This window comes from Rhinolophus sinicus, chromosome 11, assembly GCF_057876585.1.
Source record: "Rhinolophus sinicus isolate RSI-liver-muscle chromosome 11, RSI-T2T, whole genome shotgun sequence".
NCBI classification, from domain to species: domain Eukaryota; kingdom Metazoa; phylum Chordata; class Mammalia; order Chiroptera; family Rhinolophidae; genus Rhinolophus; species Rhinolophus sinicus.
This window is the reverse complement of record NC_142511.1, coordinates 11,922,962-11,984,430: the sequence shown is the minus strand read 5'-3', so window position 1 is coordinate 11,984,430 and position 61,469 is coordinate 11,922,962. Positions and strand designations below refer to the sequence as shown.

General features: G+C 41.5%; 1 protein-coding gene across 7 annotated transcripts; it reads right to left on the bottom strand.

Annotated features, from left to right (window-relative positions):
- Positions 1-870: 870 nt before the first annotated feature.
- Positions 871-30,524, bottom strand: NPL (N-acetylneuraminate pyruvate lyase). 7 transcript variants are annotated; one of them, XM_074322070.2, is made up of 13 exons: positions 30,230-30,512; positions 29,966-30,118; positions 26,636-26,721; positions 19,766-19,839; positions 18,029-18,116; positions 14,705-14,762; positions 13,203-13,278; positions 11,532-11,624; positions 10,608-10,756; positions 10,434-10,480; positions 8,056-8,140; positions 5,181-5,220; positions 871-2,655 (listed from the first exon to the last, which is right to left on the bottom strand). In XM_074322070.2, the coding sequence occupies exons 3-13, from the start codon at positions 26,701-26,703 to the stop codon at positions 2,471-2,473; spliced, it is 963 nt and encodes a 320-aa protein (XP_074178171.2). In that variant the 5' UTR covers positions 26,704-26,721; positions 29,966-30,118; positions 30,230-30,512; the 3' UTR covers positions 871-2,470. The 7 variants fall into 7 exon arrangements, with proteins under 7 accessions (XP_074178171.2, XP_074178172.2, XP_019592653.3 ...); XM_074322071.2 differs by having other exon boundaries at positions 29,966-30,104; XM_019737094.3 differs by lacking the exon at positions 29,966-30,118.
- Between the last annotated feature and the right edge of the window lie 30,945 nt (positions 30,525-61,469).

The following is a 61,469-nucleotide window of genomic DNA, read 5'->3' as shown; positions in this document are numbered from 1 at the left end:
ATTCAGGGAAAGACATTGGATAATAGTATAGAATGTACTGTATTTGCATGAATAAACAAAATGTTTCCTTCTGCAAACTACATTAGAAAAGCTTTCAATAAAGGTAAATGAGTTATACTCACCTATTAAGAAAAAATGACTCTCAGATTGGAACACACAGCAAACTATACATTTGCTGTATTTAAAAGAGACTTCTAAAGTGAAAGATTCCAAAGCTTGGGGGGAAAAAATGGAGATGCCCTAAGTAAGCCTACCACTGAAAAATAACAAATATTGAATACAGTTTGAAAAAAAAAAAAAGCATTGATGTGCTGCCAAGAAAGTAAGAAAATGCTATACAGGTAAACAAAACTGAAGTGAAGAAATGAATCCAAAGAGGCAAGGAAATCCTGATTTAAGCACCTACCCTGAGAGAGTCCCTGCTGATCCCTGATGAACTTGAGCTTCCTTTTACTAAAAGCTGCAGGGGGCTTAGGAAAAAAGAGACAAAGCCTAAAGGCCTCCCACCCAGGCTGAGGAGATCCACACATAAAGCCAGAACTCAACACCTTCAGTGAAAAGTGAACAATAGCAACAATAAAACAAAAACAAAAACAAAAACAAAACAAAACAAAACAAAAAAACAGAAGAGGAGCATATTCAGGAAACATGTCTGTTACAAACTAGATGCTGGGTAGAGGGTGAAAAGACTATAACATTGTGTTGGATGAAATATTTCACATCACTTTAGTTTTAATATTAAAAACTAAATTCAAAGATAATAGTAAGTTCACAATATGCAAAAATTTTAGTAAACTACTGCTATATAATACTTGTTCATTTCTAAGGAATTGGATATTACAATATATAGAGCTCAACTCAGCCCTGGTCTTTTTTTTTTTTAATGAAAGCTGTTTTATTTAATTTATTTTTTTTAAGGGGGGGCACAGCTCACAGTGGCCCATTCGGAGATCAAACCGGCAACTTTGGTGTTAATAGCACCACACTCTAACCAACTGAGCTAACAGGCCACCCCACTGGTCATTTTGATTTAATGATTATATTTCTCTTTGTGTTCATAAAATCTCATTAACCATCTTAAAAGTTCTCCAAGCACTGATTTTAGAAGATCAAAAACAGAGTTATTTGCTTTGTGGATACCCAAGATTTATCCTCATTGAAAAAAAAGAGGAGTGAGGAGACAGAAATATAATGACTCTTAACTAGCTGATCAATTAAAGAGACGGTCAGCAAAGATAATTGAATTCACTGATAATTTCAAATTCTCATTTTAAAAAGTTTTCTTTATAGTTTTAAAAGATAAAAAATAAAGAGAATTGATATGAGTTTCAAATTCTCCTCTCCCAATGAGCAGACTAATTAAAGAAGAAACAAAAACAAAAACCCTAGGTAATTAATAGACTAAATAGTCAAAGTTAAAATCACTAAGGGTTGACTGTCAATACACTTTGTTACAAGAAAACAAACACCAGGGTTTGATAGAAAGGAGATTAAACAGCCAGTGATAAATTACAGAGAAAGAAAAGAGTAAAGAAGGGGTATAGGGAAAGCTCAAGTGAGATCTTTGGGTCCACCCCAAACCTATCACTGAAGAAAACTGACTGCTTTAAAGTGTGACTGGGAAATAACACTAGCCCCTGGGCTCACTGCAGAAGGGACAGTGGCCTTCACTTCCAATATTTCAGGATACTATAGGGAAGACACTTCCTTCTAGTGGGGAAAGGGGAAGTTTGCGGTGCCGGCAGAACTCTGGTTCTTTGAAACTTTGAGCTTTAAGAAGTTCTCATAAAGCAACAAGTGGAAACTTGAATTATTTTTGGAAGGCCTTGCCTTTGTTAATATGAGAACCACCCTAATGGACCCCTTCGTTAGAGGAACTTATGCCAGTCTTCACCTAATCCAATGTTTTGGGGGAAACCTGATCTAAAAGCAAGCGTCCTAGAGTTAGACTGAGCAGCCAAGAGAGCTGTGCACAGCTGAGACATGTCATAATTTGTCATTAAAGTTACCATACCTGCCTAAATAGCTCAGAGTAGGCCTAGATTCCAAATGAATATTTATTAAAATTAAAGTGCATTACAGTGGCTTAAAATTAGAAAACTTTAAAATAGGATTAAGAACCAGAAATCAAGATAGTGGGAGCCCCCAAAAGCAGATAGAATTAATCAATTATAATTTTCTTCTTGATTCCATTACATCCATATAAGCAGATGTTTCTCCACAAAGATTTTGTGAAATATTGAATGACTTAGGGCTCATAATTCCTTGTATTAATAGAAGTTTTGCCCCTTTGAAAATAAAACTTCTGTAGGATAGTAGTTAAGTACTTAAATACTTGTTGATTGATGTGAGATTCCATTTGCTAGGAAAGCGTTTAGTTCAAGCTCATCGAAAAAGTCCTTGAGAACTGAATGCAATATTCAAGGTCGATTATATCTCAATGCATACACCCTGATTTGATAGAGAGGCATTAGCTACAGGCCTCCAAGTTTCCATCCTTTAAATCAGTGAAAGAAAGCAAACCCAGGCTCTTCAGTTTAGCTTCTGCATTTTCAATAAACTCCCTGGAGGCTTTCTGCAGTGGAAGCCGGGGTGGGCCCATTGGAATCCCAGATACCAGAGTCATGATGGCTTTGGTCTGGGACACTCCAAAACCTAGAAAAGAAAAATAAATGAGGAAACGTGACTGAGACTGTCCACTTCACCACAAACACCCCAAAGAAGGGATTTTACAGTGACTACCACGATAGCATTAGGCACACTAAAAGATGGGAACATTTCTAGTCAATATGGCAGACTGAGCAGCCGTAGGGGATCCCTTTTCCTACTTCAAATACATAGAAATGCTGGAAAAATTTTAGCCAATTGACAAATTGTCAAACAAAACAGAGTAAGACTCAAAGTCAACTGAAAAGCAAGAAGGAGGGACCAAGGTCGCAGGAATATAGAGGTCAGTGTGGTGAGGAGGTGCTGAAACAGAATGGTCCACGAAAGTAATCTGATTCAAGCATATACCGTGTTTCCCCGAAAATAAGACCTAACAGGACCATCAGCTCTAATGTGTCTTTTGGAGCACAAATCAATATAAGACCCGGTATTATATTATGTTATACTATACTATACTATACTATACTATACTATACTATACTATACTATAAATTATATAAGACCAGGTCTTATATTGATTTTTGCTCCAAAAGACGCATTAGAGCTGATTGTCTGGCTAGGTCTTATTTTCAGGGAAACATGGTAAAGAACAAGAAGATTTGAAAGAAAAGCCAAAAAGAAATCCTGGAAATGAAAAATATATAACCAGTGAAACTAAATAGTAGAAAATATAGCTAAAGATAAAATTAGTGATTTTGAAGGTAGATCTCAGGAAATAATCCAGAATACAACACAGATATAAATACAGAGGGTGCCAAAAAAATGTATACACACTTTAAAAAAGGAAAAAACTGTGTTAAAATTGTAATACTCAATATATACCGATAACAAAAGATGAATACAAGTCATGTTTGATTTCTGCAATTACAAGAGGTGCTCAAAGTGGTTACCATCAGCGTAATTTTAATACAGTTTTTTTTCCTTTCTTAAAATGTGTATACATTTTTTTGGCACCCTGTGTGTGTGTGTGTGTGTGTGTGTGTGTGTATACACGGGGGGGTGCCAAAAAAATGTGTACAAGTGGACACTTTGGTCAATGTTGTTCAAGCAGTAGTTCATTGTAATCAGAAGTGTCTGGACGCTGATGGTAACCACTCTTGTAACTGCAGAAGTCAAACATGACTTATATAGTTACAATAGCAATTGAGCATTGGGAAGAAAAATACTAGCATCATTAAATACATAGAACATATCTGATGAATGTAAAATGGCCCTCAAAGGCTTATTATCGATGGTCAAATAGGGAGCTACCTCCATGGGAAGACTACAAGTTTATTTAAATAAGTTTCTCTCTGACTAAACCATGAAAACTCCAACTTCCAAGGAAGTTTGAAATGAGTTCTTTAACGATATGTTCTTTTACAGCATAAACACTATCTTCAAGAGTCCCCTTTTACAATGCAAATATGCTGGCAAAAGAGTTAATCCTTTCAGGTAATATCTTAGAGCTATATTTTGTAAAACTGTTACAATATCACTGCTGGTATGCAAAATGATCTTATAGAGAGAGGCAAACTTTTAGTTCTTTAAAAAATTCAATAGTTCTGTATCTACTTTAATGTGCTTCAGTAACGTATAACTATCATACCAAACCCACCATTTTGTGAAAGGTATTGCTTAGGACAAGGGGATAATAATAGGTCATTAATAGTACTGGTGGCACACAAATAGGAGAAAAATTATGAAAGGAGAAAAGCAAATGGGAAACACTGGCTTTGAAGGGTGAAGAGAGTTCACTGAGAAGCCTGTGAGAATGAGGGGCATAATGTATAATAGATGCTTGGGCTCAGGAGGGTTGCCAGGAAAAGGCAGAAAGGCTCTGAAAGGGAGGCAGGAGGTTTGCCAAGAATAAACCTAAAACTTTCCCTGGACTTGACCCAGGTTCTCAGGCAAGGCCAATCTCTTCCACAAGTGGAGTGAATGTTGGCATTTGTCACATATCATAGGATAAGACTTAGGAGACTCTGGAGAAGTTTCTCTACTCAAATTTACTGCATTTCCCTCAAATTTTACATTGTCCTATTATCCAATCCTCTATCCATTTAAGCTTACTTGTGTTTCTAAATTCCTCTTAAGTTGTAAATACTCTTGGGAGAGCTGTCAGTCATTCACAATTTAGTAAGATCTATATTCAGACTGCCTTCCTCCAAGGACTTAGGCTGAGATCAGCCACAGTGTGGGAGTAGAATTTTAATGAGCAGAGGCAAGTAAAGTGGGGGAGGGCTGATGGTGTAGAAGAGAAGGAATAAAAAAGGGGGTGTGTGTAGAATGGGGTGTGAGCAAAGTGCTAAACTGGAGAAGGGTGCCCAAGACCTTCCTACTAGGTTTACTTCACCACTATATAGGGTTGGCCCTGAGGGTCAGTATTGGGGATAAAACTCGACTTGTAATAGAGCATTAAATGATGCTCCTGCTGACCCCTCAGAGAAAGTGATCAAAATCCCTCATGACTTTCCCTGAAGAAAGTCCATTTCCTTTACATTCTCCAGTAGCAGACAAGGCAGGACACTTACCTAGTTTGACCACAAAGTTGATAAATCTCTGAATACAAAACTGGAAAGGAACACATAAATGTATAGTCAGTATCACTGTGATCACAATTTAAAGAATGTAGAGGTCAAATGACAGAAACCCCAAACTAAAAAGCCCACACCCCTTAGTTTCCGGAAGGTCTGTCAGAGTGAAGAAAATCAGCCCCGTGAGGATGGTTGAGAGCCATCTAGGGTAAGTAAGGTAGGATCATTTCATCTATATGAGCCTTATAAAATGGATCCGTGCAGAAAAGAAGTTCGAGTGATAGAATTGTACAACACAGAGGTCAGAAAGGGAAGACACCCTTTATCCATCTAGCTCACATTAAGTATCAGCTTAGTGCCGCCATTTTCAAACCTGGGTAAACTCACTTCTGGGGTACTTTGCAAGATATGTAAGGGGCACTTGGCCAAGGCTAAGATTTCTGGGGATACATTTCTAGATCCTCAACTTCCATACGTGCTATTTTCTAAAAATTGATCATAATAAGAAATTGCACATAATGGAGGTTGCAGGTTGTCCTTTTTTATTTCCCCTTTCACAGTCTTTCTTCTCCCACTTTTGAAAAAACAAAGACATACCTCCCATATCATTGCCCCGGGACAGCTTGGGGAACCAAATAAAGGAGCAAATCAAAATGTTGGTACTGGCATCAACAAAGAGAGTGACAGAGTGATTCCTCTTAATGGATAACAGATCCTCTAAAAAAATCATAGGGTTTTCAATTTTTTTGCTTTCAACACTGCTTTCAATGTTGCCATTCAGGTTGTCAGCTGAAAATCATTAAATGATGATGCATTCTGATTTTTGGCATAGGACTCAAAAAGAATTGAGCGACAGTGCTATAACAAACTTTTTTCTATTCTTACCTACTAATTTATATGAACAGGGTTCCACAGCACTAATTTCTCTAAAAACGAAAACCGGAAATAGTATTGACGCTGAACTGTCACTCATCTTAGCATTAAGTAATATTCACCCATGAATTCATGAACTGATTCATAAAAAACAGCTCCTGTTTATCTCATTAAGAGACGTACTTTCAATAACATTCTACTTGGATGTTGTTTTAATCAACTGTATACTAGTAACAAAAATTCAATGCTGAATAAAATTTTAATACCCAGAGCCTTATAAACACATAGGTGTATGTTCTTTTTATCCTTACACATGAACTATAGCACGTGACATTCACAAGTCTGCACTCTGCTGCTTTTTTACACTTAATATCATGAAGATCTTTCCAGATCTGTAAATACAAAATTAGCTCATCCTTTTAAAGGGCTGTATGTAACTCAGTTGCACAACTCAAACATAATGTACTTAACCATTTCCTTAGAGATGGTTATTTGGGCTGTTTCCATCTTTTACTATTAATATTATAAACAATGTTGTAACGAATAGTCTGCTTCTTCACACGACTGCAAACTCCTTTAGGGCAGAGACCAGCTGCACTGAAATTATGCAATCAGCTCAGTCCTTGGCCTGCGAATAAATGAGTAAATAAGACCCACTCACACTTGCCTCCTGTAAGAAGAAACGGAGAATGTAGAAAACTAAGTTGCTTTCCAATACTGTTTTGAGTGGGATGATTTATTTGAGTGGGACTAAAGGTAAAAAAGAAATGAGAAGAAAAGTGGATCAGCCAAAAAAAAGAAATCATTAAGGATCCGTATCATAATTGCTTCACAGTTTACTCCATCCTATGATTTCCCTGTCATTCAGCTCAGAACAGGTTAGAGTTTTCAAAAGTAACTTTTTCTGGGGAACCAAGGAAAATGAATACCATGAATGCAAAGAGATGCCGGAGTCCGCACAATTCAGACTTCTTTTCGTAATTTAAACCGAAGTCTTGCCAATGTTTAGTTTAGTTGGCACAGCTTCCTAAGCCCCTGTCCTGTTTCTGCTTTCAGTTTCACCTGGTGTGGGGCTGAATAAAGGTGAGTATTAAATAAGCTATTTAAACTTTGAGTAGGCAGTGCATTTAGGCTGGCTCAGTGTTCTGGACAGACCGACGGCTCTGATCCTGCTTACACCTTTCATTTCCACTTAAATTCTTGGGGTACTCCTCCCCGTCAAGTTAGTTAACCTGAAAATCCCTATGCCTCTCAGCCTCAAGTCTTTCTCTTGAGCCGACCCTATTTCTTTCCACCTCATTCCATTTACCTGAAGTACAGACACTACCCAGCTGCTGAGACTGGTTCTACCCAGTGAGGCTTCGTTCTCTGGACAGCTCGGCTGTCCTCCATGTAATGGTCATGGCAGCCACTGTTTCCCCGGAGCTCTTCCCTGTAACACACCAGCTACTCCTGCTTTTCTCTTCCTGTTTCAAAGCCAGCGTCTCCTTATGGATTACCCACCGGGCTCCTGTTTCCTGCCTGGTGGATGTTTTCCATTCTCCACACATTTCCAAGCTGAAGAGAACTAACCTGCTCTGACCTTGGATTAAAGTCTCCCCATTTTAGGTTACCAGCTTCAAAGCTTCTTCATATACTCTGGTGACTCAAGTGTGATGTCCTCAAGGGGCTAGCCTGTGGTCATTTCCCCAGAAATCTATCACTATTATTTTATAGTCCCCAAAATACTTTGAACATAGAACAAAAATGAGGTCATTTCCAAGAGGAATAGAGAGGAGTCATTTCCACAGGGGGCCTGTCCTGATTAGATACGTAGGAAGGATGGACGATGGACAGGTTTGACTTGAAACAAGAAAAAGTAAGAAACGGAAGGAAAGTAAAGAAAGAGGCAGCTAGGCCATTTTAATAAGGGCAGGTATGGTAGGATAAGAGACACGAAGACTTCTCAAGTAGGAAAGACAAAAGGCTGTGATTTACGTGAAGGGAAGAAATGTTTAACCTGATGGTTCAGGGCGGAAGAGAGGTCCTTTCGTTCAAAAGCCTCCAACATCTGGTTTGTCTTTTTCCCCAGGTAATTATAGGTACTGGAAAGAAAACAGCACATACTGCAGGGTCAGTAACCTAGGAGGAAAGGCGCAGATCTTGAAACCCCTGTACTGCTGAAAAGGCAAAAATATACCAGATCTTCCAGAAGTCAATTTTTAGGCCCTAATCTATGAGAGGGTCAGGTGTCTTCAGTTCTGAGTTTTCCAGCAACTCTAAGCAGTGCCAAGAGGAGGCAGAGAACACCCAAGGGAATGGAGAAAAGTGGGTAAAGGATAACATTAGAAAAAAGAAAAAGAAAGGTGGAAGTTGGAGGTGTACTTGGTAGGGAGCTGCTGGGGCCAACATCTGCCCCAGGACAGCACACAAAGGCGTAAAGCTACAGAAGAATTGTGGGGAAAATGTACAGTCTGAGATGAGTCCTCCAAGCCTTATGCTGAGGAGCTGGGTGAAAGGAGCCCCACATAAAAGGGGCAAGTCCCAACAGATTCCCTAAATTCCTGACAACTTATGTGTTACCTAGAGACCAGTTTCTAGGAAAATTATACTAATAACGATACTAATAAAATGAGAGGCCATTTATTGAGTGCCTATTATATTCTAGGCGCTTGACATAAATCATGTCTAATCTTCTCAAAGGCCTGCAAGGGAGGCCTGGTTTCTGCTTCACCGTGAAGAAATTATGGCTCAAAGACGGGCTACAGAGTTGCCACAAAGGCTTTCCATCGCTTCACGTTGCCTTCTATTACAATTCTATTACAAAAAGGCAAGTGAGAAGAAGTTATTTGGTCTGATAAAATGTTCCTACAAACTTAAACAAAAAAAAAAAAAAAGAGCTCTATCTTTACCAGTAAAGACAAATAGACTAATCACTGAATTCTTAGAGAAAGCAGAAAGATAGGTGATAGAAATTCGTAACAAAAATGTTTCTCCAGTTGCTAAGGCCTTCTCATCTAGTGAGCCAGTATCAGAGAGTAGGTTTATCTTGGTGTACCAAGAACAGGGTGTTCTTCATATAAGACCTTGGAGTCGACGGCAAGGGATTCCAAGAGCACGATATTCCTATTATAATCCAGTAATAAATGAAGGAAAATGAAATAAGACAGCTCAGAAAAGGCGCCTGTAGGTGTGAAACACCGCTCAGTCACAGTATGTACATGAACGTCTGAGCAGTTTCAGAATACTACAATACGAATCCCAGGGATCTTAGGTGTGTCCCCAGTTAGATAGAGAGGAATGTGATTAGAATGAGGAAGACATGAAGTCTAATCCAATGTCCTTTGCTTATACATTGTGTTGACAGAATTAAAATGCCTACTATGGAGGCAAAAAAAAACAAGAGTAAAAAAAAATCAGAATTTCCAGGGGAAAAAACGGTTCCACGGTCAGCGGATGTAGCAAGTCAGGTTTCCTCAGTAAAAATGTCCCTATGGGCCGTCCTGGCTTGATGAACAAGCCATTAAGACTATCCAACTCAATTACTCTTCGTCAAGACCATGCTCACCAAGCTGTGTTACGAATATGATTCTGCTTCCCCTGTATTTTTCCGACAGGGAAGAAATGCACGTTCAGTGAATGCAAATATTTCGATCAATCTGCATGCGGGCACATATCTAATAAACTAGGTTAACACATGCAGTGGACTTGCTAATCTAATTGCCTGCCTTCCCTAAGCCTTCTACTGAGTAGGCATTGGGCCACATGATTCTACTCTCCTGGCTGCAGCTGACAGGACCTTAGGTGGACACCTGACTAGGCAGTGCTCTCTAGTGATATCCTGAGATTCCATGGCCGGGCAGCCATGATGGACCACATGCGTGTGGAAGCAGAGAATACCCATCTGGAGAGAAAAAAGAAGGCGGGAAAAAAGAGTGGTACAGACATGCAGAGGGGAACGTCTCCAGAGGAGAACAAGCTGCCTTGGCTGTTGAGAGATTGGTAGCTCTGTATTCTCATCTTCTCTTAGGCCTGGCTGCACTTCCTCCTCTTGGGTTTTATGTAATTTCCTAGTATTTTATAATAACACCTTAGCTCACATAAGCTCGTTCAAATGGGTTTCTGTTATTGGTAACCAAATAATTTCTGACCAAGAAATTCTGTGCACAGCTCTTGTCCCTTACCTCTAACTGCAACCCATGCTTCTAATAACAACGACTGAATTGCTAAGCCCTACTTCATTCTCTGCAAGAACGTGGGAAAGAAAGGGAACTTCTATAGAAAAGATGTACATGCGAGAAGTGTAAGTATTTGGGCGATGAAAGCCTCTCTGGGAGGACTTTCCACATATAACCCTTTACCCATTTTTAACCACCGGGAAACATGAGTCCTGCTTACCTGCCCACTGCTCCAGTTGCTCCCATCACCAGAGCACTCAACAGTTGCTAATCAGAAGCAGACAAAGAGTCGTCACTTTTATGAAACACAGAGAGAAGATGCTACCATAGAAGCAGCTCCATCAATTGCTTTGTAGGGAAACTAACCTGTGGGATAGGCCAAGGGGTGACCTACCTCATCCACCCCAAAAAGGAAAGACAGTTGTCGCTGGCGATTCTGATCCACGCACTGCCCGAAGTCTAGGAGATTTGTGTCACTGAATTTCAGCCCTTGGAAGCTGGGGATCTTCTCCTGAATCCCATCCAACAACTCCTCAGCACGTACTGCTCAAAACAGTCAATGTGGCATTACTCTGCACGCCTCCAGAAAATACCACGTAACATCTCATCAGCCCCACACATCTGCCTCATCAGCCCCACACATCTGCCCTGAGCTGCCAGCGTCGGTTCTCAGCTGGAGCGGACTGCAGATTGCACAGAATCACCTGCCCTCACCCAGCAGTTCCTATGGACTGGTCACATTGGAGCCCCAAGTCTTCGGTTCCATGAAGACAACAGATGGATATTTATAAAGCACCCTTTCTAATTTTTTTTTCTTTTAAGGAAGTTAGAAATGAAGGGGATTTAAAAAAGAATCGAAACTTTTTTTAAAAATCTAATTGTAACAATCTTCTTGATGGAGAAGTAATAACAAAAGAAAGGCTAGAAGCAACGTGGGGAAAAGTCAGAGTACCTTCTTAGGTGCCAGGCACTGAGAATACAGCAGGTACAAGGTAGACACAGTCCCTTTCCCAGTGGGGCTTACAGGCTGTGTCTTCCCATATAAGAAGGAAGAGTGAGTGTGATAGACATAGGTTACCTGCTAGAAGTGCCTGTGGGTAAACTCCTTTTTCATACTCGACTTCCATTATAAGGTGATGTCAGTGATTGATTGATAAGGGCTGACTTATTTTTGATAAGTGACTTCTTTTGGAGCAGTTGAAACCATTTGATCAATAGTGTTATGCTGGGGTGGGTGGGAAGCAGTGGGTTTTCTTAGTGTGATAGGGTAAGATGTGAGAGGGGGAGGGAAAGAAACATGGAAAGAAGCAGTACTTACTCTCTACCCCTGTCAAGGCGGGAATGTGATAGTAATAAAATGGCTGTGCAGGGGCAGCAGCAGCCACCTCCTTTAGGAAATCAATCAGGACATCTGAAAGAACAGCAGGAAAAGTCATGATGTGAACACGTGTAAAACACTGGCTTTCCCCGCTGGTGAACCATCTCATGAAATGCAGAAATTCTTGCCCACTCTTATCATCCCTGAGATTGCTCCTGCAATGTCTTTGCAACTCACTTCATTCAAAGTTTTGTTTTCCTTTCTGTAGAAAGGCCAAAAGAAGATGATCACTGTCCTACCATACTAAAGTACTATTTAAAAAAAAAACGAAAACTGGTGTGACACTTCCCACCTATTAAGAGGAGCTCATGAAATACTCTTACAATAACTGGAAGGCCATCAGGTAGGACTGGTGTCCTCTTACCCCAGAGAGGTTCAGGGTGGTCAGTGAACAACAAGAACTTTGCATTAGGATCAGAATAATAACATTGTCACTGAGAAAATTCTACAACAGAAAGATAACCAACATCTACTCAAAGAGGGAAAGTTGCAAGAGTAGTGGCACATCTCACAATAATTCAACCAGAGTTTGGTACTTTTTCCTTTTGGGGAGAAATCCAGATATTTCAGAAGAGAGCTCACTCTAGTTTCCTGAGGAATTGGGACTTTCTACACCATCCAGTGTGAGCTTCAATTGCAACAATACTGCAGATGATAAATAAATCCAGCAGAATAGCGCGTACCCTTTCCACACCACTGGATAGTGGGAGAGAGAATCTTATGTTCTTTATCTGAATACTCTCATGATGTGTTCTCTCTGTGACAAATATTTCTGACAAAATTATTATAAAAAATTTTCCTTTGTCTTTTGGAAAATGTATTCATGTAAAAAATTTTAAAGCCATGTGGAAAAAAGAAACTTTTAAAATGCTCATTTTGAATTCCCAAGATAGTAGTATTTAAATTATGTATCTATATTAACAACTACTTTTTTCTCTCCTAATAACTGGTGATATTTCGTGATAATTTTGACCCATTGTATATTTAGTTATGGATTTATTTAATCATGCATGCAAGTAATAGCTTGTCTGTTTTTAATCCTTTTAACATTTGTATTTCTTTTGTTTCTTGCTAATCAAAGGATTAAAAATACTCAGTATATTTGGAAACCTCAAATAGTTTCTGTAGAGAAAGCAGAAGAAAAGGAGAAAGCAAAAACTTGATATTTTGGAAGACAATAGATGATTCTGTGAAATCTCTTTTCAAATTCATCATTCATTCAACCTTGAGAAGAACATGTCTCAAAATGCTCAGCACGTAATTTCCTCTTTTTGGAGAAAAATGGTCACATGCTTTGCCACGTGACTCTGACACTCTGCACAACTGATAGGACAAGTGGAGACCTGACCCAAACACAGGCACAGACAGGGTGACCCAGAGCTTGGTGGATGACCCAATCAGATTACTTGGCAAAAGAGTCGGAATCCTTTAATGAAGTCTTTTCTTTTATGGATCCGGAGAGGCCAAATATTCTGGAGATCTCTGTACCCATCGTAACTTCATGCCTCCAGTACATAAAACTTGCCTTTCATGAGTTAAATATAACCATTGTGAATGGAGGCAAAAAGAAGTGGACCACGTGAGGTGTTATGTTTACACCTGTCTGCTTACCTTTGTTCCATGGCTTGAGAAAGAAAGGTGCAATGACAGCAATGCCATCGGCTCCTATTTCTGCTGCATGTTTGGCCTTTAAAAGAAGAAAGAAGACCATTAGGGATCCAGTCATAGTTCTGATGAGTGTAGGTGTGGGGTTTTCCCCACCCCAACTAGCAATTCTCTGCCACAAGCTGGGTGTCCTACAATTCAACTCAGCTCTGGCACTATCTACCTAGACACAGAATCAGATCTCACAGATTAAGGGCTCAGTTCCCAACCCGTCCCCTCACTTCAGATGCCAATCACAGCCCAGGTTATCACCTGTGTTTCTGACCCACCAGCTTCAGATTGGAGGTTCCAACAACCCCCTTCTTGGGTCGATTAATTTGCTAACATAGCTCATAGAACTCAGAGAAGCATTTTACTGACTAGAGTACCAGTTTATTATAAAAGGATATAACTCAGGAACAGCACAGGGAAAGATACGGAGCTTCCACGACCGCCCGGAATGCAAGTGCACCACTCTCCCCAAATCTCCACATGTTCACCAACCTGGAAGCTCTTTGAAACCTGCCCTTTTTAGATTTTTATGGAGGCATCATACCATAGGCATGATTGATTAAATCATTGGCCATTGGTGACTAATTCAACTTCCAGCCCCTCCCCTCCCTAGGGATGGGGGTGTTGAAACTGAAAGTTCCAACCCTTTAATCACATTAATCACTTGGTTCTCCCATCCTTAGGGTGTTTTCCAAAAGCCATCTCATTAACATGACAAGAGACTTTACTGCTCTCATCACAGGAAATTAGGCTCTCTGTGGTGGAAACAGACATACCAAATACAGCAGTCCCCCCTTATCCACTTGACTGGTTTATTTCACTTAACATAATGTCCTCAATGAGACCCCTCGATATTGTAGCCTATGACAGGATGGATTTCCTTCCTTTTTGAGGCTGAATAATATTCCACTGTATATATGCACCACATTTTGTTTATCCTTTCATCCTTAGATGGGCATTTGGGCTGCTAACGCCTCTTGGCTATCGTGAATAGTGCTGCTGTGAACTTGGGTAGGGGCAATCTTTTGTGTTTCAGTTCTCTGCCACTCTACAGGCAGCAATTTCTCAATTTTTACCACTCATCACGGCTGAACCCCATCTTCCATTTCCTTTATGCCCAGCAGATGGCGTGGCCTTTTACTTCCTAGAGAAAACGGAAGTTGGTTCAAATTCTGCTCCTTACCTGCAAATTTAGCTACCTCTATAGCCATCCTTACTTTGCTCAGAGGAAGAGGGGCTTCCATCTCCTATTCAGAGCTCTGCTACAGCAGTTATCACCTTGGGCTACTCTCTTTAAGGCTCTGTGTCTGCTTCCAGTCGGTGAGCTCCCTGAGGTCCCACATCTTATATTCTCCAGCATAGCATCCAATAGGTAGCAAAAATGGTATTGATTTTCACTTCAGCATAAAAACGGAAGTGCCTCAAGTGGCCACTCCCAGATGGACCTACATACATACCAGTTCTTGTGACTCCTTCAAGCTGAGTGCTCCTACATGAATTACCACCTGATCCAACCTACAAAAGAGAAAATACCATTGTAGCACGTAAAGTTTACAGTAACACAGGACGGCACTACCCTGGTTTGTGCTGGTTTTAGCACTTACCCTAATATCGCATTAATCTCAATCTCAAAAGACTCAAAGTCTACACTAGTCTATGTAAAATTAATCTAATTATGGATTTTTTAAAATAAAAGAACGTCCAGGAGATAAAATTTAAGGTTCGATTAAGCAGTAGAATTTTGAAACCAATAACTGATTAATCAAATATTTGAGTACTTATTTTGACTAAGCATTGTTTTATTTTTTTGTATCAAAAAAATTTTTTTTATTAGTTCAGGTGCACAAGACAAAGTAATACTTAGACGTTTATCATTTATATCCCTCACACTGTGTGAACCCCCTCCCCCATCCGCTATCCCTCTGACATCGCACACAGTCATTACATTTCCACTGTCTCTATTCCTAATGACTAAGAATTGTTTTAGATGCCGTATTTGACAGTGACATTGTGCATAAAGATAGGTGTAAAATTGAGATTTTTTTGGGGGTGGGTGGGGGGTTGGTGATAAAAATAAAGAGGTTCCTCAAAGAGTACAACCAGGAACCAGCCATATGAGAAATGAATTCACTGTGAAAAGCTTTTTCCTATCTTGTAAGTCCTTAGAATTTGGCCAAAAGTGAGGTTTTCTCTGAGACTCCAAAGTTCATCTTTGGAGGTACTCCATGTAGCCCAATGGGAAGAGGCCACAGTTGGACTGGTCTTCTCAGCTGTGAGCCCAGCGAGTCCGAGGGACTCTGAATGACACAGATGCCATCCTCATGGGATGAAGATACCACCTTTTCGTTTAGGTCCAGTCACGGAGTCTTCCATTGATTTTTGACTTGTTATATCTTAGGCCAATGGGAGATAGCTGGGAAGTGATATGATGAGGTTTGCATTTTTAAAGGATAATAGAAGCCTTCTGAAAGAGAAAAGAAGCTGGCTGACCTGTTTCACTGTTACCAGCAGCTTTATTGCATGACCTCCTTGAACCTTTTCCTGCCCCTTTCTCCTGGCTTAAGTTAAAACAATTGTCCATTTCTTCCTGCCCTCTACCCTGCTACTAGGTGCTTCTAGAAAAACACACCATACAGCTTTAATAGAAACTTGTAATTTCCCAGTTCAGGAGAGTGAGGCTCCCAAAAGCCTTCTGCACGTCCTGACTTACTTGACTTTCCAATTCCCCACAGAGGCGACTGCAAATCTTCACTGTTCTCAAGCTCTTTGTTCCACCCCAACTCCTTGTTCTTGGCAGATGTCCACGCTTCCCAGACACCAAAGATAAAGGTGCTTTCACACACAGACTCCTTCACTTTGCCTGCTCTTCCCCTCTGCACTTCGCTGTCACCATCTATGCTTTCCTTGCAGCTTCTAATGCTACGCTACCTACTTTGGGTTTTATTTCAACTCCCCCACAGAGACCTTCCATCCGTGGCATCAGTTCTCCACTCTCCTTAATCTCTTCTCCCATGTGTTGTCCTTTCAGCATAAAAACATGTTCCAGATTTCCCCACTTGAGGAAAAAGAAACTACCCTTCTTTTAATTTTGTATCCTCCTCCCTAATCTACTATTCCACCTCTCCTTTCCTTCACCCGAAAATTCTGTGTGAGAAGCACCTATGCTCACGGCCCCCAATCCCACAGGGCGGCTGCATTTCTCAGCTCCCTGCAGCCTGCTCCTGCTGCAGTGCCTCACTGGCTCTGCCCTCTCTGAGGTCATTCATTGGTCACTTCCAACATGCCAAGCCAAGTGGTCTTCTCATTCCTCCATCTACTGACTTTCACAGCACCTAACAATTCCTATAGCACATGTCAGAATGAACAGAAGAATTACAATGAATTCTTACGTAATACTCAGTCTTCTGGGTCAGGTGCGGTTTGAATTTTCACCACCACCTTATATAGGACAGGGACTATTAGTATTCCTATTTTACAGACGAAGCACAGGGTGGTTACGATTTGCCTGAGTTCATAGAGCTAGTAAGGGGCAGAGCCAGGACCCAAACTCAGGCAGCTTGGCTCTACAGTCCTGCTCTGAATTACCACGTGACACCAAAGCTCTCTGAAATCATTCCTCAGTGACAGGACACACCCCTCACCTCCCGCCTCCCTTTTGAGGGTTTTCTGTCTGTGCCCACTTCACTAGACCCCCGTTTCTAGTGCTTTTCTTCATGTTTATCCTTAACTTTCCTCGTTTCTCACTCTGCCCAGGGTCTTTAGTCTTTTTTGGCCCAGGATCTGACTGACAATTTCCAGATAGTTATCAGTGGAAAGCTGATAGATCACCAGAAAATGCTTACGCTCGTGTGTAGACATGCACTCAAAGCTGGCATATAATTTCAGAGTACTCAACGTGATCTGAAGCCATCCGAGGATTCCCTAAGGCGGCCGTGGGTGTCTCACTGCCAACCTCTGCTCCAGGCCCCCTTGGGACTTCCCTGCTCCCTTGGCTTCCAGCTATGGCAATATCAATCACTCCCTTCTCTGATCCCTGCTTTCGCTCTTTATCAGCGGATCAGAGTGTTAGTTTTCATGACCTGACATCTCTAATGGAAGGTAAACAGCCTGAGCACAGAGATCCTGTTTTAGGTCCCCAGTGCCAGCACTGTGCGTAGCACAACATAACAGACAACGAATAAAACTGGGTCAATGGAATGTGCTTAATGGACCAACACTGTCCTATCTGCTTTACCATGGCATGAATCTGAGTGATACAACAAAAATATCTCATCACGCTGAGGATGCAGAAAGTTCACTAAAACAAGAGGAAGCGCCAGAAAGAGCATGCAGGAGATCTGTAAGGAAGCAGGGCTGATAGAAGCATCAGAAACCATCCTGAGAAGGGAAGGGGTGTAACTGCTCAGCAGAAGAGCCAAGAGCACAGCAGAGTCAGTTCCCAGCACCTTTCCCTCTTATCCCCCCAGGCCAAGGGCAACAGGTAGCAACCCGAGAGATTGGCCTGGTAGATCAATGAGAAGCAGTTTCCAGTTTCCAGATGACATCTCTGAGAAGCAGGTGTGTCCTGCAGCCAGGCAGCCCTTCCACACAGAAAGGAAGGGCGCCCCTCTGCCTCAGCTCCTTGCCAAAGTGCTAGGAGCCTCGGGGCCCTCCTCATTTTCCCACAGGCTGGCCTGAGCCTGACTTGTGGCTGGAAGGCGGGGAGCCTGTGTCATCTGGGAAGAGCCGCACTCAATACAGTTCTTGCAGTTGAGTGTTTTTATCCTGGTGGAGTCACTCACTTGTTCCTCCCTTTTGTCACCCACTCCTCTGCGACCTGGCGGCGCTCTGAGATGCTCAGAGACAGGCCTTCTCCCGTTGTGCCATTCACTGTTCCAAACAAAGAATCAGTCAGTGGGACCAACCAATACCTTTTGCTTGTCCAACGCCAACGCTCGGAGGGCAGGGTCAGAAATCCCTGCCTAAGAGGAAGTGACAGGGGGAAACATCAGAATTGGGGAGGGGGAAACGCCATGTTTCCATTTTCACCTCAGATACAGTCTTTTTTCCAACTTCACCTTGTCAAAAATAGCGGGAAGCTTAATTCTGACTTCTAATTACAAATCTGTGATTGTTATTAGGGACAGAGAACAAGTATTTTGAATGGTGATGGAGATAACTGCCCATGTTTTAGGCCACGCTCCAAATACACCGCCCAAGTCAATATTTGGGCTTGAATGGCAGGAAAGATGTCACAGTGGGAATTATTTACGAGGACAGTGGTGTACACTCCGGATCTAAAATGACTTCTGCCTATAGTTTGACACGGTAACACTCTAGGACAACTTATTTTTTTAAAATCATAATTCATCAGAAAGCACCAGGATGTTAATATTTCTTGTACCAAGCACTCTTAGCTACTTTTTCTCACAATAGCCCAGCAAGTACAAAAAAATTCTTCTCATTTACAGATGAAAATATGAGGTTCTGAATCACTTAAGAATCAAACTTTGAATCCAGATCTCTGTGATGTCCAAACTTTCCTTTCTACTACAACCATTTCTTAATGGATCACAGAAGGGACACAGCTGACACTAGGTGGCATTACTGGGGCCTAATGCATATAGCAGCACTTTGGATTTGCAAATATTGAGCAGTCAGTTGAGGCAGAGAAGGGAGGTGGAAGGTGAGAGGGAGTAGGAAAGAGTGGGTTCTTGAGACACTTCCAGTATGCTCCCTAGAGCCCTTTGAGGAGAAAGAATTGGTCCTCCCCTCTACAGCTTGGCACTATAGGGGGACAACAAGGGTTTCTGTAATCAGGTTTTGGTTGTGACATACTCGTATGGCCTGGACACCTTCCCGCAGTAGCTCAGGTCCAAGGTGCAGTGTCCTCAGAATGACAACCAACCAAAGGGGCTGAGGCCCAGAACACAACACACGGGCAGTACAATTGCAGGTAAGTATCGTTCTCAGGCTTAAAATGTTCAAGGTCTGATTTTTTTATTTTATTTCCACCATCTATGAATAAATGAGGGTAACTTCTAGACCTGCAATTCTGCTGTATGTTGCACTTTCCACCATCTCTGAATAAAGGAGGGTAACTTCTAGACCTGTGATTCCATTGTATGTTGTACTTCGAGTCTTTCCTACATTTCCAATATGAAAGGTCTCGGTGAAGATAGAATAAAGCCCATTCCTTAAAGAGAAGCCTGGGTTTTTTCGTTACACTACCAATTTTAGGCTTGGTGGACTTGGGCAACCTACATACCATATATAAACCATGGTTTTTCTTCCTTCAATGGGGATACAAATAGTACCTTACCTGTTTTGAAAGAACACCATCAAATTAGATAATCCGTTCAGGTGCTTTTTAGATCTAACATTGGTGAGTCTACAAATTCACACATCTTATATTGCTTAGTCGGGCTCAGCTATAACCTATGAGACCACGACTCGTCTTCCCGGCTAGTCACCAGGTGAGAACTACTTTCTAAGGACTGAGCTAGAGATGTGTAGAGAAATCTCTAAAGATGACTTACCAAAAATATTCTTCACTCCCTGTTTTTCCACGAGATAATCCACATACTGACCAATTACTGAAAAGTTGATTTCTCTAAAAGACACAAGGAAAAAAAAGAGGAAAAAGAATGCACATGTAGTCTTTTATTTAGAGTATTGTTCAATCAATCCTCAAGTCTATAAACTACTCTGTTGTTAATAGTTTTGCAAATCTACTTAGTCAGTTTGGGAAATTCTTAGCCTGCTCTGAATAACGGCTGGTTTTATTTTTTTCTCCTGAGTCTGGCGATTTCTCTACTCAGCTGCGTGTGCCTCACTTATGTGAGAAAAACAGTTATCAACAAAGGCTTTACATTTGATATTTAAAAATCATCACAAGTAACATCCACAAAGTAGTTACTTAGTCATCTTTTGTCCTTTTTGGCAAGAGTGACGGTTGGGGGCATGGTTGAATGAGAACTTCACGTTTTCTACCTGGTGAGAAGCAATCATTGCTTAGGCATACAAAATGGGAAAATTCAATCTCAATAATTTAAGAAGTTGAGCACTTCATATTTGTGACAACAAATGAAAGCTGCGTTTGCTCGTTTTAAATCGAAGAGGATTAACTCTTGGAAAGGAACTTGGCTGTCACTTTCCCTCTCAGAGTCTGCAGAACAGCGGCATCTGCGGGAGTCTATTAGAAATGCAGAGTCCCAGGCTCCACACAATCCTACCCAGTCAGAATCTGCATTGTAACAAGATCCCCATGTGATCCGCCTGCACTCTGCAGACTACTGACCTTGTAAGGATCGGACACTTAAAGCAATAAGGGCTCTTTTCCTTAAAATCATATTGATTTTACATCTAGAAACTGACTCAGACACAAATCATATAAAGCCACCTGTTCTCAATCAACATACAGGAGGGGAGCATGGGGGGATGGAGAGTGAAAAATACAAAGGAAAACTGTGGGGCACGTCTGTGTTAAATGTTGCAGAATCCATGGTTACACAAAATACTAGTTGGCTATCATTTGCACTTTTGTCAGGGGGAGCAGAGAATCCTAATTTAATGTTAACCTTTTTAACATTCTTTTCTTATTGACTTATTGCATTCCTTAAAAAAACAAAACAAAAATTCGGATGCATCCCGAAAACAAAGACATCAAAGGGTATTTGTCAAAGGGAATGGGAACAGAGATAAAAGCAAGGAATGCACAGGTAGTCACACACCAATGACAACCAGGGAAAAGGTGTGCTTTTAATGGAGTTGGGCTACCAAGGGGAGCAGACTCCCTCCAGAATGGCCAGCCTCAATGCCATTACCTTACCCTGCCCTGTTCCACTTACTCAGATGCCCAATCCTGGCCCCTCTGATTTGCTGAGCAGAGAGGCTCCCTGAATACATGACAGAACGAATTTACATGGTTTGTACTTAAATATAAGATGGAGGTTTAGCTGCCTAGACAATTCATCTTGGGCCCCCCCATTGAGGTCACTTTGACCTGCTCAGGTTCTTTAAGTCTCTGTGCTTCAGACGTTTCTGACCACGTGGAACCATCTTTGCAATATACCTGCTCCTTGCTGCTTCCATCAGCTCTTCCCATTTGGGATAAGCTCTGAGATGCAGGAGCAACCAGTAAAGGCTTTGTTTGTGTGACACTAACTCTGATTTTGACCAGTGATGTCCATCTACTCGTGCAAACAACCAGGAAACAGCTCTGGCTGACCCAGGGCACTTCCAAATCACAGATCAGAAACTGGAAATAAACTCACTGGGCAACAGCCTGCATTGGAGTCACAGACTCAGACATAGTGGCTCCTGTACACTTTCCCTGACGTCTTGACACCTCCCCAGGCCCAGCCCAGCCATGGACTCAGAAACACTAAGAACAGTTTCACCTTTTTCACTAAAGAGAAAAACCTGTAGAGCTCTGGATGGTCCAGGCCTGGAAGGCACTGTACTCACTTTGATGTGCAATCTTTCGGTTTAATCTAATGCTTTCTCGTTTGGAAAAGGAAGCAGGAGAGCTTGTTTCCATTTTGAGACATCCTTCAGGAAAGAAATCAACCTACTCAGTCTGTTAGGGTGTATGTGTATATCCCCAAAGTGGACTCCTAAACTCAGCAGAGACCCCCACCAACAAGTGGGCCTCTAGTGGCCAGTCCCACACGGGCTCAGCACTGTATCTGGATCCAATGCAATGCTCCATCATTACCGCTGATGGTAACAACTCCTCAGTGATGAAAACTGCACATACCTCATACCCTCAGCCAAGCCCATGTCTCTAGTGTTATGAACATCAATTACTGGTGCCCACCTTCCAGGCTGGAGCGAGAACTTCCAGATAGCAGGGACTGTGCCTTTTACACCTTACGATCTGCACCTGGCAAGGCACAGCTGCTCAACAAAGGCAGGGTAAGGAAAGGAGCTGGGATGCGGGAATTACAGTGATGATGACATGGCCAGGATCTGCCTTAAAAGCAGCTTAGGCTCACGCTTGCTCATGCTTTTCAATTTCCCTATTCCATTCACTGAGTGAAAAAGAGAGCAGCTGTAACTAACTAAAACAGTGAGGAAAAATATGAACGCAATTACTGAGTTAAAAATGAAGTGCATTGGAGTTCAGAAGATGGGCTGATCGTTCCAATGATGGAAGCTAGGAAGGAGGCTTGAAGGAGGAGGTAGACCTGGAATCATAAATAGGATGAAACCCTATGACGCCCCTTCCTTCCCACATTTTTGACAGCCGCTGTCTGTCTGCCCTATTCTGGTGCTTTCCTCTTTCTAGGGAGTTGGCTGCACCCGCAGGCGGATCTAGGCCAGTATGTGAAACCCACAGTTCCTCTCCTTCCTCAGTGAATTCCATGCTAGTTTATGGCAACGGTGGGTAGTGTTTCCATTTACACTTGTCCCCTCCCCCCATCTCCCTACTCCTTTAGGCTATGGCAATTTCACTCGCCTTAGGGTTGCTAATGGGTGATAGGTTATCTAGCCCTTCAAAACAGCACAATTTGCTGCTGTTTATAAGATGCCCCCAGCCTACAGGAGTGACACTAATGGTAGAATTTCTGGGGCAGTGGCAGTCACCCAAAAATGTCCTTGGACTTATGGCGTTTTGGGACTACCAAATCCCCTTAGAGAGGTCAGAGGTTGAAAAGGGACAAGCCCCCAAATGTGTTTTGTTGACTTTCACAATGCTCAAATTTCTTTTCATGTTAAAAAAAAAAAAAAAGACTTTATCTGAAAAGCCAGAAGATCTAACAAGTCCAGGCCTACTTTTTGGCACAGCACCAGAGGGCTGGGAAGCACAGTGGCTTCCTGCTATGCAGGCACAGAAGCCCCAGGTCACCTCAAGGGTTTCAGATCCCTGCCTGACTGCAGGTACAAGTTTGCAGCCCTAGGTAGAGACGCTTAGTGGCCCTAGTCACAAGTGAGCCCAATGAAATCACCCAGAGCTGTCACCATATTTGTCACAAAGGTCCCCCAAACAGCAGGGCTAAGGTGGTAACAGGATAATTCTGTCTGGGGACTTTGCCCCCCACCCCGGGTTCATGGTCATTGCTGTGAGCACGCCATCAGTCATCAGGCAGTCACAGAGGGAATGGAAACCATGAGAATTAATTATCCTTCTCCTCACTGGCTGGCTGTTTGGGGCTTGGTGCTCCTGGAAGAGGCAGATGGCACAAGCCAGTTCACTTGAAAAGGCTGCACTGGCTTTCGATTGCATCTTCTCTTCCTCCCTGAGCCCCAAGAACACATCTAACCACTGGCCACCTCCAGGGAGGGGCCCAGAACCAAATCCCATGCTTGTTATAGGCATTCTCATAGTTAATTCCAATTTAATGTCTTAATTTCAGAATCTTGTGGGTTCAGATTCTTTGTCTCAGATTCTAAAAATGATTATTTTCTAAAACAGTATTTAACTTTTTTCATATTACAGCAGTTATATAATTTATTTAAAAAACTATACACAATGAAAAAAAAAACAAGAAATACCCACTCAGGATCTCCCTGGAGATGCTTACTCTTATTAATTTGATTTTTTTCTATTCACAAGTACACAATCTAGTATTTTCTTAAATAAATGCAGTCATATTACACATTATTGCAAAATTTTTTCACTTAGCATTCCAAATTGAATATTTTCCCACATCTTCAGATATTCTGTTACTATGCTGGCTACACAGCATTTTATTGTGTGAACATAATTTATTTAGCTAATGCTCTATCCTTAGACATTTAGTTTACTTCCAAACTCTGTAAGAGGAGAAAACTTTAACCAAATTATTTCTACTACACATTGAGGCCCTGAGTGGGTGAATTGTGAAACCGCTTGTAGACTGTAACTCTTCTCTTAGGATGTAAGGAAAACAGAATTTTTCTGAAGTGCCTTTTCAGAGAAAAATCCCTATTGCTGTTTATTTCTTCTCCTGGGACATGGCACACAGTGAAGTACTTTCATTTTATTTGAGAATACAGCATCAGCAACCCAGGCCTCTTTCATAATGGGCATGATGTGGCATGCATATCACATAATCTGACTTTCCATTTTTTGCCTTTCACATATATCTTTCAGCATTCTAAATTAGATGAAAGTCATATGTGTTTTTGGCAAAATAACGACCTGACTACTGCAAAACCCCTTCAGCAGAGAAGCGAGCAGGGGTCATAACCACCCTACCTTTCCAGAGGTAGAAAACATTCTGTTCTGGGAATCCTGGTCACTTAACCTCCCAACCACGGTTAAAAAGATAGGAATCTATGTAACTGTGACGCCAGCAGGCTAGGACCTTTCTGATTGTGGGAATGGGTTTGTTTTTACTAGAGAACATGGCAGAGATTCCAAGGCAAAGTCAACAGCCTTCAAGGGAGAAAACACAATCTTTTCTCGACATTTTGGCCAATCTGAAGTGGACTTTCTGCTCTAATGACTGTGCTCTTGCACAAAGAAAAAAGTGACTTCTTGAAACAACTAAGGAGAGCAAAAGTGTTTTATCCTAGAGTAGAAAAAGACAAGGGTTAGAATGGATAGAGAAAGACTTTCTTCACCAGCTATGTAGCTAGAGGCCTCCCAGCTCCAGGGAGAGCCGTTGTTCACAATCTTAGCTGTAGACTGGCTCACGTGGGAATTGAACTGGCAGCCTCAGCATTAGGAGCTTGGCGCTCCAACTGCCTGAGCCACAGGCCTGCCCTGCTATCCACTTTTTTAATGTACTAATTTAATTCTTACAAGTCCCTTACAAAACATGCATTATTATTAATATTTTGATTTCACACCTCAGGAATGTGAGGAAAGAGAAAGGAATTGATGAAAAAAGAGCAAACAGAGAAACGGAGGCAGGAGGGCCAGAGGTAATTGGGAAATGGAGAAGGATCCAACAGAGCAGAGTCATGTTAGCAATCTCTGGAAAACAGCAGAATAGGGAGGAAGAACACACTGACATTCAGTGGGGCCCAGATGAACAAACAAAACTGTTTTAAGAAGCCACTTCCAGGTTAAGAGGTGTCTGATTAAAACGATTAATGTAGCATCAACCAGATGTAGTGTTTTGAGTTTGCAAACAGGATCTTACTCAGTCACGGGAAGTAATTTCTGCCTGCTCATGAAATCACATGTTCTGTGTTTTATCTGCTCAACAAATGGCTGACACATTGAGAAAGAGCTGACTTCAGGCTCTCTTAGAACTTGTGGAAAGGGAGAGGAGAAAAAAAAATTGCTGTTAACCACGGAGTAGTGTAAATGCCACCTCAGCAACAATACTACTTAGACCTAGCAAAGATGTGCTTTTTCGTGAATCTTAGAAGCTGGAAGTCTCGAATGCCAGTGATCTAAGGGATAGCTGTGATATGGCCAACTTTGGATGAGAATAGTAAAAGTCCTAGGGAATTTCATCTGCTTTAAAGGAGTGGGGTTAATGTTTACAAATTCAGCAACAGAAGACCAAAAAAATTTCCAGTCTTATTTAAAGATATCTCATATACTTCATTGTCCTTTCACCCTACCTTATGCCACAATAGCACTTCGGACTTACTGATCTAAGCACATACTAACCCTGTGCCAAGCACTGTTCTACGCTTAATTTCATTTAATACTCGTAACTCCATGATGTAGGTACGATCAGCATACTCTACAGAGGAAGGAAGAAAAAGCTTAAAGAAGAAAGAATTATGACTGTTTTGGCAGACTGACTCCTCTAACGGGTCAAAGGGGATCCAGGAGGTGGGTAACTCCCCTTTTTGTAAGTGACAATGTCCAAGGAGGAACTATATATTGTGCATGGACACGTATGGGACATGACCATTAGCTGACACTATAAGCAAAGGGACTGCCATACTCTTCTTCTGGAAGTCCAAATACTTGCCTGGGTAATGACTTCTCAGCAATCACCTGTTTTTACCTCCCACTCCTGCAGGCTCCCCAACACTTAACCAATGTTGAAATGAGACTGTCAACATGCTTAAGGGGTTCCTCTTACAGCTACCTTCCCCACTTTCATTACATCGATGAACAGCCTGCGTTGCAATCATGCAGACGTCTGGAGACAGGGTACAGAGGGGCCAGGCCAGTGCTTGATATGAAATCCTACTAAAATGAAACTCTCATCCGACACCACTGTCCTTCTTTGGCAAAGCCAGGGCTGCGATTAAATCCAAGGAGAATATACTCTACAGACACCAGGAGAAAGGCAAGCGGCCATATCTTACCTTCCCTCTTTCTGCACTGTTTGTGATATAGAGACCTTTCCTCTGACTTGGGGTCAGAGACAGTGAAGGGGACTACTGACAGAAGCTGCCATTTGGCAATAGTCCCACAGAGGTGCAGAGACTGATTATTCCTATAGAGAACATCTGTCCACTGTGGCAGAATGAGAACAGACCCCTTTATGTCCCCAAATGATAGTTACCCGTGCTCCGTCATCGGCGTGATGGTTGCAGCTACAAGACCTTGAAGTCTTTTCTTCGGGGAGGCCATTGAGCTGCTGAAAAAAGTCTGGAAAACATACAACATAATTCCTCTCTTCTTCAGGAATGTCAATTAATGATAAAACTCCTGGGCAAGGTCCAGTCCCAGTTTTAGAACGGTGAAAAATGCTTACAAGCAAGCATGCAAACACACGGAGAGCAAGTGAGAAGAATGTAAAATTTTAGGGCTTAATTCTAGAGGAGAGGAAACTAATTTTTAAAGACAGGAGAGCAATGTTCTGGGAAAATACCATCGGAAAAGCCTCCCATTTCATGTATCGAGGCAACCTGAAATTCAAAGAGCAGGGTAAATAACAGCACACCCAAGAGAGACCAAGAACCTAACTTGGGGAGCTCAAATATATGAGTGTAAAGAACTACTATTACCTAAGTAGAGAGACACTTAGGAGAAAAGGGACTTCCTTATCTCTTTCCATCTCTTCATTCTGTTAAGCAAGAATCTCACCTTAAATCAACACTTACAGTTTTAAGGCTTCAGTATGATCTATGTCACTACCTTCAGATTTGCCTAACTACCCTTTCAGATTCTAATTTTGACCCATTTTGTCCTGTTTTCCTAGCTCTAGTAAACCACATAAAGGGAGTCACAATTATTTATCTACCTCTCCCCCACTGGACTAACATTCCCCAGGACAGGGAATATATTTCATTCACTTTTGCTTTCCCTGCACTGAGTGCTCTGTGGACACCTCATGTCCAATGAAAACTTGATGAATTTTTGGTTGATTGAATGAAGGGTTCAGATTGCAGCTGGATGATGATTTCCCCAGATAGATCACTGGAGAGTCAACCTGACCTCACTTATTTGGGGCAAAAGGATCCCTCACCATCTGTCAGAGACTGTATCTCTCCATACCAGTGTAAAAAAGCCAAGAAATTGTCCAAAACAGGCAATGAGAGGCAAAAGAGCAACCTGGTTAATATCCTGGAGTCCACAGGCAGACTCCCTGATTCAACCCCCAGCTCTGCCACTTACTTGTTATAGAAAATATTGGCTTAGAGCAAATACAGTGTTGTCTACAGGTAATCAACAAGAGGGGGTATATTATAGTTTTGAGGACACTGGAACATTTAAAAACCCATTGTGACTGTTATTTAACCTGTTATTTAACCTCTTTGGGCTTCAACTTCCCCTTCTGTAGATGGGGATAATAGTAATCATATTTCATAGGGTTGTTGAGAGAATTAAAAGAATGAATTCTTGTAAAGAGATTAACAGTGCCAGGCACATAGCAAGTACAAGTTCAGCCCCCTTCATGAAGTCCTGTCTGATGTCTAGAGGACATTAGCAAGTACTGATATCATTATTCCATTATCTCTTTCCTGCCATCTCAGCTCTACTCAGCTCCCGACACTAACTACTCTTGCCTATCCAGGGACTAAGTCATTTCAATTCTGTTATCTTCTTTCCTGCAACTCTTCCCTCCTCTCTTACTGCTCTTCTCATAACCTACCCTTTATTACCTCTTATCTATACTCAAGTCCAAGGGGCTCATGGGGGTTCAAGAAGGTTCGAACGATAGGAGTCCAAAGAGCTGGGCTCAGCACTAAAAGTCTCCTAAATTGAACAGTACTAGGCTGTTCACATTAGGCTTCCATATTCTTGTGCTTTCAGCTTTAGGGCGGTCGTACTGACATTCTTACGATGGTCAGAAGCTCAGACTGGCAGTTATAGATCTGTCTTTGAAAGAAATCAAGTTAAGTGATTTAAGTACAGTTTGATTAGTTGAAACATTCAAAGCCTGGGGCTTGTGGGGCTGGGAATCACTGTCCCAATCTCCACTCTCTTCTCCAATCCACACAGGTAGCCCGACACCCAACTCCCTGGTCTGGGTCTCCATACAGGTCTCTTCATGTCTGAAAGTGCATTAGCCCAGCTGTCCACTGTTGCTGTTACTACCCTGTCCTGTCTGGCTTGCCGGCCGACATTTTTGATCTTGCCTTTGCCCTGCTCAGGAAATGTTCGTTCACTTCCCTTCCTGGCTTCAATAAAATAAATACCCAATTCCCTGGTCTGGGTCTCTGAACAGATCTCTTCATGCCTGAAAGTGCATTAGCTCAGCTGTCCCCTGTTGCTGCTTCTTCCTACTCTGTCCTCTCTGGCCTGATGCTTTTCTCCTGGGGTTCTCCCACCTGGAATGCCATCATAGCCCACTTGAATCCCTTCAGTCTAGCCAACTTCTAAAACTCACTTTAAAAGCTGGGGATGAACATGACCTGATCCACCAGGATGAAAATAATTTCGTACCCCTTAGAATTTCCCCAAACACTTGCTTTTTATGAAAAAGCTTTACACCAGAGTTGTCAGCAGGGTAGTTTTGCCACTTCTTCTAGACCGTAAACCATCTGGGGCCAGGAACAGCTTACAAATGTTATCTTTGCACAGAGCAATACATTAAATAAATGAGCAAAGTTTGCTGACTTTCTGAACTGTGAAACTCTTACAGGATGAGGCAAAAGATCACAAAAGCTTGTAGATGGAGGATCATTGCTATTTTGTAAATTTGAGTTTTAAATAAACATGGTAAAGGTATGTTTTGTCATTCTTTATAGCGTGTATTACAAGCAAATGGTTAGAATGTTCTCTAGCCTAAGACACAATGTGAATTTAGAATGTTATTACTGAAAACACGAGGGAGGGGCGATTACTCTTGAAATCTTATGCTTCTATCCACAGACAAGAACACTTAGTGCAAAGAATTCACGTTGACTAAGTCAAATTCTCTGAAAAGGGCAAAGGGAAAAGTTTCAAAAAAGAAAAAAAAAATCTCTTGGGGGAGGAAGAGGATGCAGTTCTGGGGAAGGAGAATGACTTGACAGAAATATCATACATGGAGAAGAAGAAATGGAAATAGTGAAACCAACAAAACAAAACCAAACGCACAGATACACAACCACTTTCCAGTAAAATGAAGAGACTACCAAATTGAATCGCTAAACTGTTCTGCTCAATCTCTGATCCTCGTCCTTTTGAGGAGAGGCTCTTTACACACCCGCTGTGCGGTCTGGAAGGAATCCAGGGGAGTGGGTGCCTCTGCCCCAGTGGGTCCCGACTCTTGAACCAGGTCCAGAGGGTGTCGCCTTCTCACTTCCTTTGGCCATATTTCTGTTTGTCTGCCTTTCTCTCTTCCTCTGGGGCAGTCACCATCTCACCCACCCCCTAGTCCCGTCCCTCGCGCCCCTCTGCCGGAATCCCCTAGTGACCTGTCGGTCTCCTCCCATCCATCCACGCCAGGGCGGGCTGCACTCACCGAGAGGCCGGGCCCGCCTCCGTCGCCGTGGCAGCCGCCGCTCCGCGCAGAGTCTCGGCTCAGCTGGGTCAGGCTTTTATCGCCGCAGAGGCCGCCGGGCCCCCCACCACGCGCCCGCCGCGCCCGGGGACCCTGGGGACTGTAGTTCGGCGCCTATTTCCGCGGCGCGCGCGGGTCGGCACGGACACGCAAAGTCACGCAGGGTCTAGTGTCCCGCACCCCAAAACGTTATGCATGCGTGGAGTTTGCGCCCGTTAGGGTTACCTGATGGATGTGGGCTGAGGGATCACCCACGCGCCGCCCCGCGCCGCTCCGGGAGGGCTGCAAGTAGCTGCGCTGGCACCTCGGGGGCTGGAGCGCCTGTTCCCAAGCTCCTGGCTGCCGCCTGTCCACACTTCTCCCTTCCTTTCAGCTCTGGCTGGCCTCCCGCTTGCGCAAGCCTGGGCGCCTTTGCTTCTTGATTTTCCTTTTGCCGGCGCCGTGTAACAACAGGTATTTGGTGGTTCTGGGCTTTGATCTTCCGGCTGCTGTTTGAAAAGGTGCTGCCCACCAGGGACTACGTGCGTCTCAGGCTGTTGCCACTGCCCCAACCCAGCACACTCGTTAAAAAGAGAGATGTAGTGGTTACCAGAGGGTAAGGGGGGTGGGGTGTGGGAGATGAGGGTAAGGGGGATCAAATAATATGGTGATGGAAGGAGAACTGACTCTGGGTGGTGAACACACAATGGGATTTATAGATGATGTAATACAGAATTGTACACCTGAAATCTATGTAATTTTACTAACAATTGTCACCCCAATAAATTTGAAAAAAAAAGAAAAAGAAAAAGCTTCTGCACAGCAAAAGAAACCATCAACAAAACAAACAGGCAACCAACCACATGGAAGAAGATATTTGCAAATGCCTCAATAACGGGCTAATATCCAAAATATATAAGGAATTCATACAACTAAAACAACATAAAGACAAACAATCCAATTTAAAAATTGGCAGAGAGCATGAGCAGAAAATTCTCCCAAGACATACAAACAGCCAACAGATATATGAAAAAATGTTCAACTTCACTAGCTATTAGGGAAATGCAAATCTAAACCACAATGAAATATCACCTTATACCTGTTAGAATGGCTCATCAACAAGGCAAATAATAACAAGTGTTGGAGAGGCTGTGGAGAAAACAAAAGGAACCCTTATACACTGTTAGTGGGAATGTAAGTTGGTTCACCTTATCTTTTGACCACACCTTGTATATTCCATGTTTTTTCCTAGTATGCATAATAAAAAAAGACATTTACAGCAAAAAAAAAAAAAAAAAGAGATGAGCCGATAGTAAAAGCGGATTACGTACTCATGCAGAAGCTTTTCTGGTGTATTCTTGAGAACAACTGAAAGAGTTTTGAAAGGGAAAAGCATTGTTAACCAAAATATCTCCACTGGCAGGAATGTCACGTTTATTTTCTAATACCATGTACTATGTTAATAAATCAGAAAAGCACAGCCATAAACGTGTCCTCCGTTTTTTTCTTGCTGAGTTTTTTTCGTGCAAAAAAAAAGGCAATGGCTGAAGCTTACTGTTTCATTGAGAAGAAAGTTTCACAAAGGGCTTTCTGGTTTGCAAAGTGCTTTTAAATCCATTATAATCATTCTTTCATTGCACACAGCACTGGAAATCAATTTGTTAATTAATTCATAAAACAACCCTATGTGGTGGGTACTATTTTTTTTTTAAATTCATATTTTACAGATGAGGAAGCAGCATCCCAGAAACAGAGGTTTAAAGAGCTTAAGGGGTTTGCCAAAAGCCATAGAGCCAGGGGTGGTTGAGTTGTGATTTGGTTTCAAGTATAATAGTTTGGGAGGTGATACTTTTAATCTCTACTCTATGTCATCCTGCAAAAAAGGAAGAAAGGGAGGAAAAAGAGAGGATGAGTCCTAGTTACATCTGCCTGTTTTGTAATGTTAACAAGAATATTCATATCCTAATGGGACGATGCTAGTAATTGTTTTCAAAGTCACACTTTAATATATATGCCAAATTAAGTATTTCAGTACCCAAAAAGTATAGGTCATTAGGCTTAACACTGTCAACCAACAAACCAATATACTAAATGTTTAGACTCCTGTTTATATAAATATGGCAGTACAAAGCAATTCCTTATAATAATGTGTTAGGGTTTGCTATGAAGCAGATGCTAAAATCGGATCTGATGTGCAGGAAAAGTTATTGGGGGAGGGAGATGGAGAAGTCAGGGAGGGTCTTCAGATTGTCCTGCAGGCCTGACACCTGTAGGATGAGAGATGGAAAGAGAGAGGATGCCCCATCTTCCTGGGGCAGTGGTGCCCCACACTGCACCATTAATGAGGAAGTTTGAATGGAGCTCATTTGAATGGGAGGGCACAACACAGAATCTACTGCATGCTCTTAGGAAACACAACCTCTGCTGTGAATTGTGGGAAAGGCATTTATCTTTAAAAATATGCTAAGTGCAGTGACAGACCTGTGCAAAGATATTAAGAAACACTGAGGGGAGACGCCAATCTGGGCTGAGGGGTGAGTGTGTGTGTGTGTGTGTGTGTGTGTGTGTGTGTGTGTGTGTATGATGAGGCAGGAGAGTGTTTCAGAAAAGTCTTCCTGGCGGAAGTGACACCTGAGCTAAGTCTGAGATAAGAGTAGGGCTTAGAAGAAGGGAGAGGCAGCAAATGGCTTGCTGGTGGCCTGCGGTCCTCTAACACTTTGCTGATGAGTGGCAAGGGCTCTGGTGACATTTCTTCTACTGTTGTCCAGTGTTTTAAAATCATCACCACTAACTTTTTGTGCTTTGATCTCTTGACCTCTAACTCTACTGCGAGGTGCTTAAGGCAGGCACCATGTCCTATTTCTTTGTTTTTCCCACAGTGCAGAGCACGGTACCTATCCACCTGCAGGACAAGGGGTGGGATTGGAGAAATTTACTCCTTCAACTCTTCTTCCTCTTAAAATATATATATATATATATATATATATATATATATATATATATATATATGGGTTCCATATCATGTTTTGCTCAGTACAATTCATGTTCGAAACCCAGTGGTGTAGAGGAAAGATCTTGGGGGATATAGTGCATTGCAATTGATCAGACTGGCCACAGGTACCATCCTTGGAGTAGGACGTGGAACCCTGTCACAGGCACCTAAACTGACTACGGGTGAAGGGTGGCTCCCCAAAAAGGTTCCCTCACCTTCTTGTAAGGTTGCCCTCCAGAAAAGAGGAAATTGATTTTAGACAGCCGAACACTGTTACATTGGGGCTCATTCGTGGAGGAAAAAGAATGTCCGTTGGATCTTGACGTGTTGCCCTCCGTTGTGAACCATAGGTGAGCTGACCTTCAGTTCTTTCCATTCAGTGTAAAGAACACGTAACCAGGTCACAGGTATGAGAATTACTCCTGGAAATTCTGGCTGTGTGGCTGTGTCAGTGAGGCTGGTAGAAAAGCTGGGGTTTATGTTTTCATTGAAGTCCAGCTATCGGGCCATGACTAGAAGCTGGACGGATTGCTGGTCCCCAGGACAAAGACCCTTCCTTTATAGGGGTCAACTTCTGAGGCTGAGTGACAACTACTAGAGGACATCTGAGGACGGGAAAAAGTTCTTATGCATAAACTTGGTTTCAGAGAACCCTTTGGGGTCACAGGAAGGGAGTTTTGAAAACAGAGTGGTACAGTCAAGCTCAGCTGTCTCCCTGCTCAGCCCTTTGGTGAACACATCCTGGTTTCTCAGGAGAAGGAGCTCGAAGGAAAGAGGGCATTGAACAGAAGATGCATTTTCATATTTGACATTCTTGACCTGGGATTTGTGACTCCAGACTTTTTTTTTTTAAAAAATAACAGCTTTGTTGAGATTTAGTTCACTTACTAAACAATTCACCTATTTTAAGTGTACAATAGGTCCAGTCTCTTTATTCAGATTTGTGCAACCATTGCCATAATTTTGGAACATTTTCATCATCTTTCTCCCCCAAACAACGTGTACCCATTCTCAGTTATTCTCATTTCTCTCCCTCCTCTCTGCGCCTAGCCCTAAGCAACCGCTAATCTTTCTGTTTCGATAGATTTGCCAATTCTGGACATTTCATTGAAATGGAATCATAATTGTGTGGTTTTTTTACGTCTGGCATCTTCCCCTTAGTGTAATGTTTTCAAGATTTATCCATATTGCAGGATATGTCAGCACTTTGTTCCTTTTTATGGCAGAATAATATTTCATAGAACGGATATACCACATTTATTTATGCATTCATCAGTTGATGGGCGTTTGAGTTGTTTCCACTTTTTGGCTATCATGAATAATGCTAGTATGGTGACTATAGATTTTGAACCTCCTGGAATTATGTACTGTCTTCTTTTTCAGTGGAGTTAGTTTATAGCATTCTGGCCTTTGTTCCGTTCCTCAGAAGCCCCAAGTCCTTACCAAGATCAGGGTTTTACAGGTGCCCAGGAGGCTCTTTTTCTGGCTGACATCTACTCATATTTCAGATCCTGGCTCAAATGTAAACTTCCTAAGAGGTTACCTCTCGCATACCCTCCTAATCTTGGTGACACTTCCTCCTCATAGCACCCCATGCTTTCCCTTCTTAGCACAGCTTATTAGTGTGTTTAGTTCTCCACATTAGTTTCTTGAGGACCATGATCTGTCTGTTCTGTTCCCTGGGACACATAGTGCTTACTACATGGTAGGCCCTCCATAAATAGTGGAACTAGTATAGAATGCAGAATGAATGTTGATAACTGAGAGCAGTGTGCTAGCTCTGTGGCCTGAACATAGACTTTAGCACTGACGGGAGGAGAGGTGGGTGCCTCCTTGTTGACTGTTGTTGATGCTACAGTATGGACCCTGGTGGCTAAGAGGGATGCTGTCAGCATACATAATGGGAAACTAGGGAATACAGAGGACACAGGAACTGGAGGAAGAGGACTGCAATGTCTCTTTGAGAATAAAAAGGGAGGTGTTCTTCATGTGGAGTGAATCTGGAGATTATTGTCTCATTCCTGACGTTGAGACCCTCTTTCTGAATTGTATCTCTGGACTGAAGTGCCAGGGGAGGACACACATGAATTTGTCATCCTGTAATAATTGGAAAACGCTTTGAAAATTTGGGACTAGTTTGACTACTAGAAAGGGGGAATTATGAGGGTGACATAGGTGGAAAACAGAAGAGAGAGTTAATATTAATTTTGCTTGGCAGGGCTTCTTTGACAATATGCAAATAATTACAGAGGCAAAACTTCCTTTGGAAGGATGGTCAGCCTGTATTAGCTATTGCTACATGAACATTCGGCCTTTGGGAAGCACACAAGTGAGTCTATTCTACCTGTGACAATACTCTAAATGGTTCCCCAAGGATCTCAAAGAGGAAAAAATGTGTCCCTAACTCAGTAGCTGCTTGTATTATGAATAAGGTAAAAACTCACCACTAGGTGGAAGACTATCTGCAGAAATTGCTTTCTCTTTTAATGAAATCATTCCAAACTGAAAGTTTCTGGAAATATCAGTGAAAATAAAAATATTAGATAATCTTTTCCTGATCCCATTTCCCCATCCTCCTTTTCCCCAAAATCTATGCAATCGACATCTTCAATGTTAACATTTAAAAAAAAAATCTCTGTCTCAATATTAAAATAATGAGAAAATGATGTACAGAAACACAGAATTTAGACATGGAAAATTAAGTCCCCCTCCCACACCAAATACTGGTTCTTTGGGTTTTGAAGATAAATATGGCTATAAAAAGAGTCCACTCGAATATCGTTAAAATGTCCATACCGCCTAAGGCAATATACAGATTCAAGGCAATTCCTATCAAACTACCAAAGACAGTTTTCACAGAAATAGAACATATAATCCTAAAATTTATATGGAACCATAAAAGACCCCGGAGAGGCTCGGCAATCTTGAGAAATAAGAACAAAGCTGGAGGTATCACGATACCTGACATCAAATTATACTACAAGCCTATAGTAATCAAAACAGCATGGTACTGGCATAAAAACAGATACAGATCAATGGAACAGAATAGAGAGCCTAGAAATAAATCCATGCCTATATGGTCATTTAATCTATGACAATGGAGCAAGAATTTACAGTGGGGTAAAGACAGTCTATTCAATAAATGGTGCTAGGAAACCTGGACAGACACATGCAAAAAAATGAAGCTGGACCACCTCCTTACACCATATACAAGAATAAATTCAAAGTGGATTAAAGACTTAAATGTAAGATCTGAAACCATAAAACTCCTAGAAGAAACTATAGGAAGAAAGTTTACAGACATTACCTGGAGTAATATTTTTACTGATATATTCCCTCGGGCAAGGGAAGTAAGAGAAAAATTAAACATATGGGATTATGTCAAACTAAAAAGTTTTTTCACAGCAAAGGAAACCATCAATAAAACAAAAAGATATCCTACTGAATGGGAGAAGATATTTGTCAATGATGTATCTGATAAGGGGTTAATATCTCAGATTTATAAAAAAACTCACTCAACTCAACTCCAAAAAAACAAACAACCCAATTAAAAAGTGGGCAGAGGACATGAAGGGACATTTTTTTAGAGAGGTCATACAGATGGCAAACAGACGTCTGAAAAAATGCTCAACTTCACTAATCATTAGAGAAATGCAAATAAAAACCACAGTGAGATACTACCTCACCCCAGGCAAAATGGCTATCATCAATAAATCAAAAAACAAGTGCTGGAGAGGATGTGGAGAAGAAGGAACCCTTGTGCACTGTTGGTGGGATTGCAGATTGGTGCAGCCACTATGGAAATCAGTATGGAGATATCTCAAAAATCTGAAAGTGGAACTACCTTATGACCCAGCAATTCCAGTCCTAGATATCTATCCAGAGAAATCCAAAACTCTAATTGAAAAAAATGTATGCACCCCTATATTTATTGCAGCACTATACACAATAGCCAAGACATGGAAACAACCGAAATGCCCATTGGTAGACGACTGGATTAAGAAACTGTGGTACATTTATACAATGGAGTATTACGCAGCCATAGAGAAGAATGAAATCTTACAATTTGCAATGATATGGTTGGACCTAGAGAACATTATGTTAAGTGAAATAAGTCAGACGGAGAAAGACAAATACGATATGATCTCACTTATATGTGGAATCTAAAGAAAAGAATAAACGAACAAACTAATCAGAAACAGTCTCAGAGATAGAGAGGAAAAACTGAGGGTTGCTAGATGGGAGGAGAGTGGGGATGAGGACGAAGGTGAGGCGATTAGAAAGCACAATCGGTAACCACAAGATTGCCATGGGTATATGAAAGTCAGTTTGTGAAATATAATCAATAATGTTGTAAAGATTTTGTAGGGTATCCGATGGACACTTGTCTTATTAGGGAGACCACTTCAGGGATGGTGTAGATGCCTGGTCACTGCACTGTACACCTAAGCTGAAACTGAACAATAATAAATGTCAACTATAATTTTATATATTGTAACTATATATATATATCGTCACAAGAAGTGGAGTACAGCATTAGGAATAGAGACAGTGGAAATGTAACGGCTGTGTGTGATGTCAGAGGGGTAGTAGATTGGGGGAGGGAGGTTATTACTTTGTGAGGGGTGTAAATGATAAATGTCTAACTATTACATTGTTTTGTACACCTGAAACTAATTAAAAAGAATAGAATTTCTTAAGAAAAAGAAAGTACACTCAGTGGTCTTGACTTTTTTGATATGTAGAGGATACTTAAAAATCTAGTTCAAGTTTAGTTTAGTATTTTCTCCCTCACAAATATAACTGCTTCCTTTTGGCATGTGAGGCAAAGTTGGGGCAATTAGGAGAAATGTATTTTATCTCTTTTATGAAGAACTTTCATTTTATGTCCCTTTTGAATGAAGGGAAAACTCCCTAGAAAGAATTCGGTGAGGTAAGTGCAATTTGAAGTTTAATTTGCTTCCGCCCAAGGCTGGTTCAATTTTGGGTAATAGCTGAAATTAAGTGCTAATAGTCAGGGCTCCAGGAGGCTTGGGCCCCTCCTGTCAGCTGGTGGCAGGGGGCAGAAGCCCCGATGGCATCTGGAAGGGCAGTTGGGGAGATTTTGTTGGTCCTGTCCCTCCTTCTTTCTTCTGCCCAAGCCATCAGTGCGTCGCTGTCCTTGACTAGCGCACTGAGATCCAGCATTCAGTATCATTCCCACCGTCCCATTGGCCAAGTTCTTCTGGGCCTCCTGGAAAGCTCCTAGAAGTTATTCCATAGTCTCACTCTTCATCCCTGTGCTCCATTTCTCAGTTTAGGTGTCTTAGTTGTAGCCAAATTACGTTAGCTCCAAAAGAAAAAGGTACAATTAATATTTGGCCATGCACTTAAAAGTGGGTTAAAAAAAGTTGCTAAGTACAGAACAGTATTTATTGAATTCTTCCATTTGTTTTCAAAGAAAAAGAGAGGTATATGTAGGGGTATACCTGTGTATGCATAGATAGATTCTGGAAAAATAACAGTGATATTCAAAATGTGTAATAACCTGTTCAGAATTGGCAAACAGAGGTGGCTGCTGGCCTTAAAGCTGGAGGGATGCTGGAGATGCTGTAATATCTAACCTTTAACCCTTTAATGATTGATTGAAATTCATGGAGGGGTGGGGGGGAGGGAGCTCGCCAGGGACTTGAAGCAAGTAGGGAAATAGTGAAATATTTTAACCACTTCTGCATTTACACTACAATATGCCAGCAGCTAGCAACCGTTTCTCCGGGAAACGGGATTGAGGGCGGGAGGTACTTATTGTTCAGTGTGCCCTTCAGTACTGTTTGAAGTGTTTTGTTTTGTTTTGTTTGTTTGTTCAAATTCTATTTAACCGTGCGCTGGTAGATAGAATTTCATTTTGTTCAGCTCAAGAGATAAGCGTTATTTTTAGAATTTGGTTCTGGACATTTCTCTCTCATCATCTGACTTCCAGTTTGTCTGCAGCCTCGGGGCCATTTTCTTTAGTTCCGTCTTGCTGGAAAGTCTTCCATCCCAGAGCTCTGCCCAAACGCCTGTTCTCTTAGGGAAAAGAGAAGCCTGGCTGGACTCCCTCTCACCATCACTGTCTCCACCTCCATCCCAACGTTAGGGTCTAAATCTCCTTTTGTTACTTATCTTGGACCTCTTGTCTCTCCACCCAGCGGACCTCAGTTCCATTACTAACTCTTATAGGCATAACTCAGCTTAATCATGTGGCCAGAAAATAAGTGCTATTTTTGTGTTCCCACAACTTGGGTCTGTAGAAATGGTTTCCCTAAGTTTGTCTGTGAGGCAGCACTAACGGTCTTGGTTATTATGTTAGTGGGAATAACTCACGTTGCAGTGACTTGTGCCTCCTCCCCGCCCTCCAAAGCTCCCCCAATTTTCTGGGAGGCATGGTGTTACCTCTAATGGCTCCCCCTCCCCCCCCCATTCTCTCCTCTTCTACTTTGAGCCCCCGGTTAGTGTCTTCTGCCTAAAAGCCACTGGGGGGCAGTGTCTCATCTCAGACACTGTCACAGTCTCCCATTCGAGGTTGCTCTCTCCTGGTGTCTCATGGAGGGAAACTCCTTTTCTTCTGCTTTGCCATATTTGTTCACCCAGATCCCAAAGCAGCGTGACTTGTGTGCAGTGTTTCACTGAGCCCTTTCCCTCTCTATCTACAGGATCTCCCTCCACCGGCTCTCACATGAGTCTAGGGAGCGAAGACAGGAAACCGAAGACGGAGACATTTTTTCTTCCCCGTCCCCATTTTGTCACCCCAAGGCTGCCCCTTCCTACCATTGTTTCCATTCCAAGGTTGCCACAAAACTGGTTTCAAGCAGTCACTTCCCTTCAGTCTAATCAACTCCTAACCATGTCAACTGCTCCTCTAGATTTATCAGCCAAGGTTGATTTGTGGTGGGCCCAACAGGCTCCAGCTGGCAGTCTGGCCACATGTACTCTATTCACACTTATCTGTTGGCATGTCTGCCACCCCGTTAGACTGTGGGTTCCTTCAGCGTGAGTTCCTAGCTGTGTAGTATACATCTTTGTATCTCCAGCACTCTGTCTCTGCCTATTACATGGCAGACATTGGAAAGTCACTCAGCAGACACACCCAAAAGGAAACTGCTCATCTTTACCAAACGGATACTCAGGGAGCACATACACAGCGAGGGAAGTATGCTTGAAAGGTGTCTCTACCCTACAAAGTAGCCCTCCAAAGCTCTCTAGGATCCCTGGGTCCTTGGGAGTAGAGAAGATGAGGGGTTAGAGCAGCACTTCTGAGAGAAGTTTAATTGATCTTGTTTTGAAAGGATATAACATATTGAACAATTATTTGACTAGTTATATTTTATTGTGTACCGCTAGTTAAAAATGAAGGCCAAAACACATGAAAACAAAAACAGTATGGCAAAACTGTTGACCAGAAGGGGGAAAAGCAGAAGACACCGGGACAGAACATTTTACGTGTATCACCCCAACTTCAGAGAAACATGGTTAATTCAATGCTTGATTCACCTGTTTATAGCAGAGGTACAAGCGACAGAACGAAGCTTGGGTGTGTTAACGCGAGATATCAGGGATGTCTTCTCTTATTACTTACTAGAAGTAAGTCTGATATCATGGGATAGATCACTAAGTGCTAATGACTCTTCAATCAAGAAAAACAAAGAAATTGTGTAACCTGATTTTGTTCTCTGCGAAGTAAGCCATGAATCACCGTTCAGGCAGACACTCTTCAGCCTAGTGTGTGAGACAAACAGAGGTATAATTATATTTATTATGATAATAATAGTACTCAACACTTTAAGGCATGGTATCTGCAGAAATTGGAAAAAACTGAGAAGATTCCAGAAGACTTGCGGACACTCAGTGGCAATATCACAAATACTTATAGTCATTGCAATAATTTCAGAAATGAGGAATGAGAATTTCATTTGAGACAGAGAGAGAGAGAGACAGAGAGAGAGAGAGAGAGAGAGAGAGAGAGAGAGAGAGAGAGAGAGAGATTGTAAATTGTTGAAGATCACGCAGCTGGTAAGAAATCTCTAATTCCAAAGCATGACCTCTTTCCTCTCCATGGCAGGGCCCGCCCAATTGGAGAATGTTATAATGTGAAATCTTCAGATAAAAAGCATGATTTTCATGTCATTTAAAAAGTGGTATTGTCTGATCACATGTTTTGGCTCGCCTGTTCTACATACATAGAAAAACTTAGGTAGAGAAAAAGTAAATGACTCGCCACGTGACAAAGCAGGTTGGACTAAAGGATAGTGGCTGGGACGACCATGGTACCAAGTGTTCTGTTACCCAGCACCTATGTATTTCCTTCTCCAGGGTCTAGATAACTCAGCCTGCTTAAAGCCCATCAGAATATCAAGCAACCAGTCTCCCAACCCACCCACCCACCAGTAAACCAGCTAGTGTTTGTTAAAGGCCCACTCTGTTGTTCCTGGAACCATGTTTAGTGCCATGGGGAATGCCAAAGCAGGCCCAAACAGCGTCCCTGCCACCGTGGTGCTTATAATCCAGGCGTTGAGACAAGACAAAAATACATGACACAATTATAGAATCTGACAGAATGTAATAAAGTGCTAAATTGTGTGGTACAGACAATTAGAGAACAAGACAGTGTATAATAAAGTGCTAATTGTGTGGTACAGACAATAAGTATAATAGGAGTTCAGTGAAGGGATGGATGAGTGTGGGCTGTAGTCTTCAGGGAAGGTTTCTCGTCATGTCAGGCTGCTGTGTTTATCCAGTGCATGATGGGAAACTGAATATGAACTAGAAGATGGATTAAGAACAGATCACTGTGCTGTACTGTGTATGTCTTTTCGGCCCGGGTGAGGATAGAAAGAGAAAGAATTCTTTGAGAGGTGGCATTCTCCATTTAAAACAAAAATCGAATAGAGAAATACCTTATGTTCTTTATTAATTGTGTAACAGAAAATTTCCACAGAAACATAACAGCCTATTTTAAGTTGAATAATGTTTTCCATGTACTAGGAGAGTTCAGTGTTTAAAGAAATCATGTTGTAAATCCTTTTCATTAATGAAGAATACCTTCACGTGGTAGGTAATCACTCATTAGTGATCTTTATACAAGATTCCTTAAAGCAAGTAAATAGTCTTAAGCACCATTGGTGAGACTAATAACATTTTGCAAGGTAATTTGGCAATGTCTACCTCAAATCTTGAAAATCTGCATATTCTTCAGTGTATCTGTTTTACTGCTGGCAATTTATCCTAAGGATATGATCATGGCTGACTGCAAGAATAATTTTTCTACAAGGATAATTATCACAGAGCCTCCAAATAAAGGACTGATGCAATAAATTAACGCATATTTATAAAATGGATTCTATAGTCACTAAAATGCTACCATAGAAAAATATTTTGTATGGTGGAAAATATTTATATAAATGAAAGAAGCGAATTTTAAAACTTGTAGAGTATGATTCCACTTTTGTTAAACATATGTTTTATGTGGAGAAATGTACAAATGACGACGATTGATATATGTGATTTTTCACTTCTTTATGCTTTTATGTCATTTCCAAATATTTTCCAAGCTACATGGTTAATGCTAATAAAACATGTATTAGAACCCAATGGTTTTCTGATTTAATTTATTTTGAAAGTTCAGGTAATCATAGTTTGTCATCCGGTGAGTTTTCTTAAAACCTATTTTAGAGGGATTCCCACAGACCTAGGAGGTGGAGGTGGAAGTGGGTTAGAGCTCAAGATTTCATGCAACAAAGACATTTTGGGCCCAGAGACAAGTGTCAGAAGCATTGTTCCATTCTCCTTTGAATTAGAAATAATTCCTATTTAGCAGAATGTATAACTTATTTTTGTGAACACATATCAATGTAGGAGATGTTTGGGAGGTATGCACACTTTTTGAAGCTTATACAATGTGAAGTTTTTAGCAGCAGAGCCTATCAGAGGGGGTGGAAAGCCCAGGGCATGGATAAATCTTTAAGACTTCTGGAATGCTAATATACATATATGTGTGTATTCTCCATTTAAAACAAAAATCGAATAGAGAAATACCTTATGTTCTTTATTAATTGTGTAACAGAAAATTTCCACAGAAACATAACAGCCTATTTTAAGTTGAATAATGTTCTCCACGTACTAGGAGAGTTCAGTGTTTAAAGAAATCATATATGTATATACAAAATCATATATGTATAAATCATATATATTTCCAGAATATATATGTATACACACACACACACACACACACACACACACCAAAACAGAGTTGCAAAAACTGAAGTATATTTTAAATGTTTAGCTTGAACAAATTAATACCTTTAACACAAAGAATACAAGAACAGAAAGTAGAACTTCATTTGGAGACTATGTCAAAAGTCCTGCCTGGAAACCGCGTGGGGGATGTGGAATTATTGAAAAAACTCAGAAAATATTTGGAAAGGATTTTGGAATTTTTGGCCCATGGGATTTTCCACCCTTGAAGTGAAAACAAAATACACTTTCTATTCCGAGAACTTTATTTATAACTATTTTGAAAGGGGCCTTTCTCTGAAACATTTCAACACAAAAGCACTTTATTTTCTCATTCTGTGACCTCGGTGTCTTCCATTTTCTAGGTTTTGACTAATCTAAGGTCTTAAAATATACATGTTTGAACCCCTTTGAGTTAATAATTTTCTATTTTTACCTCACCATCTAACTTCTCATCTTTCAGTTGGCCCAGTGAAAATAAAATGCAGCAAAGTCAGAATTTTACTTCCTTTCCTATGCCCCCAAAATATAAAGGAAATCTTTGGGTATCCAGGTTCTTCAGAAGTCAAATCTCAACTGAAATGGTGACATGTTTGCCTCTCTTTGAAGAATCCATCCCTTCAATCCAAAAAAGAAAACTTCCTTTTGCTGAGAAGGACAGCATTGCAGAAGTATATGTTGTAAGGACTTGTTTCTGCATATTCCCTTGTCTTCCAATTAATTTGGGTGAACGAACCCCTCTGTGCTCCAGGCTTTCCATTGGATGTCATAGTACAGTACTCAGCTGGAGGATGAGAGGCATATATAAAGTAATTAAAGTATTTCTGACAAATGGCAGACAGCCATTTCCTCCCACTACTGTCACATACAAAGCCTAGATGAAATGTGGCAGCAATTACAAATATGTATATACAACCAGTATTGAAAAAAGTAAAGGGAATAGTCTAGTTCATAGTATGAAAAAAGGAACTCTGAGGCAGTGTGATAGCTAGCAAATGTTGCTGGACCTGCATGTAGGTCCTAGATTCTAGGGGGTGGGGTGCTAAGGCCCATGGAAGGACAGGATATGGCCTTAGACCACGTTTAGGCATGACACTGTGACTAGGGCTGTCAGATTTAGCAAATAAAAATACAGGATGCCCAGTTAAATTTGAATTGCAGAAAAACAATGAATAAATTTTTAAATATAAGTATGTCTCAAAAGATGAATGGGATATACTTATACTAAGTGAAGTTTCTCTAAAATTCAAATTTAACTGGGTGTCCTGTACTTTATCTGGTAACCCTAACAGTGACAGAATTCTGTCAATAAACTGTGGAGCCCAGGAGGGGTGCCTCATCCCTGAAGAAAGGGTTAAAGAAAATATTGACAACTGTTGGGAGAAAGCAAAAAAGAAGCTTGTAGTTGGTCTGGGGCTGTGGGTGGGAAAATACGTGTGCCCCATGACTCACTGTGAGTAAATGTAGGATTAAAATTTATACAACCTGTGGGATATAGAAATTTCAACCTGAGAAATTACCGTTAAAAGCAGTCCAAGACCTTTGAACCCCCAGAATTTCACCAGAAACAAACCAACCACTGTGTCGGGGTGCTCCTACAATTTAGGCACACAGGTATCCACTGGGATAACCAGCCTTACTGAAGAGGAAGTCTTAATAAAAAATGACAAACCAAATGAGGGAATGAATCATCCTAAAGGAAAAAGCCATAGATAAACAGGAAAATTAGCAACATAGGAACTGAGTTAACTTTTAAAATCTGAAAGATGTTATGAAACAACTATCTTTTAAATGTCGGAGACATAGGAAGGCCTAGAACGATTTATTATGAAAAAAAAGTATATTTATTTTAAAAGAAACCAAATAGAAATTAAAAATAGATTTGTTGACATTAGAAACTCAAATAGCGCATTAGACATTTGAAGAGAACAAGTGACCTGGAAGAAAAGAACTAAAGCAATCACCCCAAAAGCAACACAGAGAATAATGAGGTAGAAAAATATGAACAAGAGTAGGAGAAATCGAGGTTAGAATGAGAAGGTCATGCATGCATGTGTGTGCACAGATGCACATACACACACACGCACAAACACATTAAGGAAGGCATAAGGAAAGCAGAGAGCAGAGAGAACAGAGATACAGTTGTTAAGATATAATAGAAGTTGTTTTTTAAAAAAAGGCCCTGCAATATAGAGGCCTAAAGAAGACAGACATTTATTTCTCTTCCATATTAACAGTCCAGATGTCGAGGACTGGTAGAGTGGCTCTGTTATTCTCAATTTGTGGCTTCTATTTCAGGATTCCACATGGCTTCATTAACTCTACCCCTCAGGTCCTCAGGTCTGCATTCTAGGCAGGGATGGCAGCTGGGGGAGTTTGCAGGGAAGGGAAAGGGGGCACACATGCCCATTTCCTTTAAAAGCACTATCCAGAAGATACACATATCCCTTCTCATATCACAATGCTGTCAGGGAGGCAGGGAGAGGTCCTGGCTTATGTGTCCAGAAAAAAATTGATAGTTTTATTCCCAAAGGAAATAGAGAAAAATGGATATTAGAGGGCAGCTAACAGTTTATCCCACAGAAGTGAGGCAAGAAGGGCGGTTTCCCAGAATTGATGAAGGGCATGTCCCAAACAAGATACTTTAGAATAAACCTGACATTGGGCTGATATTGTACACTATTAAAGTAAAATAAAAAGTATTAAGGAAATGGATTAACACAAAAGAAGGACAGGTAGCTCAATAGCAAACTTCTTATCAGCCACAAAGATACTAGAAAACAATGAGATCCGTTTTATGGCCTTGTGGTATAATCTTTCTGGTTGACAATGTGGGCTTTAGGTTATGATAGTCCTGGTTCAAATCCTTGCTCTGTCCTTGACTAACTTTGTGACCTTGAGTAATTTAAACTCCTAAAGCCTCAGTTTCCACATGTGAGAAATAGGAAAAATAACATGCAGAGCTCTCTAAGCAATAAAAGCTGACTTCTGCGGAAGAAATGAAAACACATTTTATTTTTAAAATGTTGGGTGGATCACAGAACTGTTGAGTGGCCTGGAAAACTGGGTTTGAGGATAAAGCTGAAGGAACAATACCACAAACCAAGCCATAGATCTAATGGAAAACTACTGAATCTCCACAGCTGCTGCTTCTAATTCATCAGAAATACACCATTGCAATCCCTGGGAGGTAGCTATCCCTGCTGCTGCCACCACAAAAAACAAAAAAAGAGACACCTCTGCCTCCCCCTCACCATCAAAAATGCAAAGATGGAAGGTCCATGCAGAGCCTCTTTCATCTTGTTGCTTATTTATGAATCAAAATCGTATGATGGTGTCCCTAATTGGCAGTGACTAATTCATGTGCCTGCATCCCAGCTGCAAAAGAGGCTGGAAATTTGCATCCTGATTCCTATGTCGGAGCGGTGATGACTCATAATTTGAATATTTCCCCAAGCACAGGAAAGAGTCTCAAAAGATGATAGGCTGCCATGAATAGGATAGATGCCCACTATAGTAATAGTATCTACTATTCAGAAATTGAACTCCCTTCTATGTTTGGGGCATCCACCTTTTGTGAGTCTTACAAGGTGAAGGGTCTTCATCCCACAGCAGAAGGCAAAAAAAAGACCAGAACCTGGTTTGCTTGAAATTTTGACATGAGATTTAGTGTATGGACATGAAACTTAAGCTCTTGTTCTGAACTTCGTAATTGTAAGAGGGGTAACAAAGAAGAGGGCAGTTTGGCAGTCACTCTAGTGGCAGCATTTTTGATGGCTATGACCGTCAGTGTCCAATATCCAGTAGCGATAATGACAAAAGGGTGTATAGTCCACAGCTCTTATTATCATGAGGGACCTCTTTTTCCTCATCTGCAAATGGGTGCACCTTACTTGAGAGGGGGTGTGTAAGCATTGACAATAGCATCTGAGGACAACCTTTGAGAACCACCAAGCACCTTATACATGCACCAGCCTCGGGAAATAGCGTAAATGTATGGAGTTCCAGAAGAAAAGGATCAACCCATTTAAGCTTGAAGAGAATAGATAAAACGTGAGAGGAAACAAAGACTGTTCATTCGACCATGATGTAGTGAAAGGTTATAAAGGCAACACTATATTAGCTCCCTGGGATAAACGATGGATCACCTAACTTGACAAGTTGGTTGTTCCATTATTATATTACTTTCAACGTGCAATTGAGATGTTTGAATTCCAGTTGTAATATGACTTCAGAATATATTCGTTTGAGGCTCCACATAAGACTGATTCAAAATTCTCTGGCATTTTAGTTACTCTCAGTTAAAATAACCCAAGGCACCACATTGCCAGGACCTCATGTGGTGGGAATGTGCAGCTGATATACCAGGGTTTTTCTTTCTTTCTGTCCTCACAGCGTTACATCTCTGTAATATTCCCCATCTAATATTTATGTGTGTGGTTTTCTTTTCGTAGTATTTGGAGCAGAGAGTAATGGCTGGGGGAATCTTGGGTTCTTTGGGGGCTCAGTCAGAGGTGTGCTGGTAAGCCAGCTTTTGGAGAGAAAAAAAATCCTAATTTATAACATTTGCCAATTTCTAGGGTTATTGGACATGGAGGTGGGAAGAGATATGCAAAATCAGCTCTTGCCAGCTGGAGGAAGCTAGCAGTTTGCATCTTAAATGTTTGCTCCTAAGGTAAGAAAAGTCCACATGGGCCATAAATCACACTGTATAATTTCATATATTTCAAAGCTCTAGTGGCCAAAGACAAGCAGATTCCTAATTAAAAAAAGTTTCATCCCAAGAAAACCTTCATGCCTATTGTCCCTCTACACGTCTTTAAAGCTTGCTAACTTAAATACAAAGGAGGCCGAGACATCTCTTTCAGCCCTAGAGTGTAGAAGATGGAGAGGCCTCTATTCAGAGTGGAAGCCTTTTCGGTGAGTTCAGCTGTGAAGGGGTCTTTCCCAACGAGATACTGAATCATTGCTGACATTTGTAGGGTGCTTTGCAGTGTTCATCATTTGCTTCTCCACTTTAAAGAGGATAAAGTTAGCTCGTCAAGTGGAAGAATTAAGATTTGAGTCTTTTGACTGCAAACCTGGTGCTTTCCCCACCCATCCACTCTGCCTTCCCATGGCAGCCAGAGCCTTCTCTGGTTCCCCGCTCACAGTCCAACTCAGACAGGATGTTATCTTTTCATTGCCAGGAAGCTGCTTATTTCATCGTCCCCTTCTCACTTTCACAAGGGGAAATTCCCTTGGCTTTCCGCGGACTATTTATTCTGGTGTCTCCTTGGATTGCATTCCTGCTAGGGCCCTTCTCCACTTAAGGATTGTCTGTGACTAACCACCCCTTTCCACACTGCGACATGTCCCATGTCCCAATGCTGGAAGGGTGCAGTTCTTGAGAATCTGCTGGAGAGAACTTGAAGACTCATCTCTAGAGATGACGCATGCTGGGCCAAATCATTCTGCCGGCTCAGTGATGACATTAATTCACCCTCTTAATGGTGCTAATGAGGAATTCTTATAATACCAATGCTTATTGTACAAACTCGGAGCTAGTTCAAAAACCTCACCTCATTTGACTTTAGAAGCAGCCATAGCAACAGCAATCACTCAACAGTTTTATGCAGGGACGGGAAAAGACTGACTGATGGGAAGCTTGAAAAGCTTAAATAGCATTTAATTAACGCATTCCTATCTTAGCCAAATATTTATTATGCATCTATCAAGTTCATGGCTCTGCTGTAAGGCCTGAAGACTCTCAAGGTAAAACGATGGTGTTTGCATTCTTCATAGTTTTGCATACTGGCAAGGCAGACATACACACTGATTGTTGTAATTGAATGTGGTATACTACAGAGGAGACATGTGCAATCATGGAGGAGGATGTGTGTAACTCTGCCCAGGGGAATAAAAGAATCTTCACAAGGGTTTAAGCTGGAGCCAGGATTTGAAGGACAATAATGACACCAATTCTGTAGTGCTTACTATATTCCACAAACTGTCCCATGCTAAGCATTTTCCATATATTAACCTATTTAATTTTCTCTAAACCCTACAAGGTTGGTATAGTTATCATTCCCATAGAAACCTGAGTCACAGAGAAGTTAAATAATTTGCCCAGTGTCACCTAGCTGGGAAAATTAGAACTGGGATTTGAACCCATGCCACTAACCTCTGCACTATACTAAGACGATTTTCTGGGGTTATGGGGGTGGGTGGGGACAGGATGAGGGGTGTGGAAGACATCCCAGGATGAAGGAACAGCATGGACAAAGGCCCAAATGTGTGAAAAAATATGACATGTCTGTGACTTTTACTTTGAATTTTGGTGGGAAAGCAACAAAGAGCCATTGATCAATCATACACATATCAATTTTCTTTCATCCCAGAAGTTTTTCTAGAGAATATTTGGAAAGGAATTTATGAACACTGTTTCTTAAAATGGGAGTGATTTTTAATGGCTACTGTCCAACCGGTCACCTGCAGAGTTGTCCGCTGAGGGTTCTTTTAAATACATCCTGAGCAGAAGGATGCAAATTACTTGATTTCCCATCATTCCTGAAATTGACTCATTCTAATGCTACTTGAGGCCAAAATTGCATCATTGATTCCCACAGAAGACAGTTCGCATTTCTGGAAGAAAATTCTTTGGCATAACCACAAAGGTATTCTTGATCATGGCCGAAGTTCTTGCCAATGTCAGCTTGTGATCACCAAGTGAGACAGTGCACCAAGCTCCATACTGTACCTCACCGCCACCTCAGGACATGTGACAAGAATGTATGTGCTTGAGTAGCAAAAACAAAATGTGGCAGTATTTGGCTCAGAACAGCACCTAAGTGGAGGATGACCTGGCTAGTTCCATATTTCTTGGGTAATTTTCTGCTCTTAATGCACTGAATGATTGGTCATTCATTTATTCATTTAGCATTTTCCAAGCGCCTACTCTACTAAAATCTAGTACTTACCATGTGATAGGCAATGTGCTAAGCACCGTAAAATTATTATCACATTGAACCCTCATAATTATCCCATGAAGTAAGAATATTAATATCCCCCGATGAGACAACAGAGATTGTTTTGGAAACTTGCTCTATCTTACATAGCTGATTGAGCTGGCAGAGTTTAATTTCCATCCAGACAATCTTAGTCCAGAATATGCTGTGCCACGTCATCTCCTTATGTCTGAGGTCCCGTAGTCAGCATGGTAGGGGTGCAAACAACAAATTGTAATCAAGTCAGAATGAGACGGGCATAGAACACTGGTTCTCAGTCTTTTGCCCACCGAAACGAAGTCAGCTGATATGCATGTGTGAGATACATTCTTGGAGACAACACCAGCATTGTGCATAATTCTACCCCTTTCGGTCCACCCTCCCGCCCCAGGAAAGCATATGAGATTGCACATGGGTGAGAGTGACAGTGTTATAGTAATGTCATTGAATCAGAACTAATCATGGAAGTGATCAATGCTTTGCACATTTTCGTACAAGAAAATACTGGGTATAAATCTTAGGAAGAAAGGCTCGGCAAGCCTTACTGGTAACCCAAAGTTCATCTTAGAAAGTGTGGAAATACTCAGTGAACATACTCACTGGAAGGAATCAGTGAAATTCAGCAAAATGGAACATTTATTTGGCACAGATTTTGCTAACATTTGCAAATACCTTCATGTCCTCAGATTGGAGCTTAAAATTGTCTTTTTTCAAGGCTCATGGATTTATAAATCCCAAGTGTTTTCTAGTTGCCTCTGCAAATGAAATAAGAGTTCTCTGTATTCCTCTCAAAATATACAGTTCGAGCTGGGATTTAGTTATAGCTTTCCTCCTCCCTGAGGTTTAGAAAGCTTTCCTTAGAGCTTTCCGCACAGAGAAGGAATAGAAGGATACATCAAGATGATAGTCCTGGAAGCTGAGATCAACTGACCTTGATCAGAGTCAGCTTGCAGTTATATTGGCTGAGAAGGTCACGTCCGCTGTTTGTCAATCCCACAAGGTGATGGATGCTCTCCAAAATTTATCAGCTGAAAAGATAAATGGGAAAAGATGGTAATTCCCAGAGATTCCAAAATTCCCTTTGCAATAGTGAGCAGTGAAGGCTTGGGTGTCACATATGAATGAATCCCTGGGCATTTGTGTGGTGGCGGGAGGAGGGTCAGAACCTTGGCACTGTAACCAAGAGCAGCAGGAACTCCTGGGCTGAAGGTGCGAAGAGACAGGTGAGGGAGGGTTTGCATGGCAGACCCATTGTCATTCTAACCTGAGAATTTTAGCCAGGTGCTGTTAAGGGAAAACTTATTGTTAATATTAGGGAAACAAAACTCTGTGGCTCTCAGTTACTTTGGAGGAATAAATATGGTTCTAGGAATTGGAAATCCCGCGTGGGCTCAGAAATGAGGGGCAGGAAGTTCTGGGTTGTAGACCTGCTGAAGGGCTATGTGGGTGGGAATCCAGGGGTAGCTGGCTACAGACGGAGGCAGGAAAGATGGCTTTCGATCAGTTCTCTGGGGTCTTGATGCTAATTTCCTTCCTTTCCTCTTCTCTCTCCTTTCTTCCACTGAGACAGCTAAGAACAAACATGTTGGAACCTGCTGTTTTATTTTTCATCCAAGAAACTAATTAATGAGGGCTGCTGGGTTTAATCAATAGTTGTCTCTCTCGGCTTGGAAAACACAATTTGGGGGAGTGGAAGAAATATTGGCAATCAGTCACCCTGTGGAGAGCTGCGTGATTTTGTTAGTGGTTAAAGGAACAGACTTTAGAGAAGCCTGGGTTAGGAGGTGTGTTTCTCCACCTGGGTTAGGATATTTCATACCCATGAGCTTGTGTGGTGGTTTCACTTCCCCTGAGCCTTGGTCCCCACACCGCACCCAGGACGTGGTGATAATAACAGTACTTGTCTGTCAAATTTGCTGTGAAAATTGAGGAAGAGCTCTGTGTGTTGGATAAACATTAACTCTCTCCATTTGTTATCTACCTAGCTTTTCTCTTTTCATCTTTTCAGAAGTAAGAGAGAGACTGTATTTGTTTTGGGGTTACTTGGGTTCTAAGCCCCTGCTCCTGGTTTCATTTCCTGCTGAGTGAACCCTTGGTCATTATTATTGAATGTGGAGAGTTAATATCACCCCGATTCATTCCTGTCTGGAGAAGTCCCCTCTCAGAACTCCCCTATCTTTCTTGCCTTAGGAAGTAAAAAATGAACTGATAACATAGGGAAATTTGTCTTACTTTCATGAAGAGAAGCTGTCAAATAACCATTGGAAAACTTATCATATGTTGAACTTGGTCAGTGTTAGTCGCCCTTACACAGTTTGCGTGAGATGCCATCTCTGTTTTAGGACTATGTAATCTAAAAGAGAAAGACGTTCCAGAAGCCCAAAGTCAACATTCTGCCCACGAGCCAGGTGTACTAACTCCCAGCTATTGTGTTTGATGGCATGAGAACTTCATTCAAGCATTGCACCCTTTTAACCTCTGGTAGCCTCTCTCTCCACGAGGATATCTGGGAAATGGAAAAATTAGAGGGCGATTCAGGAAGCAAAAACTATTCCAGGTATTTTTAAGTGAGGCTACTGCTATTTCTCCCTCAACTTGTCGGGATGGTAGAATGTGGAGTCTGGTCATTTCCATTAACCAGCCACCTCTCAACATCAGTAAAGATGGAGACTGGACGCTAATAACGCTAAAAGCTTCTCTGCCAGATGGAAACAGCAAAAGCAGCAGGAACACAGTTTCCACCCCACTTCCACCTTTCAAACCTTTTCTGAGTGCATCTAATTGGTGGAACTTAAGTTACATCCAGTCCCATAGCTAGAATCTGGAAAAGGTAGTGTTTTGCTTCCATCCTCTGTCTCATTGGAAGGCACCAGGAAATAGGTGAGGACAGATTCTGAGCCACCATCCATCAAATCCTGCACCCTGCCCCACCCGAGTCCCGTTATATGCACTTTGAAGTGTCTGCAATTGAGCAACATGTACTCAGCAAAGCCAAATGGGTTCACTGAGGGAGAGAGAGAGATTTAATTAAACACGGTGGGCAATTGTGCGCAACTCTCCTCGAGCAGTGAGCATCAGATCTGGAGTGACTGTGCGATGACAGACACGGACCTTTTGTTTCTTCAGCAGATCTCAGCTCCCGTGTCCCTCTCACAGGGTGAGAGTTTTGCCCGTCTAAGCCTGTATACTCTGAGTAAGTGCGTAGAGCAATTAAAGAATCATGTCTTTGTCACCATCTGGCCCCAGTCATAAGGCCAAACCCTTTGTGTTTACAAGATAACCTGGTAAACACAAAAAGGATTTTAAGGATAATTTTTTAAAAGCTGTTTATGATTTTTCACCTCCCTGGTTGAAATTTTGGACCCCTCCTCCCTACCCTACAAGGCATGGTTTCATTGTACTTCACTGAGAATTCAGCAAGAATCAAATCAAATGGCAAGTCATGTGAAAGTATGCCGTGACCTGTCAAGTCCTATGTAATATCAGGTGTTATTATCATATGTAGTGCTTTCCATGTCATGGGTACTGTTAACATTTTGCCCAACTTGCTTTATCATTCTCTCTCTCTCCCACCTCTTTCCCTCTTTCCCTCTCCCTCCCTCTCTCTCTCTCCATATATATAAAAACAAAAAAATGTAATAGGGGTAAAATTTAACTGTAGGGATAACTTAGGGATAACTGTAAAGTCTTCTATGTAATTTGTGAAAATTCATTTGCAACCATATAATGAGCATTGTGATCTCACTGGTGTGTGAGGAGGAGAATGTAAAGAAATTACAAGTTTCTGTGCGAGGCCTCATTTCATAAAGGATAATAAGAAATCACAGGTCTTTCATAGAATAGAATGCCATGTAGAGAATTACCTGGAAATTATGCCAAACGTATATTTTATCTATATATAATAATCATATTTATATATATGTTTTTCTGAACCATTTGACAAGTCTCAGAAATCATACTCTTTTCCCCCTAAATACCACTTCGGTATGTATTTTCTAACAATACTCACTTAAGATATATAACAATGACATACTATTATCTAATTATAGATCTTACATTTTCCCAATTGTTCCCATAATTTTTTTTGGTTTTGTTTTACTTTAGTTTTTTTTTAGCAGTGCTTTCTTTCTGGTCCAGGATCCAATCTAGAATCATACATCTGGAATAGTTTTCTGGCCTTTCTTTGTTTTTCATGACATTGACATTTTTGAAGAATTTAGGCCAGTTAATTTTTAGAATGTCCGTCCAATTGGGTTTTGTCTGATGTTCCCTCATGATTAGAGACAGATTATGCAATTTTGGCAGGAATATTAAATAAGTGGTTAACGTCTCTTGAGCTAAATTGAAAACACAATCCGACATAGGTTCACTAAGTGGTAGTTTGACGATCACTGGATAGGGAATTAGCCTAATGTGGAAGCCAAGCTCTGCCCTTCACCATGTGATATTGAGTTACAATAATAAAAATGATGATGGTAATGATGATGATGGCAGCAGTAATAACTTCACTTGGCAATATGCAAAGTGCTTTTACATTCATTATCTCATTTAATCCTTCAACGATCTTAAAGGCGAAAATGATTCTGACTTTACAGATGAGGAAACTTGGGCTTAGGGAGATCAAGTTCTTTGCCCAAAGTCACACAAGTGGGGAGAGGCAGAGCCAGGGGTCAAACCCAGGTCTCAAACCAGGCTCTGAAGCTTCTGTTTCTTAACCCACATGCTGGAGCACATGAAAACAATGCTCCACATCCTATGTCATTGAGGAAATGCAAATGAAAACAATAGATTTCACTACATACTTATTAAAATAGCCAAAACCCAGAACACTGACAACACTGAATGCTGGTGAGAATGTGGAGTGAGAGGAACTTGCATTCATTGCTGGTGGGAGTGCAAAGTGGTACAGACACTTTGGAGGACAGTTTGGTGGTTTCTTACAAAATTAAATATACCATTAACCATAGGATCCAACGATTTTCCTTCTTGGTATTTACCAAAAGAGTTGAAAACTTATGTCTACACAAAAACCTGCACATGGATGTTTACAGCACCTTTATTCAGAATTACCCACACTTGGAAGCAACAAAGAGGTCCTTCAGTAGGTGATGGATAAATAAACAGGTTCATAGGATGATGGACTAGTATTCAGTACCAGAAATAAATGAGCTATCAAGCCATGAAAAGGCATGGAGGAAACTTAAATGCATATACTAAGTGAAAGAAGTCAATCTGGAAAGGTTACATACTGTATGATTTCTACCATATGACATTCTGGAAAAGGCAAAAACTATGGAGACAGTAAAAAAAGATCAGTGGTTGCCAGGGGTTGGAGGCGAGGGAAGAGAGATGAATAAGCAGAGCATAGAGAATGTTTAGGGCAGTGAAAATGCTCTGTGTGATACTATATGATGGATACATGTCTTTATACATTTGTCCAAACCCATAGAATGTACCCCACCATGAGTGAACCGTAATGTAAACCATGGCTTTTGGGTGATAACGTTGTGTCAATGGAGGTTCATCAGTTGTAATAAATGTACCCCACTGGTCTGGGATGTTGACAATCGGGGCGGCTGTGTATTTGTGGGGTCTAAGGGTATATGGGGAATCTCTATATCTTCCTCTCAGTTTTGCAATGAACCAAAGACTTCTCAAAAAATATAGTTTTTAAGAAAGAAAGTAAGCCAATCCAATGGGATTCTCAATGGTATTTAAATGAAGCAACTTGGAAGAAATTGCTAGTTGTTAGAGGAGGAGGCAGATGGGTGGCCTGCAAATGAGTCATGTTAAAGGCAACTTTTCTATAAAAAGGCACTGGAGCTTCTGCTACTGTAGTGACTAGAGCACCTTAAATTCAAATCCACAGTCCTACCCATTTCTTCAGGAGGCCCAGGCCTAGTACGGCTCCATCTCTGGGATTTTCCTGGAGTCCCTTAAGAAGCCCTGTAACCATCCCATTTTACTTGAGCTAGCTTGAGTGGGCTTCTGTTGTCTGCTGTCACAAAATCAAACTACAATAATACACCTTCACATATTTGCAAGCACCTTTTCCTCTCCTTGAGATGTCCCTTCTCTAAGCGAAAGACACCCAATTCTAGCAGTTAATCCTCATGCCATGTGTCCACTCCCTCTCTTGGTTTTTCCTCTCTGGACCATACAGTTGTAACCTTCAGAAATGGGCTAATATGAAAGCTGTAATTGGAAGCTACTTTTACGGAGCAATTTCGATGGAAAAGAGTGGGTCCACCAGCCTCAAAATTTCTTCCTTAGCCCTTAGCAAGACTCTTCCTCAGAGCCTTAAAATTGGTTGTGTAAAAGAGGGTCCTTCAAAGGGCTGTAATATAACTGGGGTAATGACGAACTGCTGAGAGCAAGGCACAGTGCCAATGAGGAGAGGAAGGTCCCTGAAAGGCCGTGAAAATCAGTGGTGGGAGAAGAGCCAGGCAGGAGTTTATCCTAAGCCGGCTTTGGCTTGAAGGCATGTCAAAGGTGAAACCTTGGACTCTGTTTCCCAAGCTCTGGGGGAAGGAACAGGTGTGCCAACTGGCAGGTGACTAGTTTGCAGCAGCAGAGACACTGTGGTCTATTCCCCTTGTGGTTGTCGTGTTTAGGTCAGTACTAACTTTAGCCCTGCAGTCCTCAAACGGGGACAGTCCACCAGTGGATTCCATCCTCCTTAAATGACTGAGAAACTTTTTAACCGGAGACCAGGAGAAAGGAAAGGAAACTGTTTCATCTATTCTCTGCCTGGTGTATGATGACTTCTGGGAAAGCCATTCTCCAGTGTTTTGCATATAAAAACACTTTCTATTCATATAGCATTGATCTCCCAGGAGCTTGACGTCCTCCACAGGCATTTTATCAGCTACTGTCACCTGGCGTACCTGGAAGGAGGGAGAAAACAAAGACAGCATTTGGCTTATTTTCTTCCTTGTGGTCACTCTCTTAGCTGAGACCTTAGGCCCTCTGAAGGAGAAGGTGGGGAAAAGAAAACCCAAGGACTTCATTCTCACTGTGTAAACAGGCTCACAGTTTTGCCCCTGTCCTAGCTTCATGCTGGCTGTCCAACTACCCACCATTCTGGGACGATCCTCATTTCATCATTTATTTACCTCATGTCACTCTGGTTGGGGAAACCGAGGCACAGAGAAGCAGTGCCGGATGACTGAGTTCTCATGTCAGGCCTTTGGCAAGTCTGAAGCAAGTGTTGTCAAAATGTTCGGCTAATGATGAGTCTCTCCGTCTTCTTCCTGGGACAGTGAGCAGTGGACTGTTCCAGAGTTGAGGGGGGGCTGTGCCTCTCTCAATCTGAGGAAATTTGTCCTGAAATAAGTTTGAGGATTAAAGGGAGGAACCACTTGAGCTGGAAGGCATGACCCCAAGGTGGTTGGATGACCTTCAGGCACACTCTCCAGTGACATTCTCATCAGATCAGACTGGCTCTCTGGGACCAGAACATTTCAAAAAGGATCTGAGAGATGTTTCAAATGGTGCTGGGACATAAATAGCTATTGCAGAAGAATGTTGCCTCAGAGGTATGATGACTGCATCAGCCCCATATTGAATTAGCAGCAATCTGGTTCTCAGAGTAATGGAGTGATGGTAAATGAACATTACCACATTTTTACCCTGTGAATGAGTCCTTAGTGAAAAAGACAAATAGCTTCCAGGTGTCTTGCCACAAAATTTAAGCAACTGAGTCATTGGAGCTCGATAGAAACACAAGTGGCAGCATAGACTCTCCTCATGATTCAGCAGCCACCAACTCGGATTGTCCCCAGTTCCCACTGTAGCATCTTTCTTTAGTCATTCTGCTGCCATTTAGTCATTCTGAAGTCAGTTCCCCTTCTGTAGATGCACAATAGGAGGAAATAAGGGGAAGGAGACAAAGCTGCCACTGTCCCCTCTGAGCAGACATCCCCAGAAAAAGCAGAGTACTCATGCCAGGAAAGGCTGTTCCTGAGAGGAACCACCTGCCGATATCCCATGTCAGGGCTTTGAATTACTGGCCGTCCCAAAGCATGTCTGATTGATGTGCCCACTCAGATGGTTGCCAAGGATGCAAGGTAATCCCTCAGGAATGTCTGATCAGATGGCTCAGCCCAGACTCTGCTGTCATGGCAGGAAGTGGAATGGAGGGGAGGGAGTATTGGCTTGGAAGTCTCGTCTCCATGTGACATCAGCTGGGTTCGATTTCTCTGGGTCTTAGTTATCTCATCTGTGGGGTTAATGACCTAGAACGGTTGGGCAAGAATGAAGATAAACTCAAACGTAAAAGCATGGATTATATAGTATTCCTTTTTGCCTGTTTCATAAGCATAAAGGCATTCAATGCATTTGTGTTGAATGCTAAAACTGAGAAGTCTATGTTTATTTACTGATGGTGGGGTGTGTTTTTTGTTGTTGTTTTTTTTTTGGGGGGTGTCTATCAGTCCACAGAGGAATCCCCAAACAGATGAGTTTGGTAAAAGAACAGGATACTCCAAGGAAAAAGTATCACGTTTTTGTGACTGAATTAAGAACATAGTATATACCTATATAGAGAACCTTCAGAAATAATCCAGCCTTAAGTGTACGGTATAGTTTTCCGGTGGACTGCAGTATCTTCCTATCGATTATAAAGAAAGAAAAATCATCTGTAAAGTCAGGGATCTGAAACGAATGTTGATATCAAGAGGGCAGCATTACAATGACAAATGCTAGGGAAAGGTATTGTCTGCACACAGCGTAAAAAATAGATTTGGAAAGCATCACTGTGTTTTCATTGCGGTCCAGGAAAGAGGACAGGCCATCTTAGCTATGCTATAATTCTGCATCCACCAAGCAGCTTTCTGATCTGTAATTTGCTTATTAGTCAATACTAATGAGCACCTACTATGTGCCAGGCGCTGTTTACTACACTTTGTGTGTATTATCCTACATGATACCTCACAACAACCTTTTGAGGTAGGTATCAAGAGCCCCATTTTTAGATGAAGAAACAGATTAAGGGTCATTAAGTAATTTCCTCAAAGTCATCCGTCAGAAATGGTGGACTTGTGATTTAAATACCTTTCAGACTAACTTCCAATGCCTTCTCTCTTTTCTATATGGTGCTCCCTCTTAGGAGGGAACATCTTGTTTGTTCCATTCTTGGGCCAAGGATGTCTCTCTGGCTGGAAATTAATGAGTGGCCAGAGTTGGTGGGACTCAGGCCCCCAAACCGGCTCACTTCTGGGTGAACTTGTTATTGTGTTTGAATGTATAGCATAGAAACAGATCAGACTTAATGTGCAATATTCTCCCTAAGGTAGGGTCTGTGGCTCTGACAAAAATAGACTGTCAGTTCTTCCCCTTATCTTATAGGACTGATGAACCTCCGGAAGGACTTGTGAAAACAGAAGACGTCCTCTGTGTGACATCTTTAAATGGGAAGCACACTGAAATTTCCTTTTTCTCCTTGGGAAAGCTCCAAATTAAATAGAAACAAGAAGCTTGGTATTATTGCTTTTGTTTTCACAGCTGCTGAAATAGCTCTGGCCTTCCCGGTTCAATGAATGATAACTTCAGTTGAAATTACATGTGTCTAAAGATAGGACATGTGGGTCAGATCTCCTGAATGGTATTGTCCTTTGTTTAAATGGGATCTGCTCATTTTAGCTCAAAACAGTCCTTGACCCACAAATGAAAGTGAAAAGCGCACAGAACTTCCTAAATATGGATGATTTCATTTATATATTCTCAATAATTCACATATATTGTATTTGCATTTAAGAAATTGTTTCAGCAATTAACAGGGGGGCATGCATGGCCCTCTTTTCATTGGGAAGGCCCACAATTAAATGCCCCTATTGCAGATTTGTACCGAGGGACAGTAGTGAATTTCTTCAATGAGGGGAGAGCAGAAAGGTGGTGAAGAGAGGGTTTGCAAACCAAGCTGTCAGATGGCCTGGGAATGGTTTAGCTCAGGGGAGAATTCCTAAGGAGGCAAGATGTCTTCAGATATTCGAGGGATTTTCTTGCATTGCAAAGGAAAAGGCAGGCCTCCTTTTTATATCCTAGGGGCCAGAACTTGGACTAAAAGAAGGTAGATGCAAGAAGACAGTCATGTGGAAAAAATCTTTAAATTAAGATACTTGGGGAGTTTTTATAATGAACAATGCTCCAGCATTAAAATCGTTTGGAATGATGGAGACTGCCTCAAGAAATGTCCAGCCTGTCACTGGGAGGCATCCTAAGCGGGGAAGCCATGGCAGGGATTCCAGCATAGGCCGAGAGGTTATGTCTGAGCATCACACGTTCAATTCCAATTCTAAGAACTTAGTTTATGTTTTGATTTAGATACCGATGTGAGTTGCTCTTTGTGAATCAAATAAGGAATAGTTGAACAATGCATGGTAGAGAAGAGCATATTATGCACTAAAACCTCACAAATTTAAAATAATTGAAGGGGAAAGCCATTTGGGTTGGTGAAGCCAATTATGGAGTGCTTATAAATTATAAGAGGACATTTTATGACTTTCAAACCCATGGATGCGTGGAATTATGTCTACCAACGCTGCCTGGTCAAGGTCCTGCTTTAATGAATAGAGAATGATTTGTAATCAGCATATCAGAGCACCAGGCTTCCTGGCCTCTGCTTAGTTTGGAATTAAATCATTTGTAGTGCAGCGTGTTTGGAAACAGTTGATCCTTTAAGCAAATAAACAGGCCCTCAGAATTTCGTTTCAAGTATTTATTTGCTATCAACCCTCCTTTTTTTTCTGTTGATAGTGCAAAGGGACGCTTCTGTTTAACTCCTGTCAAAAACGTCGCTATTAAAAATAAACAAAACTGTACAATGAATAAATGAGATTTTTGTGGTATTTTTGCCAGACTAAGCCTCCATTTTCGTAGATTGGATATTAGATTGCTCAAAATTCATGAAGGAAACTCTCTGAGAGGCTACTAATATCTAGAATGGATGGCAAATAATTGAATTTAACATTTTTCTTTCACTCATCAAAAATAACACATATTATATGACCCTATTTCTATGAAATGTCCAGAACAGGCAAATGTATAGAAACAGAAAATAGATTAGTAGGGCTTGGGGGGAGGAGGAGGGAGACTTTGAGGGGGAATGGAGAGTGACTACTAATGGTTATGGGGTTTCTTTCCGCAATGATGAAAATGTTCTAAAATTGATTGTGGTGATGGTTTGCACAACTCTGTGACTATAGTAAAACCATTGAATTTTACACTTTAAATTGATGAATTGTATGGTATGTGAATTATG

What these genes read in the sequence shown, in the direction of transcription:
- NPL (XM_019736738.3), bottom strand. Translation starts at nt 29,816, where the DNA reads ATGGCCAAAGGAAGTGAGAAGGCGACACCCTCTGGACCTGGTTCAAGA. An exon ending in GGGAGTGAAGAATATTTTTG is followed by an intron (nt 14,763 to 19,765) that starts GTAAGTCATCTT and finishes TCTCTTTTGTAG; the next exon opens with GTTGGATCAGGTGGTAATTC. An exon ending in TCTCAAGCCATGGAACAAAG is followed by an intron (nt 11,625 to 13,202) that starts GTAAGCAGACAG and finishes CTGTTCTTTCAG; the next exon opens with ATGTCCTGATTGATTTCCTA.